Source organism: Triturus cristatus, chromosome 5_2 (genome assembly GCF_964204655.1).
Source record: "Triturus cristatus chromosome 5_2, aTriCri1.1, whole genome shotgun sequence".
Lineage (NCBI taxonomy): Eukaryota > Metazoa > Chordata > Amphibia > Caudata > Salamandridae > Triturus > Triturus cristatus.
The window spans coordinates 945,622,027-945,694,115 of NC_140588.1; positions in this window are offsets into that span (position 1 = coordinate 945,622,027).

The window sequence follows — 72,089 nt, forward strand, 5'->3', positions numbered from 1 at the left end:
TACTCAGGTTAGGGGAGTGGCCCTTCCTTAACCACTTAGGCAGTCAGCATCACCCCAGCAAGAGCATAACCTGCAGGAGCTGTGGAACCAGCAATGAATCACATGCACATGTAGTATGCCTCTGTCCAGCATTGCTTAAAGAACCTTGGACCAGTGTATGAAGAGAATGGAACAAACTCAGTGTCCGTACCTGCTGGCAGGCATTCATCGCCTCTTTGAATCCAGATAACATGGTGCTTAATATCTTGTTTACCAAGTTTGTCTCCACTGCAACCAATAAGTTCAGCCGGCTGGGGTATTAAAATGCTGTCTTCTGTAACCCTGGTCTTGGACAATTGTTAGCTTGCATTTTTAAGAGTTTACCACCTGTAAAAAGTAGTAGTTTCATAGTATTTGCACCTTATTGTCAGACTATGCTGCTGTACCTAAAGACACCCATCTATAAGGCAGGGGTTGTAATTGTATGCATCTCAGCAATCTAGGCCAAGGGAATTTTTTGGCTTATGAGTCGATTATCTGCAAAAACTAGCTACCATGTAGCATTTGCACTTTATTGAAACCATGTGCTGCTACAATAAAAGATCACACTGCTGCTTTCACCCACAATTGAATGACGCAATAGATTAGGCTAATAGCATTTGCACTTTACTTAAACTCCATGCAGATCTTTCTCGGTTAGTTGTTTCACAGGAGGTCTCCCTACATTATATGCCCCTTAACAAACTCACATGCTGCTACAACTCAGGATCTCTCTGGTGTTTTCAATTGAACTTTGCACTATATAAGGCCATAGTGTAGTATTTGCAATGTACAGAAATCATATGCTATTACCATTTTGGCCTTCCTTGCTGTTTTATTTTTTAAAACTAAACAACATCCCAAGATTAGGTTGTCACTATTTTGCATTTACAGTTTTATCCCTTTCCCATATCTTCAAACATATTTTTTAGATTTCTTTTTACAACAGTAAGCAATAAATGTAGTTGTTTTAAGAAATGTGTAAACTCAAACTCATTTTTGGAACGCACTTGCATTGTATAGAAAATTAGCGCTGCTGTTTTTATCCACAATTGAATATGTTTGCATCTTTATTAGTGTTATTCACAAGAATTTGACTATGTTTGTTCATATTTGTTGCCCAAACTGCAACTGTTAATAGGAAAGCACTGTAATTCTGAAGCTTTATAACCAGACAAGAAGCCAGCCAATTAATGTTACGGCACACCTAACTTGATGCGAGAGTATTACTTTGCCCTCCAGTTACATTCAAGGAAGTACAAATTGTTTAAATTTAACAGTATAAAATAAAGCAAAAATAAAAACTGCTCTTCAAATTATTATATTTTTTCATTTATACTTATTTACGTTTAATATATTCCCAATTCAGAAATACGAAATAAAAGACAAGTGTAAGGAACATTTAATGACTTAACAGAGAATAAAATTACCATTGTGCAAGTACAACTGACATATTATTTAAAACATAACATTGACCTCAATGCATCAGCTCCTAAGTAAAATTCCTATCTGAATAATTTTACTTCTTTGTAATTTAAACATCACCTACTGATCCCATTATGTCCACAGAGCCTAGCTTTATCACTTCCCAAAAAAGAAAACCTCATTTAACATATGTGGAATATATTTATAGTAAGTATAACACCAAAAATGAGTTCACACATTGGAAGTGCATTCAATAGTATTCTAAAAGATGCTATGGGAAGGCCAACGCTATAAGCGATGCCACAGAAAATGTTACACCACTGCAACCTGTCCTCAATGGCAAAGATAAATATTTCACAAGATGTTTTGATGGAGCCTAGGGACGGACAGAGGCAGTTATTTTCAGTACCAGTCAGAAAGAAATGCAGGTGCACAGGGCAGACAGGGTGACTATGCAACAGAAGGTAACTCTCAATTTCTAAGCTTCATAAAAAATTAAAGATTTGCATCAGTTCATATCTTGCTGAGTCCCTAAATCCATTTTTCAGCAACTTCACAAACCTTGCAATATTCTCAGCCACACAAGGTACATACTTATGCCTGACTTTGAAGAATCTAATGATGACTCTTATTCCTCCCCACCCTCGGTCTTGCAGTGTCAACTGATTCGAAGAATTAGTGTCTTTTGCGCCCAGATACAATCATCTTTAGATAAGACTGTAGAAAAACTGGCCTCAATGTGGTGTTCTTCTTTTCCAAATTCTGCTCAGACCCTCCCTATCCGATAATCTCCTGGTGATCCTTGAAAGGTCCCACATAAATGCAAAACACCTGAATAATGACTCCCCCGAGCTAAAAGGGGCATCACATACTGGTAACCTCACTGGAAGTGATTGCAGCACAGCATTGAGAAGGTTGCTGGAGCCCTTCTGCTTTGCCGAATTCAAAGAGTTAGTTGAGGATGATTGTGATATTTTGGAAGACTATTAGCCTGGCCTATTTTTTAAACCATGATTATGTTGTGCTCGCTGCTGGTGTTTTGCCATTAAATATTCTAAATTCTATCTCTCCACAGGCCTTTGCCCTCCATTTTGAGAGAACCCGTGTTTGAGCTGAGAGAGTTAAGGCACTCTAACTACAGGGATTGTCAACATTCCCCTCATGTACTAAATATTATACACCATTGTTCTCAACATCCACAGATTAGCGGAGGTATATTGAAAGCCAAGTGTCCGCATCCATCAATTCCAGGCAAAGTCGGCTCTACCAGGGAGCTTGATGTTTATGCCCTGGCCTTTCTCGCAACCACAACCTCGTCTAAACCACGATTCTTTTTACCACGCATTCCTGTATCATGATTTTTCGTGGTAAAGGAATGTGTGTTAAATAAAATGCTTTCCAAATAGTACCCCGATCCCCCACCCCTTAAAAACAAATTCCCCTGAACCCTAAAAACAAACACGATCACTCACACCCCTTAAAATACAAACTCAACCCCCATAAATCTAATTACCCTCTCCTCTAAATAATTACGAAACCCCCCTCCTCCTAAGTACGAAATCAACCCCCATAAATGTAATTCCCCTCTTCCTTTAAATAATCACAAAACCCCCCTCCTCCTAAATACGAACTCAACCCCCATAAATGTAATTCCCATCTTCCTTTAAGTAATAACGAAACCCCCACCTCCTAAATACAAATGAAACCCCCATAAATGTAATTCTCCTCTTCCTTTAAATAATCACAAAACCCCCCTCCTCCTAAATACTAACTCAACGCTAATAAAACTAATTCCCCTCTCCCTTTAAATAATCACGTAAACCCCTACCTCCTATTTATGAATTCTACTCCTTCATACTAATCCCTCCCTTCTAAACAAACACGATCACCCATACCCCCTAAATACTAAACCCAAACCCCTATAAACTAACCCCTAATCCTCACCCCATAAAAATTAACCCCTCTTACCTATTCCTCTGCGACTGCGTACTCCTATGAACTCCGCCCTGCCCGAACACTAGACCGACTCACCCTTAACCACGCACATGCGTGGTTAAGGCCGAGTCGTTGTTCTTGCAAGTCGTTGTTCCACTTTCGTGACTCCGGGGCTCGTTGTTCCGGAGTCGTTCTTCAGGATGTTTCCTGTTGGAAACAGTAATTTACACTATTCCTTAGTCTACAGTGCCCTCCAGTGCAAGTCGATGTAACGACTTGCGTAGTGAAAACCACGATGTAATAGTACCACGCTGAAATGGATGCGTGGTAAACGATGTCTCCCCTCCAGAGGTACCAGCTAAGGCATTAAGCAACCAAGCCTCACTCCGAACCAAGAACTGCATTCCCACTTCACATTAGAGCCTTTTATATGCTTCTTTAATAACATTAGCAGGTGAAGACCTGGCTTTTTGACTAGCTCACCTCCCCCACCCTTTGGGCCAGGTTTCTACACCTGTACTGCACCATGATACTTTCGCAAGTGATAGTGCACTCTACAAGAGTACACAACAAGGTAAGGCAACTGATCAGATTTTTATTCCCCCCTCCCTACCATTGGCAGGCTTGTTGGCTTATTTCTCCCAGCATGGTAAACCATCACCTCCCACTCTTAGGATCTCTGAATGGTCTCAGGATACAAAATTGACTTTTGGGGTTCTCTATCCTAGTCTCACAGACACCATTTCATTCACCTCTCTCCAGAGGAGCTCTCCCCTGTGAATGGAGAAGAGTCAACATAAAGGGCATATGACGTCTCCAGGACACCATCCTTCAAGGAGCTGGCTGGCCAGGATAGATCTCAAAGATGCATATCTTTCATTACCAGCTTGCCCAGACCACTAATCATTTTTAAAGTTTATGTGGAAACAATAGATGTGGCAGTTCCTTTGGCTTCCCTTTGGCCTGTCCTCTGCCCCTTGGTACTTCACAATCTCTGCTAGACTTTTGCCAAAACCTAGGTTTATTAGCAGTAGGTCTCTCTTCATTGAGAACTACACAACTCCTACCCTAAGCTCCAGAACAGCTCATACCCAACTCCTGTTAATATGTGAGTAGGAATTAGGAAAGACTAGACGTATCTAGCTGAGAAACACAATTGCAACTCCAATTATCTGACTTATTGCTTGGGCTAACAGAACTTTAGAACAGCATGACCATAACCTAGTCAAGAGAACATTATTTGGATTATTAGTTTTTGAAAAGCAATAGTGCCACATTTCATCTGATTTTTAAAGTGATCTGCAATCTTGTGTTGTACGTTCATATGCCTAAGGCAATGGCATTTAGGAAGAGACCATTTAATGAGTTAGCTATGATAAAAAGTAAAGCAGTTTACATTTGCATCTCTGTCCCACTGCAAAGAGGTGAGACAAACCCTACCTTCATACAATACTAATTTACTTTGAGAAAAAAGTTAGCAAATGGCAGAAAGAGACAGATAGGGACAGAAAAGAGAACAAATACAACAGGGTGAAAACTAGAATCTGAAAATACAATAATGATAACCAAAGAATGCTCTGTTCTGAAAAACAATTACCCATTTGAAATGCCATCACCAAATGCCCAATTACCTAGAAAATATAGTTAATGGTAGTCAAAATGGACATTTCATGGTCACTGATTTAACCTAAATATTCTTTTAAATCAATCTGGTTTTTGAATGCTATTGTTGAGCCTTTATGGCTGATGTACATGATTCCTTGCTCAAACAGACCATATGGAAACTCAAGGATTTTGAGACATAGTGGAGGTATTCCTGGTGCTGCTTGTTGCATTTGAAATGTATTTGTGAAGAAAATATTTCTCCAAAAGCAGTAAGTGAAGGGTTAAAGGTAGCAACATATGGCAACAGTGCAATTGAAATGAATGTGGACAACATTTCTATAAAATAAGCACTAATAAACAAACTCAAAAGGTCAGTCTCAGTGAACTGTTCAGCTAAAATGTGAGCACCAAATAAACGTTTTAAAAATATTTATTTCTTTGTTTACAGAGGAAGACCATTGAGAGTAAGGCTACTGTACATACTGTCCTGAATATGGCTCCCTGTGCTTATGACTACTCGCTTTGGCACTATGCCATCCTTGTTGACAAATCATCCTAGAACTACAGCCACCCAAAGACATGCAGAGTATGTGGCTCTGCAAAGGAGGATATTATTCATCTTGTCTGTATATGCCCCTTTTCAAAGTCAGCACATGTTTTCTATTGAAAAACAATCTAATCTTCTAGGATGGCTATAATGAGAAGACTTGATCCATCTGATGCTTAGATCAACTGCAAAATGAGGAAATACCTGACTCCATATAAAACAACTGTCTGATCTGAACATTCTGGACCTACAGGTCCATAAGAACGTGTGTTGGTCGATGAACATAGGCAGTATACACTCATTGTTTACACACCATGATTTTATTTTAGGAAAAACTATGGTGCAAGGTAGCCCTGTGGCACTTTATAATGACCATCTGCTAACAAGTCTAGGTGACTGTACAGGTTTCAATAGGACTGCGGCACTTTACTAAGAACAATCTGGGGGTTGATAATTTCTAAGGACGAAATTACTGTTATTGATGATTTTTAAATGCTGGTTAGGTGCTTATAACACAATGGCACTTTATTAATGATATCCATGATGGCTCAAGATAATCAAATATACTGGGCCCGATTCACAGAACTAACTTAAGACAAAATCCTAAACTTATAACCATTTTGGTATTCACAGAAGGCACTTACTCATTTTGGTATTCACAGAAGGCACTTACTCATTTTGGTATTCACAGAAGTTAAGAGTCCAAACTTTAGGACTCCTAAATGCCTTCTGTGAATACCGAAAGTCTTAAAGTTAGGATTTTTCTCATTTTAGGAGTCCTAAAGTTAGGAGTCTTAACTTTACTACTCCGAAACTGAGAAAAATCCTAACTTTAAGACTTTCGGTATTCACAGAAGGTATTTAGGAGTCCTAAAGTTAGGACTCCTAACTTCTATGAATACCGAAATGAGTAAGTGACTTCTGTGAATACCAAAATGAGTAAGTGCCTTCTGTGAATACCAAAATGGTAGTAAGTTTAGGATTTTGTCTTAAGTTAGTTCTGTGAATCGGGCCCACAGTAAGTCCCATACTTCAGTAGGCAGTATAGACTCAATGTTTGCATATGATGATTTCTTCTTAGGAAAAACTATGACACTCATGGGCATATTTGTAAGAAAATGGAGTGTGTTGTTAAGCCAAGAAGGCTAACGACACGCTTCATCAGTTTAGAAACTCAGGGCTGCACCACATTTACTAGAATACAGTGCAGCCCTGCATTTCCCTCTACACTGGTGCCAAATTTAGCTGCCTAGTGCCATAGTGCAAGGGTACCTGTGTTGAGGGGAAGATTATTTGTGTGCAGGAAGGTCCCCCTTCCTGCACATAAACAATCTCAAAATGCTTTTTTAAATGATTGTTTATGTGTAGGAAGGGAGACTTTCATGCACATAAACAATCATTGGTGTTTTGCTGTTTCCATGTGTGCTGCCCAATAAAGCAATTCTTCTCATTTTACCTGTTTAAGACCAGGATTTCCCTGGTTTTACTCTCAATTTTGGTGCTGCCACATATTTACGCTGCTCTTGTAAATAGGGGACAGTGTCAAAATCAATGGTGCAGTGGAAAGCCCAACACGACACCCATTGTCCGCCCCTTTCATGCTAAGTATAGCATGAAAGGTGGCCTTATTTACAAGGCAGCATTAAGCCATGTTAAGTGGCTTAACACTGCCTTGTAAATAAGGCGAAGCACCTATTGCCATCACAATGTCAATAAAAGTGACATTGTGGTGGAGATAGGGGTTTATAAATATGCCCCTCAATGTTTACATACGATGATTTTCTTGTACAGATTATCTTTGGGGCAAGGTAGCCCTATGGCACTTTATTATGAATATCTGCTATTAAGTCTAGGCGATTCTATTGGTTTAAATGCTATCGCGGCACCTTACTGACAACAATCTGCAGGGGGTTAACTTCTAAGGACAAAATTACTGTTTTTACATGAATTTGTAGCTACAGGTTAGGTGCTAATAATATTATGGCACTTCATTTTTGATAATCAAACATTTAGGAAATTCCAGTCTCCGGTAGCACTCTATCTTTACCATCTGCCAATAAGTGTAGGTGATTTTATGTTTTAATACTACTGGGACACTTAACTGATAACAACCAGGGGAGTATTAGATTCTAACAACAACATTTTTTATTACTGTTTCGATGATTTTATTTACTATTGCTTTTGACGCTAACAATATTATGGCATTCCACTAATGATAATGACAATAGTTCAAGTTTTAGCGAAAATCTAGGAAGTTTCAGGCTCTGGGGGGCTATACCTCTCTTTGCAAAATATGAAAGATACCCTAGGAGCCTTGAAACTAACTAGTGCCACTGGCCCAGACAATCTTCCCGCCATTATAATTAAAACAAAAATTGACTGGTGGGTAAAATTCTTCCTTTGCACATTTTGCCATTTCCTGTCTACAGGCAAGTACCCTGAAACATAGGAGGGCTCAATTATAAGATCTTTTCATAAGAAAGATGACACAAAAACCCCAATAACTATAGACTGATCAACCTCTTTGATGTGGGTGAAAAATTGTTTGCAGGGGTCATTTTAGGAAGCCTTAAGGAATGGGCAGAACTCCGTAATATTGTTCCACCAGAACAAGTGGGGTTCAAGGAAAGCCAATCAATGACAGACCACTGTTTAAGCCTGTGGTCATGTGCTAGGAATGCAGTGGAGCAAAGTGATACTTTGTTCTGTTGCTTTGTTGACTTCTGCGCAGCATTTGATTCACTCAATTGGACATTACTATGGGAAACACAGATAAAAATGAAATTCCCCACCCAAGTCTTGTAACTGTCATACAGGCTCTCCACTCTCGAAATTGGGCTCCGGTAATTATTGACATAGAGGGCAGATTGATCCCAAAAAACCGATCAGGAAGTGCCAAATGTCAGGGATGTGTTTTGATCCCTATGCTCTTCTTGTTGGTTATCACAGACTTGCCAGGAGTGTTAGCTGAAGCGAAGGGCCTCAGCCCAAAAATGGATGGGCCCATATAGCATGCCGCCTATATGCAGTTGACCTGGTCATAATAGATATGATAAAACAAATTGAAACATTTCTGGACTAAGGTAATGAGAAAAAAGTTGTGATGAACATGGATAAGACCAAGGTGTTGGCATTTGGGAAAAAGGCTATCGAAATGGCATGGTGTTTGGTGACTAACAAATTAGAAACTGTGAATAAATATATGTATTGAGCGGTCTGGTTCAAAAAGAGCCTGACATGGTAAGAGCACATTGAGTCCCTAAAAGGGAGAACCTTACCATCAATAAGCATCCTAAAACGTTTCACAAATAACAGAGCAACATGTCTTTACTACCTGTGTTGACTGCTTACATGGCTATGGCTCACTCGCAATTCCATTACAGCACTGAATTACTATGTATAAGTGGTAAAATGAACTGGGAATATTAAGAGAGAAATTGCCTAAAAAGCTTGCTGCTGCTTCCAATATCATCAATTAACCATGTAATCAAACTGGAAACAGGATCACTTAGCATTTGCCAACACAGTAAGAATCAGGGAATGTTATACACTCGATGTTTATATATGATGAGTTTTCTTAGGAAGAACTATGACTTAATGTGGCATTACGGCACTTTATCTTGACCATCTGCCAATAAGTTTAGATGATTTTATGTTTTAATACTGCTGGGGCACTTAACTGATAACAACCAGGGGAGTATTACAATCTAAGGACATTTTTTTTACTGTTTTGATGATTTTATTTACTATTGGTTTTGACGCTAACAATATTGTGGCATTCCACTAATGATAAAGACAATAGTTCAGGTTTTATAAAACAATCTAGGAAGTTCCAGGCTCTAGATGATGTCTAGAGATGGATGAAGTGCTTAAGATCTTGTTTAGATGCAAAAATGAGATTCTGCACAGTGAGCTAAAGTGGACCAAGAGTGCCAAATGATTTGGGTAAAGTATGCAGGATCCTGGGGCTAGATTGCTCTAAAGAGAATCTGAAGATAGGGATCACAAAAGGCATGCTTCGCACCTTGGTAAAGAATAAAACTAGAGAACAGGACATGCAGTATCTTCAGGTGAAACCCTCAGTTCAATTCATATTAAGGTCCTGATAGAACAAATAGTGATTTGGGTATATTTATACTCTACCAAATCCTAGACTAAGAGCGGAGATCTGAAGGCTTAGAATTGGTATAAACCTGTGCCACATTAACAGTAGAGTAAAGCATGTACAGGAAAAATGCACATGTGGGTTACATGTACAGTGTGAGTGCCTGCATATTCTTGTAGATTGCTTGAAGAGGCAGACACCTAGGAAGGCAATCCTAAATCCACTCTTTCTCAAGTATGATATTTATGAATGGAGGCAAGCTGTGATGTTGTTAACTGAAATGTGTTTTTAGATGTGACATGCAACTTAGGAAGATTTGTGGTGGCTGTCAAAATCATGTAATTGGATTCTTCAAAGAGGTTTTTTTAAATAAAAGAAAAATGATGGAAGGTAGAAAATGTATGTATAGTGGGTAAAGTGATTTTGATTGTTTTTTTATGCAAGATGATGAATTTGGATATACTTGATTTTGATTGTTTTCATATGTAAGTTGACGATTTTGCATATAATGTGCTTTTACAATGTTTTAAGACTAAAGTCAAAAATAAACATTATGACTGACTATACTTCTACAATACCATTTGTAACCAAGTATTGTATATTATTTCATTTTATGTATTATTTATGTCGTTTTTGTATGTATGGCAACATTGTTATGGTTTTAGTAACTTAAAACAAGAAAATCTGAATTGAATTCTGTTATCACAGTCTTAGTCCAAATCCGTGGCAGAACATGCCCCTTGGAACATAGCAAAGTTGACTGATGGTATAATGGTACTTTTGTGGTCATTTTTGCTTTTCGCAGTTTGCCACATGAACCATAGAGTGGTTGCTAGATGACTCATTCTGCCTTAGGTCAGCATTGGCATTGGACACACTCCAAAGCACAAGCCACATACTTCTGGGTGTTTCAAGTACCAGTAACACCCTGAGCTGATCGTTCTAAACAATCATTCAGATCTAGTCACTCTCCTTTCATCTCTTAGCATTAATGCAGGCTTCTGGTTATGATACAGGCCCTACATTTGGCAAATAGCAACTTGGTTTTAGCATTTTCAAGTTTCTCGCTAAACTCCTCCTTGATTTTCACTTAACTCCACCAATTTAGAAATAGATAGTCCCAGTTTTCCTACCACGTCTCATTGAATCTTTTAAAGCTAAACCAGAGACCGCCACAAGTGGAGTTCTCCACACGCAAGGCATAGAATCATTCACATAAAAGATTTGATAGGCATAGATGTCCAGTCAGATTTTTGTGACTAGTTGTGTGAGCACGTAAAATACAAAAAAATGCTTTTGTGATTAGGCACCCATATCTTAAGTAAAACATTGTGAATCTTTATGAGAAGCTTGAGTACTCCAGTAGAATATATCCAATCAGTGTCTTTGCAGGGAGAAAATCTATGAGGTCAACTTAATTTCAACATTTTTGTCAGGAAACTACTGGAGTCCATAGGATCAACCCCCACTTCTCAATGTGTCCTTACGTGTATATAACCGAAACATAAAATTCAAATCATTGGGTCCCATTCCTTCGTTCCAGGGCACAAGTCCTAAAAAAGAAGTGGGGGGACTCTCCAAGTTAGGTGATGTCAAAGGAAGTGACATCGCGGGAGGTGACATCACAGGAAGAGACATCACGTGCAGCAGGTCTATCATTTGCACGTATTTCATGATTTAACAATTGGAGCTGCTCAGTACTTAAGCCTGTGACTTAAGGTCCCTGTATGGAGGAATGAACAGCCCAAATGTGGATGAAGTTTGGTGTACAACTACATTAATCAAGCCACAAAGTGCTGTAAGCGAGGCATACTAAAACATGGCACCATGAACAAAAGCAGTTTGTGCGTTGGAAAAGAAACAAAGAAAACACATGCTAGAAACTACAATTGTGATTATCAAAACTATCAAATTTAGTATGCTACCTAGAACACCACATTTAAATATACTGACAAGTTTAATACACTGTGACCATGATTACAAAAATGCAAGGTGCACCCTGTACAGTTTCAACCCGATACTCTGTACATCTCTTATTGCAGACATTATGGGACATGTTATATTGCCCCAGGATGTTTGACCATGGAAAATTAGTAATTAGTGAGACCGCTTATTTCATTGAAAACCATCAATTAAAAAACGCCCATGTGTCTGCATATATTTTATTGTGCTGGGCTGTAGAATCTACCTTTCTAGACTGACTATCATCCGCAGGGAGATGAGCAATCAACCACCTGTTGACATATGGCATTTTATTCCAAAGCAGCAGAGGAGGGCCCATGAGGTTTACAAACATTAATGAGGAAAGGTGTCCGAAACCGCGGCAGTTTTGTATGGGTGACATTATCAAGTTCTTTGTGCTGAAACCTCTTTCACAGTCACTTGAACTTACAGGAAGTGTGTTTATAACCCTCAAAACAGGTTACAGTTGCTCTGGAATCTCATTACCACCATTATCAACATAGTCTCTGAAGCTTTCAGACATGACTATAATGAAGAGAGAATCTCCTGCACAGGTTTTGCAATTTCTCCTCACCTTCATACCATGGGCTTTCAATGTTGTTTGGCCACTTTTGTGGGTTGATAACATCTATCCCTTAAGTAAGCAATATAAATTCATCTGTCCAAGATGATGTGGCAAACCTACTGCTTGCAGACTGGGCATATAACCTGGAGCGCAAGTTATCTGCCAGATTTTGATAAAACTGGGGAAGGTTTATTTTTACCTGGCCACGTGAGTCCTCCCAGCTGATTGGCACTCCTCTGAATAAGCAACTCTCAATATCTTGTTCTGCTCCCTTCCTGTGTGTCCCTGGCTGCCCTTACTGAACGATTGATGAGCTGGTAAGCTCATGGCAGAGTTACTTCATCCCTTAAATGACTGCATTGAGTCCTTTCAAAAGTGATCATATTTAACCCTAAAGTTAGAAACATCCATGCTTCCTTGCCCTAATCACAATTCCACTAGGGAACTAAGAGGAAAGTCAATTAGAAAGGTCATGCATGAGGTACGCGGATAACACGCAACTCTACCTGAAAATCTTCTCCGCGGAAAATCTTATAACATTCAACACTACCCTCATGAATACCCAAAACTGGCTAACCAAGAACCACCTCCTACCTAACACCTCCAAAACCGAATTTCTGCTCATTTCTCCTCCGAATCATTCTCCCAAGCTAGAGCTCTGGATGAACAATCTCACTGCCTTCAACTGCTCCCCCTTCATTATTGACTCTTCCAAATCTCTCGGAATCACCCTGGACAAACATTTAAATATGAAGAATCATATTAGCAAGGTGTGCAAGGGAGCGAATCACCAGATGAGATTACTCAGGAATCTCAAACCCTTCCTTCCAAAAGCTGACTTCAAGCAGGTGGTCCAAGCGCTGGTTTTGCCGAGGCTAGACTATGGCAGTGCTAGGCTCTGTGGCCTCCCTAAACAGCCGCGGTCGGTAGTAGGAGTAACTGCAGGGCAGTGACGTGGTGAGGGGTAGGGGCAGGGTGGGGGTAGTAAACTATGGATTACAGAGGTTTACAGGTAAGTTAACATATAAATTAATAAAACGAATTTCGTTGCGTGCACTGCATCGCATTTGGGGATGCAGTGCATGCAACGAAATTCGTTTTATTAATTTATATGTTAATTTACCTGTAAATCTCCTTAATCCATAGTTTACTACCCCCCACCCTGCCCCTCCCCACGTCACCTCCCTGCAGTTACTCCTACTACCGACTGCGGCTGTCCCTAAATATACCTTGACCCCACTCAGGGCTACATTGACTGCTGCGGCCAGACTGACCACGGGCACAAAAAGCAATGCGCACATTTCCCCAGTCTTAAAATCTCTAAATTGGCTGCCTTTTGAAGCAAGAATACAGCTAAAGATTGCCTGCCTGTCCCACAAAGCTCTCCATTTCCAAACCCCCAAGTATATTGTCCAAAAGCTAGAAATATCTGGAGGTGGTAGACCCTCAAGAAGCGCTAACTCCTTCCTCCTGAAACTACAGATATTTTGCAAAAAGAGAACTCGTCAAAGAGCTTTCTCTGGCTTTGCCCCGAGGATCTGGAACTCTCTCCCTCCTGAAATTCACAGACTCACCTCCACGGTTGCTTTCATACTGGAAGTAAAATGATTCCTTATGAGCAAGTTCTTACCTTAATTGGTTTGGATCTTCTGCTACTGGACTTATACCTTCATGTCTTGTATTGATTTACTATATATTTTTATAAATGTAATCTTTTCTTCCCCTCCCAGATCCGCTATTTTTAGCCACTGTGTTGCTTTTCTGCACCCTTGTAACTCTCTTGTTGATTTGTATTTGACGCCTGTACATCCCTGATCAGCTGTAGCTTGGCACCCTTTGTAACTGTCTTGTTGATTTGTATTTGACGCCTGTAAATCCCTGATCATCTTTATTGTGAAGCGCTCTGATAATAGCCCTTGGGATCTTGTTCTTGCTATATAAAACTTTATAAATAAAAATAAATGTGCGGAGGAGAAGTGGTCAAGAGCAACGCAAAAGATGAAGTTCTCAAGCCTGGGTACCTGCTTGTAAAGTGCAGCTGTCAAAATGGGTTAAAATTATTCCCATGCAAGGTAGGTGTGGTGTATATCAGTTTGGATGGTCTTCCATGTCGCAAAGTGATGATATAATAGTGCATTACTCAAATTAATGCAAATAGCTGCCTAGATTTCAGGATGCTTATGTGAGACATTGCCATGGTTTCAGTGTACTAATGAGTGACATTCAACGACCAAATGTGTGACACTTAGAGTGACACTTTCCACTCAGTGAAAACCAAGCTGCAAAGTGCAAAGCAATAGATATCAGTCATTGCACCCTTTTGAGCAATGAGAAGCTCTACAATATTTTGAAATTGCTGCAAAACACCTGAAATAAAAAAGTTGCATCTCATACCATGTTCAAATATTCAAATGCAATCTATAGTTGGGAGAAACTGGAGAGCAAATACTGATTAGCCTACACATGCCTCAAGCAAGGAAAATGTAACTTTCTAAAAGCCAGTCAATTAAAAGCGATGGTAAAGTACCTATGCTCCATGGGACGGTTGAACAAGATTGGCAAGTTGAGACACAAGTAAAAAGCAGGCAAACGAGTGTGACAGTAAAGCCAATCAGTGGTAAGCACTCGGCGGGCTCAAAGTCACTGTATGTTACTTGGTAAGCACACAATGTCTTGCAAGAGACATTGCATGCGTTGTCTGACACTCTCGACAGAACAGGTAACTCCCACACACACACAAGGGGGGAAAAGTCATGGGTAGTGTCCCTCTGTGCCACACAGTCAAATCCTTAACAAGGGGAGGGCAGAGCCCTGTGGTACCTCCCCACTCCCTCCGTAGTAGCAGGCATAGGCCTGAGGGTCCCCTCACCCTCTCAGGAGTATGCAGAGCCCTCTAGTATCTACCTATATTAGAGTTCGGGAGGGGGGTGGAGGAAGCATGCAAGTGGAGAGATGGAGAAGGCATCTGGAGTCAGTTGAGGAACGAGAAACCCCAAGACAAAGGCAGAGTAAAAGGAGAGTGAATGTGTGAGGAATGGTGGTCGGTTCTCTGCACCCTGCAGCTCTCAAATGAGCCTCTCAGCATGCACCCAGTAGTAGGGGAAACCCTGAGGTGGATGTTTTTTGAGTTCCTCTTATATGTGACAATGAAGAAAAAGGAGGGATATTGAATTCAAACAATTGCCCTGGGCCACACAATTTGGTCAAATGGTGAAGCCAGGATTCATCCCAGGTTTTCTGGTTCGACATTGCGTAATTGCGTTCAGCCACTAAATATACATGCATTGCTTCTCATATACTGACTTTACACACCTGCTGGCATTAGTGCGGCCCTCGGTCACACCAAAGACCAAACTTTACAGCCCCCAGGAAAATGTTTGTGAGTACCCATGCTCTAGCCTAAGTGCTCTAAAACTAATGTTCTCCAATCATAACATTTGGCCTCGAGGCTGCCTTCCCCAAAACTGACTGAACTTTCTCCCCCATTCTCCCCTTATGAGTTCTCCTATCAAACATGTAGGTCTTACTCTGAATCTGGCGATCTTAATCACCCTCCCGCCTTGGGTAGCAGACTGGGTTTCCGCAACCATCCGCCTTCTAAGCAACACCTACTCTTTTCTAATGCTATGTTTGCACAGTACTCTTGATATTGGAATCTAAAACTTATGTTTGCTTTGAAACCTAAAGCTAAATGATTGCTTGAAAACATGAGTAGCAGGATGAATTATTAAATGTGGAATGACCATCAATTCACGAAAACGAATGTGACAATGAGATTTCAATATTTACTTAAAATATGCACTGAACCACTTAATGTGGAATAATTACTGAAAACCATGTTTTATTTTAATGCATCTAAAGAAACATCTGTGTGGCAAGCACGTATATATGATAGGCCCTATTCAAATTACTAGACTTGGCAATGTGCACTTTTTCGCAAGCTTCATCTACAATAAGTTTTGAACACAAGCACTAGTGCTCTACCAAACAATTTAAAAAAGTAGCAGCGTCGAGAATCACACACACCTTGTGTTAAGCCAACACGTTCTTAATACATGACCACATTAGCTGTTGGAACGGAGAGAGGTCCCTTGAATGCAGGGAGGACTTGGGAGGCGGGCAAAGTCCAAGAGGCACTAGAGGAGGGAGGTGGGGGGGCGGGCAAAGTCCAAGAGGCACTGCAGGAGGGAGGTGGGGGGCGGGCAAAGTCCAAGAGGCACTAGAGGAGGGAGGTGGGGGGGCGGGCAAAGTCCAAGAGGCACTGCAGGAGGGAGGTGGGGGGCGCACCTGCCACTGTGGGAAGCTGCGAAGGAACTGACACCCAAGTAATGTCTGCCCTTATGATGAAAGCGCCAGAAACAATCTCATGAATCAGGCAGAAGGGTACCTGCTGTAATAACAACCCCTCCTGTAATAACACCTACGTGCCACTGTTGTGATAGATTTAGAAAGGTGCAATTTTTGGAACCAGTTTGGTAACAACATAATAATGATTATACTGGAAAACAACCTCTCAGAGTAAGTCCTCAATAGAATTTAAAGCGTTCAATAGCATCAATTTTTTTTATTTAAACACCTATTTTGCGAGCGACTTCCCAAATCCGTCGCAAAGCTGAAAATTATTTTCCTTCTCTAGATGCCAGCAAGTTTAACTCATTCACTCACAGGCAGGTCAGGCAGCAGGCGAGGCCAGGAATATAAGTGGAGTCTCGTCGAGTGGGAGGGCAAGACACGACAATATCCGGATCAGGTGACTCCCAAAAAAGGAAAGGAGCCAGAGTAGGAAAGCCCGAAAAATAAAGGGCATAGCAGCACGGTGCGGGACTGCCGAGTTGCACACACGCCAATCCAGTGACATCTGCTATGGCCACTGATTGCTCGCAGGTCACAGCGTCCACTGGTAGGCGCCAGGCAAAGTTACAAGGTTCAATGGGCAAGGCAGAGCTTTGATAGGCAGGGCATTCGTGCGATACACAAGATTGACAACCCTGTAGTTGAGAGATGGGGGTAGGTCAACGCCATCTAAGAAAGTTAGGGGCGGCGGGGAGGGCAAGGTACGCCATTTGAGAAAGTTCAGCTTTTGAGCAGGGTGGATGGCTTCCACCCTGTAAAATAAGTGGGGGCAGAGGCGTAGCTAGAGCTTGTGGCGCCCGGGGCTATCCCTCAGATTGCCGCCCCGGGGGAAGCGGGGTTGCTGGGGAAAAAGGACGTCAAGCACTTGAAAGAGGACAGAGAGACACGTAGTATTGCCGCTAATAGTTACCTCGATCATGCAAGTTACGTGCACATACATGACACGGTCCAAGGCTACACAGTTGAATACACCGGTGACTGGCAGTGACTGGCAGTACAAAAGAGAACACACAGACTGCATGATCTATCTGGGGACTCAGAAAAACCGCATGTGACATCCATCAGAGAGCTGCGTGAACAATTACCTGGTAATCCCCTCAGCACAATGCAAACATGCACATACATGACACTGTTCAGGGATCCATCATCTACAGCTGACATTAAATGACCATTCATCATCGTCCCCCCATTAAAGCAGTGCACTTTGTGATCTGCATGGTACATGTTCTCTGCAGCAGGCACATTAACCCTCTGTGCTACCTTTCCTGGAGCCAACCCTTCCACTAGACAAAACTCGGATCTCTCTCTAGGAAGAACATTAATCACCGAAGTTATCATGACATTTTTATTGTTTCTGAAAATCGCTGGAGGCCAGGAAGGAGGCAGCAAGTTTTTTTTAAACCATAATATACTTACAAACACTAGGCACCCACCCGAAATAGGTACCCAGTGCGATCCCACCGTTCGCACCGCCCTAACCCGCTCAAGGTTCATGTGACCTCAGTGACAGAGTCACAGTGACTGGATCACTGTTGCTCTAGGGTGTGCTGCTTCGTAGGCCTGCTCGCAAGTCTGGAGATGAACTTCAGTATGGATTGTGGTGGACAGGCCTTCAAGGTTAACCCACAATTGACACCACTAGGGTATAACCTGCTTGTGCTAAAACATCAAGCCTTCTAAGGTCTAGTGGGGCCTTCTAAGGTCTAGCATGGGCATATGCTCCCTCAGTAGAGTGGTCTGGTGCGCTGGTCATGAAGGCTGAACCCAGTTCCCCAGTTCCAAATTCGACAGCTCTGGCCATAGTGCCACTTCCTCTTCCCCACTGAACACCATACTGCCCCACTGAGAGAAACTCGCAATGCCTTCAGCTACAACCTAATTGTGCCCGCTATAAACACTTGGATGTGGCTCAATTCAAATTATGCACTTGATAAGAGTAATATGCTGTCTAAAAAAAAAAGTAAAAGCAAACACTCATAGGGAATGCAAGATTAAGTAAAGCATGTGAAATGTAAGCAGATACAACATGGTTACCTTAACGATCTCTCACTTACTATTCAGAAATCAGCGAGTGGTTTTACCTGAAAAGTTAAGGACATGACTACAGGGCCCTGAAGGGAAACGTTTCAATGTCCATTGCTTATACCCTTACAAAACGTGAGCAGTATGGTTTAAAAAGACCACATCCATAAACACAGAGCCATGGTACACATTTTGTTTTCCAATCCACCCATCATCAACCAGGTATTGCAGTACCTCCAGGAATGGTACACTTTCCCACCTGGGGACAACAATGCTGTTCAAAGAAAGACTAGAAAACAAAAGTAGCGCTTCACTGGCAAACTCTGTAAAGTGAGGCTGATGTATTTGGATGTGAATAAAACCAATCTGGCCACTTTGCAACCACTCTGTCTTGCGTCATTTAGTTATGTATTTATTTTTCATATTTAAAATCTTCTATTTCTCCGCATCCCGCTGCACTTTGGAATAGAAAAATGTCAGAAAAAGGGCATTTCCCGAAAGAGTGTTTTTCTTTTTTGGATCCATTTCACAGGGAAGCAACTAAATGAAAGAAAGAAAGAGAGGTTGTAAACCGTTTCTTCAAGTTACGGTTTTCAGTAAGTGAGGAGCAGACAGAAAGAGAGGGAATAATAGGAAGGGGAGGGGGGGGACAGCTGCGAGCACAAACAAGAAGAGGACATTGCCCGAGTCCTATTCCTTCTCTGCCCGTCCCCGAACGTCCACGAAAGAGCCTTATCTGAATGCCTTTGTCCTCCCCCTCAAATAGTGCCGCCTGGGGCGGACCGCCTCCACCGCCCCCCCCCTAGCTACGTCACTGAGTGGGGGGACGCTTTCCACCCTTGTGGACCACCGACTCTTGCCCTGCTTCGTTCCTTGTGTAAACCAGAACTTATGTTGGCTTACTCCTGAAATTTAGGATTAAGCCAAGAGTACCAAGGGGCATATTATCAAGGGTAGGCGATAAACTTATCGCCGCTTTAGCGTCCGATGACAGGTGAAAAGCGGAGATAAGTTTATCGCGATATCAGCAAGGCCCCTCTAGCGCGTGTTTTGCTGATTTTGCTCCCGTTTCCAGCACGCCTAACTTTGCATCGCTAATGAGATGCAAAGTAGGCGTGTCTGTGGAAACAACATGGGTAAATATCGCGAAGGCAGCTTCTCAATATTTACAATGCGGGGAAGCGATTATTTTAATTGCGCTAAGTATGCCTTAACGCAGGTATTTAAAGTCTGTTAAATTCCTGACTAAGGCATGCCTAACATGGGAGGTGGATTCATGTGATACGACCACAGGGTCGTATCATCAACCATATCGCCGTTTTACATGGAACATCGCTGGAAAACCAGCGATGTTCCATGGAAAAGTGCGCTATCTCTGGAATATACATCGCCATGGCGCTAAGCGTTGTTAATACAACGCTAGCCTGGCGAAATATTCCAGCGATAGAAAAAAATGCGGTATACAAGGTCAGCGATAATTATCGCTGCCTATTGCAAATATGCTCCCAAAAGAGTAAGTTACACATACACCATTATTTCCCCAGTATGCCCAATGTTGCTTGTTCTTTCTTGATCGGTTTACCTTGATAAATGAGGGCAAAAATGATACTTCTTTTTACTGGTGTATACGTTGAGAGCTATCAAGAAAAACAAGAATTGTCTGTAAACGATTCAAATACATATATAAACATAATCATCACAAGCACACTTATGGATTAAACAAGTGTTGCATGAATGAATTCTTCTTTTAAACAAGTGCTGTGTGAATGACTTTCAGCATGCTAATCCATCATGTGTGCTGAGACCTAGGAAACACCTTTCAAGCCCACTGCTATTTGCAGTTCGGACAGTCACAAAACCCCTATCATGAGTCAAAAATACTTGTTGTGCTCACAACCCCAGAGAATTTGCTAATCACAGGCATTGCACCTGCAAAGTACCTTTAAACATCAGACCTAAAAGTAATACGATCATAGATATGGCAGCACTGTTAGATGTGGAACTTTGATAATTTGAGTAAATTCTAGGTTGAGTTTAAAGATTAGTCTATGCCTGAATTTGTACGAAGACTTGGGAATTCATATTTCCATCTGCTGCCTATACTACCTGAGTTAGGCACTGCTGTTGTAATACTAGAGATAGAGGCGTTCATTTAGAGATAGCCAGAAAATGTATAGAAATGCAATGATTTTGTCTTGATTTTCCGGCACTGTCTGGAACCTCCACTATATTCTCAGATCCTCCGATTGGTGAATCTAGTGTAAAGCAAGGCAGCGCAAGTTGCTGTTTTGCTTTGCACTGCACGGTGAGGGAGTTACATGGTTAGAGGGTGGGTGTTCCCATGAATACACCCATGTATTCTGCCAAATTCCCTGATTTACCAAGAGTGGTAGACCTGGGATTGTTTCAGAATTGTACACCTCACCACCAGAGGCAAAAAGTGGGGAATATCTTTGTTTCTTCTTGTTTTTTCTCTTCCTAAATGTGCTGTTCTCTGCAGCACACGCAGAAACAGGAAAATGTCTATGAGGATTGTTTTTATACAGGAAGGCGCCCCTTCCTGCACAAAAAATCCTACCTCCAACACAGGCTCCCTTGAACCATGGTGCAATGGTGTCTGAGTTGGCGCTAGGAAGCCCATTGTACTCCAGCGCAGGTGGAGAACAGGAATGTGCTGTTTAATGTTAAATATGGCATGATCTTGCCCTCTCTCCTTCTCACAGCTCAGCATGGTAGCATGCTGTCCTACGTGAATGTTTGATAAATATGCCCCAATGTTCTTAAGGATACGAAGGAAAAGAAGGTGCCTAGAGCACTTCAAGGGCATATTCTGGCCCACATTTAGCCCTGTAAGGTGGTATGTGCTGGGCATACACAGCTCATTCCATGGCTATTGTCTATAAATCTCTTTTCAAAGCAATCCAAGATGTGCCAGCATGTACAGATTTATTGAGTGGTTTGGAGGTGCAGGTGGAATTTCTCGCCAACATTTCTATCAACATAGTCTGCGCTTTGCCTTTTCTTATGATGCCTCTGTTGTTGCTCAGAGGAACCTGTTTCTTAACAAATGGAATACTGAATCAGTACAAAGACTTGCTGCACTCAGAATGCCTAACAAAGAAAATTGTCTTTTTGTTGCTGAATCAAAGGAGAAACTTCACATGTTCTTCCATGAGATCAATATAATTTTTGAGATAAAATTCAGGAAGATACTAAAATAGGCACCAGAATTCAAGATATCAAAACAAACTTCACATGGAAAAGTTGGAAGAACAAAAGATCCTCATTTTTGACAGTGCCAGTATTCAGGAAGGTGGTAGCCAGTAATTACAGGTGGGTGGAAAGATCCATCAATTCCTGCCATAATGGAAGAAACCCACTTCAGATTTGTGGGTCTTGAATATCGTCTGCAGCAGGTACAAGAAATATTTTATTTCCTCCTCCCAGGAATATAGGATCACACTTATTCCTCATCAGAAAAAGCTGAAAGGGTTGAAAGGCATAGTGGGAACTCTAACTAGCAATAATTCCTGTTCCAGAAGTAGAGAAAGGTTAAGCAGTGTACTCAAATGAATTGATAAAAACAAAAGCAAAGGTGAGGCTCTTGAATATTCATCAGTGATCTCCCCGTCACGATTGGGTCAGATTTACTATTCCCACTCGAACATAAGGAAAAGTAGGCAAAGTGTGGGATATTGGAAGGGTCATGTTTACTATTCCAACTCCAATATTAGGCACAATAGGGAAAGTTTTGGACTTTGGAGGGATTAGAATTACTACTCCAACTCCAATATTAGCAAAGGAAGGAAATATGTTGGACTTTGGAGGGGTCCAATTCACTATTACCACCACAGTATAAACACACTTAGGGAAAGCATTGGACTTTCGAGGAGTCAGGTTCATTATTCCCACACCACTGTAAGCAAAAGTAGGGAAAGTGTTGGACCTCGGAGGGATCCAATTTACTATCCCTACTTTAACCTAGCGAAATTTAGGAAAATAGTAGGGAATGTGCTGGACTTTGGAGGGGTCACATTTTTCCACTCCAAAATAAAAAAAAGGTAGGGAACATGATAGACTTTGGATGGGTAAGATATATTAGTAAAAACCAAAGGAAATGATGGACGGAGTGTTGAACATTGCAAGCACTCACCCCCAGTCAACTGATCTGGGTTTAATCCATCACCGTTCTTTAGCCCACTCTGCCACCCCAGTTCAGACATGGCCATATGCAAATCAGTCTGACCCTGTGCCTCATGGGAACAGTCCAGCCCGAACTGCCAAGCCATGTCTTCCCTGGACCGGAAACAAGCTTCCTAGGACCGGTTTCTGGCATTTCAGCCGTCTTCAGCCAGGCTTGCTTGAATCCAGTGGCAAAGTGAGCAAGGGACTCACGTCTGAGCATACCCTGCCAACTTATGGCGAACAAAGCAAAAACCAAAGGAAATGATGGACGGAGTGTTGAACATTGCAAGCACTCACCCCCAGTCAACTGATCTGGGTTTAATCCATCACCGTTCTTTAGCCCACTCTGCCACCCCAGTTCAGACATGGCCATATGCAAATCAGTCTGACCCTGTGCCTCATGGGAACAGTCCAGCCCGAACTGCCAAGCCATGTCTTCCCTGGACCGGAAACAAGCTTCCTAGGACCGGTTTCTGGCATTTCAGCCATCTTCAGCCAGGCTTGCTTGAATCCAGTGGCAAAGTGAGCAAGGGACTCACGTCTGATCATACCCTGCCAACTTATGGCGAACAAAGCAAAAACCAAAGGAAATGATGGACGGAGTGTTGAACATTGCAAGCACTCACCCCCAGTCAACTGATCTGGGTTTAATCCATCACCGTTCTTTAGCCCACTCTGCCACCCCAGTTCAGACATGGCCATATGCAAATCAGTCTGACCCTGTGCCTCATGGGAACAGTCCAGCCCGAACTGCCAAGCCATGTCTTCCCTGGACCGGAAACAAGCTTCCTAGGACCGGTTTCTGGCATTTCAGCCGTCTTCAGCCAGGCTTGCTTGAATCCAGTGGCAAAGTGAGCAAGGGACTCACGTCTGAGCATACCCTGCCCGAAACCGGTCCTAGGATGCTTGTTTCCAGTCCAGGGAGGACCTGGCTTGGCAGTTCGGGCTGGACTGTTCCCATGGGGCACAGGGTCAAGACTGATTTGCATATGGCTGGGTTCAAACTGGAATGGCATGGTGAGCAAAAAAACGATGGATTTAGGCCCAGATCTCTGTACTGGGGTGAATGTATGACATTGTTCTGCATTCTGTCCATCAATTGTTGTTTTTGCATTTGTCACCCCGAGTGGGAAGGGTATGCTCAGACGTCCCGTGCTCTCCATGCCACTGGAATCAAGCTATCCTGGCTGACGAGGGCTGAAAGCCCAAAACCGGTCCTAGGATGCTTGTTTCCAGTCCAGGGAGGACCTGGCTTGGCAGTTCGGGCTGGACTGTTCCCGTGGGGCACAGGGTCAAGACTGATTTGCATATGGCTGGGTTCAAACTGGAATGGCATGGTGAGCAAAAAAACGATGGATTTAGGCCCAGATCTCTGTACTGGGGTGAATGTATGACATTGTTCTGCATTCTGTCCATCAATTGTTGTTTTTGCATAAGATATATTAGTCCCACTTAAATCTGAATAAAAGTAGGTGAAGTGATGTAAGTTAAATGTGCCAGATTTATGGATGTGCGAAATTAATGTCATTTCGAAAAAATTAAGCAAAACTACCTGTAACTACGTAAAATGTAAATCTGTCATTTTTCACTTCATATTAGTTTGAAATGTGTCCTTGCATCAAATTTTGGCATGAGGACACATTTAAACAAAAGCACAAAGAACAAAAGCAGTTCACAGTCTGTTGTTCCTGTGTGGTTGCTGTAAATTTGTACAGTAAATAGCGCATTTGCTGTACATTTTTACCATGAATGATGCCTAATTAGACAGACTAGGGCGATGGTGTAATTTTAGGTAATTTCAACTAATAAGGGTATCAAAAAATTACTCAAGTTAAGCTTGCATAATTTAAATTTCCCCAGGCATACTCAGATTTGCTATTACCACACCAATTTTAGTAACAGTAGGAAAAAATTTAGATTTGGAAGGTGTCACATGTACTAATCTCACTCAATCTTAACAACATTAGGGGACATTTTGGGAGGATCAGATTTGCCATTCATCGTCAAATCTGAGAGAAAGTGTGGAAGTGTTTTACTGGGGGGGAATTTACTATTCTTACTCCTATCTTAGCAACGGTAGGGACAGTGTTGAACTTTGAAAGGTCAAAGTTACTATCCGCACTCCTACATTTTTTTAAATAAAATATTTATAAAAACAAAAAAATTTACTTTTATAATATCTTCAAAACAATAAATTATTTCTTAAAACTAAAACCAGAAAAATTATTTTTAATAAATAATTATTTGATAATACAAATAGAAACATATTCAAGCTTTTGAAAATACTTTTATTTAAAAGAATTACCAGCCTACTACTCTGAAAAAGGAGCACTGACAAACAAGTACAATTAAAAAAATAAAATTAGAATGATTAATATTACAATAAAAAGGAAATATAACAATTAAAATATGACAAGTACTAAATCGTGGATTAATTAGCACAATTAAAAACAAAAATGAATGAATTAACCAATTAAAAGTAAAAAAATAAAAAAAATAACAATTAATCAGCTTACATAAGTAATTATCAAATATATACATAAGTTAAATGATAAATTAGAAGTAATAATTTACATATTAAAACCCTAACAAACTGAAAAACTCATTATGAAATAAACAATTTCTGATTACATTTAAATAAATGCAGCCCATATAAAAATTAAAACAATTACTAAAATAAATTTAACCAAATATTATTATAATACACATAGTTATAATACTAACAGAAGTAAAATATATTAAAGTAATTAAAAACGGTATTGTATATTTTTTTTTTTTTATAAACCATATTACAGATCCAACAAATGATATTAATAACTATGATGTTTAATACTATGAGCTTTCTTACCTCACAATATTCTGGCCTCGATATTTGTGACCACAATATTTTTGATTTGATATTTTGATCAAACATTGCATCATAGACTGATATGTTAGCCTATACTGAACAGCAGGAACCATCTCTAGACAAAGTACTTGAAATATCAACAAGAGGAAAACATGCTTCTAGGGCTCTATTTCAGGTTGTTATTCTTCTGCATGAAATGTATAGAGCTGAAACTTGGTCTACGGACCACACATTCATTAGCCATTGTTGTCGCCAAAGTATTTATACCATGGACAAAAACTTTTTTTTCTTGTGTTTTGTATATGAATTCTCAGGTGATGGGTAACAAATGTGGTTGTCTCAGGTGTTTGAAGATTGGTCCACTTTTTCTTAGTCCTAAAATGGTCTGTGCCACAACATTTTGCACTAATTGCACTTTATGCATGAGTTAGGTGGGCAGGCCAACCAGTAATGAACTGCAGCCATTGTGCCTTGATATTATAAGGGCATGGACAATATATTTCCTTGACGTTGCAGGAAGGAAAGTTCGAATCTTCCTAATGACTGCTAAGAGACGAAAGTAAGAGAGATTGGATATGTTTTCAAATATGATCCAGAGATTTCTGGCATGTTCATCAGGAGATGGTAGGGGACAAAGGCAGGCAGGTTGACATTCAGTTTTCTATATGATGCACTTTCCAAACATAAGGACTTCAGTTCTGTTGTCGAAAAGCACCAGAGAGTTGTTTCTCATCCAGTTATAGCAACTTTCCCAAAGAAGGATGAGAATTAATGGGATATATCTCTTGTATTTCCACCCAGGTTCATCTGAGTTTTGTCAGCATAGTCATAGAAGTTAAAACCAAAGAAATCAATCATTCTGACCCGGTGTACCATGTACAGATCAAAAAGAGTCAGGCTGAGGACCGAGGCCTGGGAAACACCAGACCGAATCAGCCTACTTTGAGAACAGAAATTGGCTAAATGGAGAGTTACAGTGCAGGCTTTTAAAAATGAATCAAACCAACTGCGGACAGTGAGTGTTATGCCAATGTTTGCCAATTGTTTTAATAGTGATCAATGTTGACAAAGGTGGCCGACAGGTCTAACAAGACCAAGGCTGCCACACCTCTATTATCCACAATACATTTGAGGTTGTAAGTGGCCTTACCCTTGAGAGTTTCTGTACTAAGACCCTTCCAAGACCGAGACTGAACTGGGTGAAGATATGAATATGTCTAGGGGAGGTTCATGAGCTGAGTGATCACTATAGAATTAGGGTCATATTTATTAATTTTGTAGCACAGGTCAGCATAGCAAGTGACCTTACTGTGCTGCTATGCATCACATGGAAAGGGCAGGAATGTGCCATATTTATCCAATATGGTGCATTCCAGTCCTTTCCCTTGTGCTGGCTCCATTCTAGCAGTCTAGCACCAACACAGGCAATCTTGCACCATGGTGCAAGGGTGCCTATGCTGTATGCAGTATTGTTTTTGTGCAGAAAGGGGCACTTCCAGCACAAAAACAATCCTGAGAGGTTTTTTCCTCTTTCTATGTCAGCTGCAAAATGCAACACACATGGAAAGCGGAAAACACAATGAAAAATTGCTTTTGGGCCCACTTTGGTTCTCCTTTAGTTGCACATATTAGCAGTTTAAGGCTGCTTCTGCTTCGCACAACCACACATAATACATTTGTTTTTGTAATATGATATTATTTTAGAAATACACTGCACATATTATTTGTTATTCAGTGACTCTTGTTGGGATTCAGTCTGAACATCTAGTACAAGGTCGAACATAATGTGCTTTTTTCTTGAGCCTAGTCAGCGACATCTTCTAATGTCCTTAGACATAACATGGTAGTACAGCTGCAGAATTACAACACTGTAGTTCTTATCATAGAAGCCAAATCTTACCCCTTGGGGGGCAGATAGTAGAATTCCAGCAGAAAGACCAGTCCTGAAACAGAGGCAGTAGCTTTGCTTAAACAGCGAGGCACTTTGAGCTAGCCAGATTTGGGCCTACAGGTACAGATGTATTTGAGAGTCTCAGGGCCTGATTCACAAAAGTAAACTTAGACCTGAAGTCTAAGTTTATGCTTTAAATGTTTTTATTAGTTTGCAAATCAAAGGACATAACCGCATACATACAACTATTCTCAAATAGTGCTATAATGATACCACTGAACCCGGTGACAGTAAAGCACTGCCCCAGCTGTATGCGCCCTGTCATGAAACAATACATATAAAATGTAACAATGAAATGCAAGGAAAGAAAAGGAAAAAAAGAAAGAAAAAAAAAACAGTAAAAGAATCCACCCCGAATCTCTAACCCCTTCCCTCCACCCCCTCCCCTCTGCATGCTCCACGTCCTCCACTCAAGCTATGTGAACTCCCTATCTACCCCCTCAGCAATCCACCTGCCCCACTTCTGTAAGCCGCAGTAACCATAAATACCAGCGGCATGTGACCTCTCGAAATTCATCAGCCAACAGTGACTGAAATGGTTGCCACAGCTCCTCACATTTAGGTCCCTCCCCTGCCATGGTGAGTGCCAGCTTCTCCATACCAAGGACATGCCATAAGTGGTGCAGCCAACCCGTGAAAGTTGGGGCATTGGGAGTGCACCAGTGTATAAGTATGTTTTGTGTCGCTGACCCAAGTGCAATAGTCATCTGTCTACCCCTGTGAGATTTTAGTGGATAGGTCAAGGGATTGGGGAGACCCAATAGGACATAGGTCGGGAAGCGTGGTATCTCAGTCTCAAATTATTTATCCACCTCATCCAGCACTTGAGTCCAGTAGGGTTGAACGTGTACGCACTCCCAAAGTAGATGTACTAGGTTGCCCACTTGGCCACAGCCCCTCCAGCACTTCGCCTCTCGGGTGTGATCCATTGCGTGCAGGCATTCTGGAGTGTAATACCAGTATTTCACAATCTTCGTGAGTGTCTCTGTGAGTCCCATGTGATATGCTGAATGCCTGGCCCTATAATATATTCCCTCCAACTCTTTGTGGCTGAGTGTTCTGCCCAACTCACGTTCCCAACGCTCTCTACTGGGGTTGTGATTGTATGTGTGGATAATCAGCAGTCTTTTGTAAAGGTCGGAAATGAGTTTTTGATCTGACGTGCGAGTGAGAAGCCATCGTTCGTAAGAGGAGAAGCGTCTGTCTGCCCCGGAGCGGACCTGTGGATGGAGTGCCCAGTGTCTCACCTGTATGTATCGAAGTCGTTCTGACTCTGGGAATCCAAATTCCTGCTTCAACTGAGCGAACGAGTGGACCCCATCAGCGCCATAGATGTGTTATAGAAATTGGCAACCAGCCGACCTCCAGCCTGCAAAAGCAGCTTTATCCATCCCAGGAGTAAAATCAGGGTTATCAGCCAGCGGGTTGAGCGGGGACGGAAAAAGGTTGTGAGTTCGTGTTTGACGTTAGTGGCACCCCACACTTCCAGGGGGACCCGTGTGACATATGAAGCGTATAGATTAGGAGGCCTGTGAGGCTTGCGTAGGAAGGGAATTTCCTGCAGGGGTCGAGCCGCCACCGCCTGGTCCTGGAATAGCCAGTGTTTCTCGGATTCCCATCTGCTCCACTCCTCCAGGTACCGCAACTGTGCCACCTGGAAGTAAAGCTGTAGATCTGGGACTCCCAGCCCTCCGTCTTCCGGAGCGAGCATTTTCAATGTTCGTCGCATTCGCGGTTTCCGTCCATTCCAGATAAACTGGGCCAGGTCGGATTGAGTCTGTCGAATCCACCCGGCAGGCGGCCGCAGCGGTATGGTGCGGAAGAGATAAAGTATCTGCGGTAGAATAGTAATTTTCACCGCTGCCACTCTGCCTAACCATGACAAGGGATAGTGTTTCCACCGGCCCAATTCTTGGCAGATCTTCCGGTGCAATATTGCATATTTAGTATTAACCACTGCAGGGAGAGAGGGAGTCAGCTGTATCCCTAGATATGGGACTGTGTCCGTCGCCCATTGGATGGGGAGCAGGGTCTGCAGGTATTCCCGGGTGGGTCGTGACAAAGATAGGTATAGGGCCATGGATTTGTCAGCATTCACCTTAAATCCCGCCGCTCGGGCAAAGGCGTCCAGCTCTGCTATGCAAGACGGCAGTGCGTATCTCGGTTCAGCAAGCAATATTAACACATCATCTGCATATAAGCTAATCGTGTGGGTGTAGCCCCCAAATTTAATCCCCTGTACCTCTGGGTTCTGTCGCATTCTTTGGTCAAGGGTTTCCATATAGAGGGCAAAGAGGAGGGGTGACAATGGGCACCCCTGTCTTGTGCCTCTTTCAATATGGAATCGGGAGGATGGGTAGCCGTTCACTCGAACCGTTGCTGTGGAAAATCTATAGCAATTAAGTATGTACGTGCAGAATCGCTCCCCCATACCCACTCTTTCTAGCACCTGTTCTAAATAGGGCCAGTGCACACGGTCAAATGCTTTTTCAGCATCAATGGCTAGCATCATGAACTCTCCCGGAACTCGGGTAGCTTTCTCGATAAGATACAAAACTCTTTTAGTGTTATCTGCTGTTTACTGTTCAGGGATAAACCCTGCTTGATCTGGGTCATTGAGGTCAGGCATATGGGGGCCAAGATGAGAAGCTAGAATCCCTGTGTATAATTTAAAATCTATTTTGAGGAGGGATATTGGGTGGTACGCACCGCAACAGGATCTTTCCTTCCCAGGTTTGGGTATCACCGCTATAGAGGCCTCCAAGAGATCACTTGGTATCGCCCCTTGGGCAGCAAAGGAGTTAAACAACAGGGTGAGAATCGGTGCGAGCACGGCACAGAATGTCTTGTAAAAAATAGCAGAAAAACCGTCCGGACCGGGAGCTTTTCCCAGCTTAAGATGAGATATGGCGGCTATGACCTCCTCCATCTGAATATCCCTGTCCAGGTGGTCAGCTTGGGCCTTAGTCAAAGCTGGCAGAGGAACAAAATTGAGGAAAGTTGTCCCTTCAGAACTGTCCAGCGAGTCTCCCGCGAAAAGAGTGGCGCAAAAGTCTCGGAATGCTTCCGCTATAGCGCTGTCCTCAGACACGCATGTGCCATCCGCTCGGGTGATCTTCTTGACCCTGCGTTGCTGATGGACTTCCCTCAATTTATGAGCGAGGAGGCATCCACATCTATCCCCCCTGTATAGTATGCATGCTTCAGTCGTAATGTCGCAAATTCTGCCCTGTCCTGGTCAAGCGCCGCCAGCTGGTGGCGCACCGCCTTAAGCTGTCATCACACCCTCAGGGCTCCTTTTCTCTGGTGCATCTGCTCCAGCTCTCGGGTCCACTGTGTGAGTTAATCCCGTTTGCATCCACGCTCCTTATTGTCAGCCACTGACAGTGCAATGAACTCCCCTCTAATAACTGCTTTCAAGGCCACCCATTGCGTAGCAAGTGTGGTGTCCGGGTTTGCGTTATGTGAGATGTAGTCATCAATAGCGTGTCGTATGCGTTGAACAATGCCCTTTCGGTGTAAAAGAGTGTCCCTGAGTCGCCATACCCTAGTCGGCCAAGTCTGGGCGAAAGGGCGAGGGTGGTGAGGACTGGAGCGACAGAGCAGCCACCTCAATCTCAACGGCCATCGTGAGTGCTCGCACTGATTCAGACACCAAGAAATGGTCCAGCCGCGCATAGGTCTTGTGTGCATTAGAGTAAAATGAGTATTCGCTGGCAAGGGGGTGAAAGCTACGCCAGAGGTCACACAGCCCCAGTTCCTGTATGCATGTAATCCCCTCAGCCGGTAGTGCCCCTGCCGGGTGAGTGCGTTGGCTGGATCTGTTCTTATTATTGTCAAAGACGAGGTTCAGGTCGCCCCCCAAGATGATATTGCGATCCGTCGTGGCAGTGACGTCTACGAGCGCAGAATGCAAGAACCGTTCTTGGCCTTCATTCGGGGTGTACAGGGAACCATGGGTAAATTTCTGTCCTCCCAAGGCGAAGCGATATGCTTAGAGCCTCCCCTTGATCTCGGCCACCCTGTGTAAGACCTCCCCCCGGAACCTCTGAGCCACCAATATCGCCACCCCAGAAGTCTTAGTAGGGCCAGAAGAGAAGAATTGTATGGGAAATTTCCGGGACCTGAGACGGTGGCAGTCTCTTGGCAGAAGGTGTGTTTCCTGTAGAAGGCAGAGGTCTGCGTGGGAATTTTCCAGACAGGACAGAACTGCTCTGCGCGTCACTGGGTTATTGAGATCCCTTACATTAAGGGTTAGGACCTTAAGTGTGGTGGAAGGCGTGTGTGTGATCTGATGGTAGCTGTTGCGTCAAGAGGATGTCGCCTGTGGCGCCGCTGGTGTGCGTATCAGGCAGTCGGTAAGGGTGCGTGCGGGCGTCAAGAATCGCTCGAGCGCTAAAGGATAAGTGGACGTGGAGCATCGTGATCCATCCCAACACAACCCTCAGATAACTCAACCTAAAAAATAATTCACAACAATAACTAAGAGTCCAAAGTCCATCACTCGTCAGTGATCGGTGAGAAAGCATCTGGGTATATTCACCAATAGTGAAACGGAAGTCCCCCTCCCGCCAACGATCTGAAGAATAGTAAAACAGGCAGCTACTATCGGACAGCAGTTAAAGTCAGACAGGATCGGTGCTAGATAGCTCTGCGGAGACAGCCTCCAGAGCCGACCTCCGGCCCTCCATGATTTCTGCAGCCGGGGGTTTCCTGGGAAGACGCTTGCAGCTCTGCTGGCGCTAACGGGGTCCGGAGTCCTCGGACCCTGTCTTGGGTGTTTCCCTTCCACACTCTTCTTCCGGGGGGTCTACGCCCAGTATCGCACAAGCTTCGGACAGGGAGCGTAATTGATACCGTTTGTTGTCTTTGCGGAACACCAACCAGAATGGATGGCCCCAGCTGTAGGGAATACCGTGCTGCTGGAGGTGCATAGTGACTGGCTTGAAGATTCATCGTTTTTGCAGTGTGAGCACGGATAGGTCCTGATACAGCACCGGTGTCCGGTCACGAAACTTTATGGGATGCATTTGGCGCGCTTTTTGGAGAATGTGTCTTTGGTGTTGTAGTCCTGGACACACACCAAAATGTCCGCTGGAGGAGCCGTTGGTGCCCTAGGAGGCCCCACTATGTGTGCACAATCTATTCGCACCTCAGTCTCAGGTTTTTCGAGGCGTCGTCCACTTTTACGCCTCTGATCCTTATATTATGGCGACGGGAGCGGTTTTCCAAATCTTCAAGGTGGGTTTGGAGGTCTACTTGTTGATCATGTCCCTCCCATTGCCCTTGCCTTCGAGATCTGCGACCCGCTCTCCAATGGAGTCCATATCGTGTCTGACCTCCTTTATCTCTGAAGTGAACTCTTGCTTAAATGTGCGGATATCTTCCCTCAACGCGACAAACATGGATTTGAGGAATGCCTTAGTAATGGGCTCCGCTCAACCACATCCCGCCGCCGCTCCTCCAGAGGCACCCGTATCTTGGCGAACAAGTCCTTGATTGTTCTGTCTTGTCGCTTCCTGGAGGTGGGCATAACCCACTCCGTCTGAACCACAGGAATCGTGTGCGAGTCGAGGTGCCGCCGTCTCTACTCTCCCAATGGAGGACAGTGCCGGCCCAAGCCCCCCGCTCCGGGTCAGTGACATCGGGCACCCAAGAGGCCGGAAGGTCGCCCAGGCTGCCTCACTCTCCACCGCCGGTGCACCGGAGGAGTACCACGTCGGTGGTCAGCCACGTCGCTAGGGCAGCTACCGCGGCACGCAACACCAGCGTCAGCCACCTCTCTGCTGCAGGATGTTAGGCCCAGTTTCCCGTGTCAAGGGAACTTTGCGATGGCCCCGCTACTGCCGCAGATCCATCTTCCCCCTCGGAGCCCCCTTCCAAACCAGGTCAACAATCCGGGCCAACCAACCGGCCCCGTCGCTTTATAACCATGGGGCCGCCACTCCGAGCTAGTGCGCTGCTCCACTTCCAGTTACTGATCTGTCCCCTCCCAGATCATTATGGACCTCTTGTCGTCAAGCCTCCTCTCAGGCGCAGTGGATCTCCCTTGCCAGTGCGCCTCTTGCGTTCAGGGGTTATGTTGCCTCAACCTCCTAGGGCCTTCGCCGTTTCTGAAGGGCCAGCCGGTTCCGGTGGGGATGAGGCCCAATCTCAATGTCTCCCGTTGGGCGTGCAGCCGCCGTTACCTCACACTCCGAGCCGTCCAATCCCCTCCCCGGGAGGTAGTGCCGCCGCTTGTAAGAATGTCCTGACGTGTGGGGAGAGGAAGGGGGAGAAGAAGAAAGGGGGTGCGAGGCCCACTCACCGGCTCCACGGCTGCCATCTCCAAGGCCCCAGCTCCGTTGTAGCACACTCCTCAGGTATTGGGCCGCCTCTCTCCCCTGCTCCGTGCTGGGCTCTCGCGGCCGTCCTCTCATCCTGCCAGCAAGGACTTCCGCAACAGTAGTCTTGCTACCGCCGCCGACCTCCGCAGTGAAATCAGGGCCCCTCCTCCGGACAGCTCCAGGCCTCACTGCTCGGCTTGTCGTGCGGCCTTTAATGCGGCCACGCCAATGCCTCCATCCTGTTCTGTGCTGTCCGTCAACCGGGATCCGCTTCGGGCGATTCCCGCCAATCTCGGAACTGCTCCGGCTCCTAGAAGTGCGCTGTGGACGGCCATAACGGCCCGCAGGCCAGTGCTTTGGTGATCTCTGGCGGGAGCTTGAGAGCAGTACGTCTGCTCACTCCGCCATCTTAGCTCCGTCCTGAAGTCTAAGTTTAGACCTAAAGACTAACGTAACTACTACTAAAGTTAGACTTTTGGTCTAAGTTTAGACTAAAAGTCTATCTTAGACCAAAAGTCCAACTTTAGTAGTAGTAAAGTTAGGCTTTTGGTCTAAGTTAGACTTATGGTCTAAACTTAGACCAAAAGTCTAACTTTAGAAGTAGTAAATACTTTTGGTCTAAAGTTAGACTTTTGCTCTAAGTTTAGACTAAAAGTCTATCTTAGACCAAAAGTCTAACTTTACAAGTAGTAGTAAAGACTTTTGGTCTAATGTTAGACTTTTGGTCTAAGTTTACTTTTGTGAATCAGGCCCTCAGTCCCTACATGCTGACATCCTGTTCTACCATGGCACAGCTCTACTTCAAAGCAGAATCCCTGTAACACTGCGCAAGCAACGATGGTCTGGTACTTATTTAGCGGGTCTCTTGTGTAGTCCTTTGGCCTGCTCATAGTACCCTTACACCTACCACCGGAGATGTTCATGGTGTGGGGGATATATTCTCCACAGTATTTTAGGAAACTTTTTCTGTTGGTTGTTCAAGTTTGAACCTTTAAGAGGATGGCCCATATTTGTGTTTTGTTAGAATTGAGGTTTCTAGTTGGTAGTGAGTGGTTAGCACCCAGTCCAAGTAGGAACGCTCGCTCTAGTCAGTGTAAGTAAGTTATACACCTAAGATAACCCCTACTCACCCCCTGGATGGCTTGGCACAGAGCAGTCAGGCTTATCCCAGAGGAAATGTGATTGCTTGATGTGATTGATGTGAAACTTATATAGCGCGGCTGTCGCCCTACGGGCATCCTGGCGCTTTTGACTGAAGGACAGCATCCAAAGGTGATAGAGGGAGGATCATGAAACCTGCCTAGATGTATAATGTATTTGTACACACACACACAGTGACAAAGTGAAAACACTACAAAAAGACACCACACCAGCTTAGAAAAATAGATAATATTTATCTGAATAAAACAACACCAAAACAACAGAAATCCAACATATACAGGTACAAATACAAAGTTTAGGGCCAATCGCGATGGAGAGTGAGCTGGCTACAGAGTCATACGGGCCCCAGTTACAGTACCTTGGAAGCCTGCTAGGGAGGTGAGGTGTCACAGAGGCCGGTGCGGTGTTGGTTCCTTACTGTCGGTACAGGTCAATGGCACATTGGCGCATGGGATGGCTTGTTCACAATGAAGGTATGGAGTCACTGAAGCAAGTGAGGCTTTAGTTCCTGGAGATGGTGCCAAGTTGTTCAACCGGTGACGCCCAGGACGTTCCAAAGCACAGGGGAGGTAATGCGGCATTGGTGGTGATGCGTCTGATCTGCTGGTGGTGTGGGGTTGATGAAGTGTCAATTTCACAGTGTCAATGTCACACCACGGAGCTACTGACTCCCTCAGTGGTGGTTCTTTGGTGGCAGTGTAGTGGCATCGGGGCCTGCAATGTAAGTTGTTGCATGGAGTGGGGACCCTGGCTATGGTGCAGGCAGTGGTGCGGTGTCAGAGAGCGTCATCAGCTCCGAAAGCTACACTTGAAGTCAATGTGTCTTCTTGGTGAACACAGCAAACTCACTTCCAAGGGCCCAGGAACTGGAGTTGTCATCGCTAGGCAGAGTAAGGGTCTCAGCTGGAAAACATAAATGCTGCAATTGAAGGCTTTGATGGCCCTGAGACTTCAAACAGGAGTCAAGCTCAAGCTCAACTCAAGCCCTAGGAGGATGTAGGAAGGAAAGTCCAGTCCTTTCACTTCCAGGACAGAAGCACCAAGCAGCTGGACAGCACAGCAAATCAAGCCGAAAAGTGGCAGTCCCTCCTGACAGCAATACAGCTCGTCCTCCTGGCAGAATGTCCTCAGTCCAGAAGTGTTCTCAGTATGTGGTGTCAGAGTTCCAGTACTTATTCCCAATTCAGCCATTCAAGTAGGTAATTTTCAAAGGAACATCTTTGTAGAGCACAAGACACTGCCCTTAGTGGCTCTGGCTCCAGACACACTGCAGGGGGTGGAGACAGCTTTGTGAGGGGACAGGCACATGCCTATTCAGGCGCAAGTGTCAACACCTCCCACCACTCTAGCTCAGGGAGACCCATCAGCCTGGTGTTGGGTTGTCAGCATATGCAGGGCACACCTCAGCTCCCTTTGTGTGACTGTCTAGAGTGATTTCAAAAAGATCAAATGTCAGCCAACTCAAATGTGTATTCTAGGGACAGCCAGAGGCACAGAATGAATAAGCCTGAAAATGTCAACTTTCTAAAAGTGGCATTTTTAGACCTGCAATTTAAAAATGAACCTTACAGGAAGATGTATTTTGAAATTGTGAGTTTAGAGACACCAAACCAATTGGAAGATACACTTGTAAGATGCAAAAAGGCAGCTCCAATGCTAACCTATTGGGGAGATAGGCCTTGCTGTAGTGAAAAATGATGTTAGCAGTTTTTCACTACCAGGACATGTAAAACACAGCAATACATGTCCTACATTTTAAATACACTACCTTAAGGGTGCCTTACATGTAATAAAAGGGAATGTTTGGGCTAGGCAAGTGGGTGCATTTGCCAGGTCGAAATGACAGTTTAAAACTGCACACAGACACTGCAGTGGCAGGCTTGAGACATGCTTGCAGGGCTCTCACGTCCTGGCCACACACTTTGCACTGTACTAGGGACTTACCAGTAAATCAAATAGGCCATTCATGGAAAAACAAAATACCATGACATTTGAGAAAGGGAAGAAAGCAACAATATCTCAACTGGTATCATTAAGCAGGACAGTTAGTCACGTATGTACAATACATTACATGACAGAAAAGGAGACTCTCAGTGTTTTTTGTTTTTTTTAGAATGTGCACATGGCATCATATATTTGGGTTCAAACTACGATAAGGAGAAATACAGTTGTGACAGCACTGTAGGCAAAACAATTGCGTGAACAACCCGAATTGGACTTGGTGCTCGATTGTGTACGTGACACAATGGGTGGCGACGCAAGTAACAATGTGTAATCAGCAAGGAATGGCGCAAGGTGCAAACATGAAAAGATATGTACAGTGAAAATGGAGGTTCAAGTCAATATTTCACAATCTTATTGGACAATTGATAACAGTTTCTATTGAGCCATGAGAGGGGTGCGCCATCAGTTGTGCTGACAGGTCGACGACGTTTCGATCCAACAACTTAGGATCATCTTCAGGACCGGGTTGAAAGGTTTGGACAGTGCTGGATGAGAATTCATTTGCTGGTGTGAAAGCCGTCTCATGGAAGACATCGGCGAAGCCGCAGGTTTCAGGGTATCACACAGTCAATTGTGTGTGCTCAAAATCTGGTATGTAAATCCTAGGACTGAGGTGAGAGCCGTGTCTAGGAGGACACAGCGATGTGATGGCTTTCAGGATCACACAGACAAATGTGTGCACTCTGGATCTAGAGATTTGTGGCAGATCCAGCATGGGACGGCGTGGGAATCAACCGTGTACCGCCTTGAGAAAGGGAGCACTTGCACTTTAGCAGTGGTCAGCAGAGGTAAAGTGCCAAGACTCCAAAAACCAGCAAAAATGGACAGAGGCAAAGTGACAGAGGAAACCACACCAAATGATGCCAGGTCTAACATGTTCGTACTTGGTTTCCATTACAGTTTTTAGGAAGATGCAGCCGATACCAAATTATGAAAACTGCAGACATGCACGCTTTGCACACTTGACTTTGCACAGCATTGGTGTTGCAGGCGGAGACTTATTCTTCATGGTTGAAGCACACAATGTCTATCAACTAGAAGCCTTTTATAATTGGGTCAATTTTCCAGCTGTGGATGCTTATACAGGTGCAAGTCATGAATACATTAATGCTAACCCACCACAAAAATACACAGCATATTTGCTATTAAAAATTGCACTATCACATTGGGAACATCAAAATGGGGTCAGAGGCATCTTTTACATGTACTTGCTCCTGTACGCATTGGTCCGCTTAGTAATGAGGGGGCCACTTAGCCATAATTAGCTTGATGTCCACCATTCCCTAATTTACAGAATTTCAATTTTAATGAGCTACAAAAAGTATACCATGGTCTAGTTAGACTAAAAGTTCGCTTAACTTAGCATATTGCTTCCACCTTGCTGGCTGTTCTAGCAAGGGCAGGCCTGGCAGGTCAAGCTCTTTTGCCTACAGTGCCAACCATAAGTCCTGTGATTGTTCATTCAATTGAGGGCAAAATTCCTATAAAGTCATGAGGATATTCCTTTTTGGGTTGCCAAAAAAAATCAATCAAATTGAAGCTGTGTTTCTCCTTATTGGACCACAAGACAAGTGCAGAATATTGACTATGTGCTTACTCCATGGGATGGTTCCCTTAACAGGTGACTGCATCACTAGGGGCACAGTCGTTGCTGCAGTCCATTCCATCACACATGGTACTCCGTCTATATCAGTCTTGCCGGAGGTGTTAAAACAAATAATTAATGAACACACTTCAGCTGCAGTCCTGGATTTGAGGATAAAACCAATGGGAAACTTTGCCATAGTATCCTCAATGATTCTGTCTAACTTTAAAGGCGAGGCAGCTTCTCAGGCTATACACCAGTGGCTCGGGCAGTTTGCACCCGTTAACCAAGAATGTGAACTACCTATAATTATTGGTGATGTGTATACTTTTATAGGATGCAACAATTTGAGAATGAGACCCAGTAAATCACAAATTGGCAAACCTAGGTTGAAAAAGATAGCACATAGTATAAGTTCAGTCTCCCCTACTGATCCAGCTTCTCCCAAGGTGATTGGTATAGGGCTAGAGGTAATACTCCCCTATATTCGACAACTGCTAGACACATCCTTTCAGGAAGGCCAACTACCTGATAGATGGAAATGAGCAATGGTTCGCCCAATTAAGAAAAAACCTATAGCAGATGGGAACGTATTAACAAACCTACAACCAGTCTCACTGCTACCTTACTTCTCAAAAATAGCCGAAAAAGTGGTTAATAAACAGCTTGAACGGCATATAAAGGAGAATAATCTGCTACATCACACACAATCTAGCTTTAGACCAACTTACTCAGCTGAGACAGCTTTGCTCTTTGTTACTGAAATAATACGGAAGAGAGTAGACGAAGGGCTGACAACTGCGCTAGTCTTATTAGACCTGAGCGCAGCATTTGATACGGTGCCACATAAGCTGCTCGTCCATCGTCTAAGGAGAGGGGGTGTGAGCGGGACTGCGATGCACTGGATGTTGTCCTTTCTGCAGGACCGCAGCTTTCAGGTGATACAATCCGCGTACACATCTAAAGCCATTACTCTGGCAAAGGGGGTACCACAGGGCTCTATATTGAGCCCAACTCTTTTTAATCTATATATCGCACCCCTGGCAGACATAGTAGAAAAAACATGGAGTTTCAATTGTGTCGTACGCAGATGATACTCAGTTAGTGGTAACTCTGGCGACTGACGCAACCCAGGCAGCAAATAGTTTTGCAGCCTGCTTGAACGATCTGGCAGGATGCATGTCAGATAACTGTGTGAGCCTGAATTGCAATAAAACAGAGGTACTGGTAGTGGGGAACGCCCCATCTATATGGTCACCGTTATGGTGGCCAATCATGCTAGGACCTACTTCTGACCCCAAGATGGAGGTTTAAAAATCTGGGAGTATGGATGGACTCGAAACTGTCTTTCGAGGCCCAAATAAATAGAACAAGAGGAAAATGCTTCGGGATTAAGAAGATTATCAGGAAAACCCTGGACATCCTTCCTATGACTGCCAGAAAAACCCTAATCCATGCACTCGTTACATCGAGAATGGATTATGGGAATGTGCTGCTTCTGGGTGCAACAAAAAAGGGTCTTCAGAAGCTGCAATCCATACAGAATGCAGCCGCCCGTTTAGCCCTAAATTTACAGAGAAAGGCACCATCTAAAAATGCACTGAAAACACTGCATTGGTTGCCTGTGCAGAAACGGATTACATTTAAGGCACTGTGTTTTGGTCATCGCATTTTGCAGGGGGAAGGCCCTGCTTATCTGCACAACCTACTCCTATCATATAAAGCGGTACGTCAGCTAAGATAAGGGACACATCAAGTAGACATCGCAAAGATAAGAAGAGCACGCATGGGTGCACGCTCATTCAGATACTTGACAGCAAAGAGCTGGAACGAGCTTCCTATATCACTCCGAGCGGAACAATCACACACAATCTTCCGAAAGGGATTAAAAACATGGTTGTCCACACAGTTGAACTGAAGGCAACATAACTGCATGCAAATAGCCCTTGAAGTTATCAGCTGGAATTGAAAGAGCGTAGGGACACAGCTGGTGTAACCAGGCACTTCATAAACCCATACTAAACTAAACTAAACTAGGTCTGACATGATACTACCAAGCAGAACCCGTAGTTTGTTACAAAACAATGGGACAAACCCAAATCTAAAGAAAAAGCTAAATCTTGAGGAGGTTCTCTGACAGACGCTATAATTTGTGTGATCTCACACAGTTGAAAGCACCTGATAGATATCAGCTTTCTTCTTCATTTCAGAAATCATCAGTAAAAGAGTACGAAAGACGAGTACATGAAACTGAAGAGGAACATAACGCTCATCTGACGTGAAGATAAAGAAGGAGGAAATCCCCCACAATTTAAGCCTCAATTTAAAAAAAAAGAAAGTTGAACAGGAGGTGGGCGGTGAGTCTCCTCAACAGCACGGCAGAGGTCACTATATTGCGCCAGAAGCTCCAGGAGTTTCTCATAGCGACAGCAACTGATAACTTTGTTTATTTACATATTTGAAAAGTTTTATAAAGCGCGAATAAGGCCCAGACGGGTATCAGAGCACTGTACAAAGAAGCAAATTAACGTTGAAATGAAGAAACAGTAACCATACAATACAAAATAGCAGCATAAGAGGAGCCTGAGAAATGGAAGAAAATATGGGTGCTAGGGAGGACGTGGTGGCAGGAGGACAAACAAGTAAAAGCCCTACGATACGGGCCATGCAGTTTAAGCAGCACACTACGTCCAACCAATGACAAAATACATTTCAGATCCAAAGTAAAAGTTACTGTCAAGTACGGTTGCAAACAGTTGTTTGCAAGGGATCCTTTTGAGTTGCTTCGGGGCTGCAGAGTCAATAATGTTTGACATGGTGTTGAAGTAGTGATCCGTCCACTCTTCCAAATTATTCATGTCAGTGGGAGTTTCTAAAAGATTCTTGCTCAAGTTGGAGAGGTTAGGGATGTTGATGTCTCTCAGATTACGGGAGATTTGGTGATGATCTGACCAATCACATGGTACTATGTCATCCAGTTGAATGATGTGATCTCTAGCTATGATAAGGTCAAGGGTAGCGCCCTTGGAGTGAGTGGGTAGGTTGCAGGCCTGTGTATAGTTGAGGATGAAGAGGAACATCTTAAAAGAGCAAACTAGTGGATCATTAGTGTCATTCCAGTGAAGGTTGAAGTCACCTAGGAAGATATGGTTAGGGTGGAGGGCTGAGCTGGCAGAGATGGAGTCCATAAGTTGCTCTACAAAATGTAAATTATCTCCAGGGGGGTGATAGATCGAGTGTAGCACACAGACAATCTTGCCCTTGTTCCAAATTTCATTAACCAGGATCTCACAGGATGACATCAGAACCTTATGAGTCTGCTTCAGAATGAGGCTAGAATGATGGATGCAGGCGATGCCCCCCCCAGGTTTAATAGGTCTATTGCATCTAATAATGTCATAGCCAGTATAAATCAGGATGTCCAGCATAGGGGAGGAGGAGTCATTAAGCCACGTTTCCGCAAGAATCAGGAGATCCAGTTCTTGTGATATGATGAGTTTGGAGATATCCGCTGCGTGTGTCACTGCTGATCTGCAGTTGAGTAGCATCGGTTTGATATTAGAGTTTGCAGTTGCTTCCACTCGGTGTGCCCTGTCGATCTGAAGTAAGTTATCCTTATACAAGAATCCGGGAAGGGCCCTCATGTGGCGCTGAAAAAGTTGACGAAAGGGTGGTATGATGGGGTCATAGCCCTCCCTGATCTTAAACTCTACTATTGGGCTCCGCAACTGGTTGTGGTGAACCACTGGATGTACCACCTCCCTAATGATCCGTCATATATGCGGGACAGATATCAAACTGGCCGATCTGGCTTTCTGGGTGCGCTCTATTCCAAAGTCAATTAATGTAGATATTTTTGGCCCACTTCCCACACGGTAGGAATCTGGCACCAGGTGAACTCACACCTGGGGTGGGCTAACGTCCTCACGAAAGCGACACCACTGTGGCAAGCCCAGAGGCTAGGCACTCTATGCCATCAACCAGGGTCCGACAAGTGGGATATGATCAGGATTTCAGTGGTGGGAGATTTGATCAAAAAGGGTTCTATTCTTAATTTTGCAGGACTCCAGGGGTGTTACCAAATGTCACAAGGGGAATATTTTAGATATCTACAAGTTAGACACGCCCTTACGGCGGTTTTTCCAGACCTCAAAGACATACCAGGGTCGTCGTCACTAGAGGATCGATTGTTAGAAAGGTACCACTGCACTCGAAAGCCATATCCTTAACCTATAAAAAACTATGTAACAACCTGCCTGACACTTTTGATAAACTTCGAGAGCAGTGGCAAAGTGACCTGGGGCCTATCGATGATGACGACTGGCAGGTGGCCCTGATGTCCCCTAGAGAAGCGGCTATCACCCTCCGCTTCCGACTGATTCAACTTAGGATTCTACATCGATCCTATCTGACAGGGGTTATTTTGGCCAAAATAGGCGCAAGGACAGATATGCTATGTCTTAGGGGGTGCAAGCAAATGGCCACCGTTTATCATGCGATCTGGGAATGCCCTGCTGTATAGCGCATATGGGAGGGACCCACAGCTCGCATTCAAACTGCACTGGGGTGGGAGTTAGTCTTACACCAAAACTGGGCTTACTTAACATATGGCCATCCACAGACCTCACAGAAACTGAACAACAGATGGCAACATTAGGATATACTCTACTTAAGCGAGAGATAGCACGAAACTGGGGGGCGGTGGACCCACCGTCCATCCATAAATGGGTGAATGAGCATGATAAATGTATGGTAGTGGAAAAGGAAGTGTTTAGACCACGCGGATGTCCTAAAAAGTGGGAAAAGAAATGGACAAAATGGAATGTATATCGAGGAAGTATATGTATATCCCCAATGGTGGAACTAGAAATACGAAGAAGCACAGACAGAGATGTAACAGATTTGTAATTGTGACTTGATATCCCCTGATTATTATGTAATGTGTTGAAGATTGCAATGAACAATGAAAGACATGGTGCATGTGATTACAGTACAATTTAATAAACAGACATTAAAAAAATAGAATCTAGAGTTAACGCTAGGGGGCATATCATCAAGGGCTTTTCTCTGCTTTTTTGGCTTTAAAAGCCAAAAAAGGAGAGATAAAACTAGCGCCCTATCAACAACAGGGTGCTAACATGCAAATGTGCATGTTAGCACCCTTTTACTCTACGCTTCCTCTTGCATCTCTAATGAGATGCAAAGGGGGCGTTCCAGAGTAAAATAATAGGAGAAATGTCGCTAAGCGACATTTCTCCTATTATCAAGAATGTCGCTAACCCTGTTAGAGACAAAAAAAGCAGCGCTAACCGCGGTTAACGCTGCTTTTTTACGTCTGGTATTTTTCTGACTTAGCCATGATATCCTATGGAAGGAGGATATCATGGCTAAGTCTGCCTGTCCCTATCAACAAGGTAACGTGAGATTATCGCTGGGTGTCCAGCGATAATCTCACGTTAGCCTGTTAGCGTGAGGATTTTTATCACTATTGAGATAAGCGTTGCTAATAGCATGCTATATCAGCGATAAAAATTCACGCTAGCCGGCGATAATTATCCTAGCGCTAAGTGCGCTTAGAGATAATTATCGCCAGTTGTTGTTGATATGCCCCTACGTTCTCTATCGGTATCAGAAGTGATAGTGGGGATGATGTTCGTAGAGACTGTGGTGCCGATCACGATCCGGTAAAAACCGGGTACGAACCGTCGGACGGAGCATATTCCCCGTCCAACGCGTACCCAGTCGAAAAAATATACAAACATGGAATTACGATTCGCACGGAAATACCATTTCCGTACGAATCGTACAAAACCCCGACCGACGAAAATAAACATACAAATGTGATCCGGGAAAGCGCAGACGTGACGTCGAGACGCACGCAGACTGCCATCCACGAACCAGGAATTACGATTCGCACCGACGTCATCCCGCATGGTGAATATTTTCCGGCAGCCAAAAACTGCCGGGAAATCAGGACGACGCGAACAAGGAGTACCTGCACGCGACGGACAGACATGGACCCGAACCTACGTGTCATCCCGGCCCTCATAGCAGTCGACCTCCTCTACAGGTTACAACGCAGACACCGCAGAAGGTCAGAACAACAAAGGGAGGGGGGAAAGGGGGGGGCAGGACCAGGGGCAGGCCACAAAACCCCCACCAAAGTCACACAGCACACATGCCCTGGACATACCTGACCCCCAGGCCCTGGTCACTACGAGGGGGTGGGGGCGTGTCCAGCAAAGCCAGCGTCCGCCACAACGGAAGTGCTTGACGACGCGAACCGGCAACACAACAATACAGGTACATCCCGTACCCACGCCTTAAGAGCGTGGGTACAAGTTGTACCACGCCCACACCTACGTCATCCCAACAATGGCGAGACGGCTGTACCCACATGGCAAAGGCCTGGGTACGGCCCGCACAAGCATCACATAGCGTGGGGACGGATATGTACGGACCGTACCCCCACCCCCGTATGCATGGTGCGCACCCCCAACCCCAACAGTGCAAGTACGACCCGTACCCTCACCCGCATACGTATGGAGCGTACCCCAACCCCAACAGTGTAAGTACGACCCGTACCATCACCCGCGTACGTATGGAGCGTACCCCCACTCCAACAGTGTAAGTACGACCCGTAGCCTCACCCGCGTACGTATGGAGCATACCCCCACCCCAACAGTGTAAGTACGACCTGTACCCTCACCCGCATACGTATGGAGTGTACCCCACCCCAACCGTGTATGTACGACCCGTACCCTCACCCGCGTACGTATGGAGCGTACCCCCACCCCAACAGTGTAAGTATGACCCGTACCCTCAACCGCGTACGTATGGAGCGTACCCCCACCCCAACAGTGTAAGTACGACCCGTACCCTCACCCGCATACGTATGGAGCGTACCCCCACCCCAACAGTGTAAGTACGACCCGTACCCTCACCCGCGTATGTATGGAGCGTACCCCCACCCCAACAGTGTAAGTACGACCCGTACCCTCACCCGCATACGTATGGAGCGTACCCCCACCCCAACAGTGTAAGTAAGACCCGTACCCTCACCCGCGTACGTATGGAGCGTACCCCCACCCCAACAGTGTAAGTACGACCCGTACCCTCACCCGCGTACGTATGGAGCGTACCCCCACCCCAACAGTGTAAGTACGACCCGTACCCTCACCCGCGTACGTATGGAGCGTACCCCTACCCCAACCGTGTATGTACGACCCGTACCCTCACCCGCGTACGTATGGAGCGTACCCCCACCCCAACAGTGGAAGTACGACCCGTACCGCCACCTCGTATGCATGGAGCGAACCCACACCCGTGTATGTTCTAAGCGTACATATCCTGAAATAGGAGGGGTGTGTTCAGAGTCCTCCCAGCAGTGCCCAGAGGCAGGAGGGGTGGGTGCAGAGTTCTCCCAGCAGTGCCCAGAGACAGGAGGGGTGGGTGCAGAGTCCTCCCAGCAGTGCCCAGACACAGGAGGGGTGGGTGCAGAGTCCTCCCAGCAGTGCCCAGACACATGAGGGGTGGGTGCAGAGTCATCCCAGCAGTGCCCAGAGACAGGAGGGGTGGGTGCCTAACGCTCACAGCAGTGCCCAGACACAGGAGGGGTGGGTGCAGAGTCCTCCCAGCAGTGCCCAGACACAGGAGGGGTGGGTGCAGAGTCCTCCCAGCAGTGCCCAGAGACAGGAGGGGTGGGTGCCCAACGCTCACAGCAGTGCCCAGAGACAGGAGGGGTGGGTGCAGAGTCCTCCCAGCAGTGCCCAGAGACAGGAGGGGTGGGTGCAGAGTCCTCCCAGCAGTGCCCAGAGACAGGAGGGGTGGGTGCAGAGTCCACCCAGCAGTGCCCAGACACAGGAGTGGTGGGTGCAGAGTCCTCCCAGCAGTGCCCAGAGACAGGAGGGGTGGGTGCCTCACACTCACAGCAGTGCCCAGACACAGGAGGGGTGGGTGCAGAGTCCTCCCAGCAGTGCCCAGACACAGGAGGGGTGGGTGCAGAGTCCTCCCAGCAGTGCCCAGAGACAGGAGGGGTGGGTGCCTATCGCTCACAGCAGTGCCCAGAGACAGGAGGGGTGGGTGCAGAGTCCTCCCAGCAGTGCCAAGAGACAGGAGGGGTGGGTGCAGAGTCCTCCCAGCAGTGCCCAGAGACAGGAGGGGTGGGTGCAGAGTCCTCCCAGCAGTGCCCAGACACAGGAGGGGTGGGTGCAGAGTCCTCCCAGCAGTGCCCAGACACAGGAGGGGTGGGTGCAGAGTCCTCCCAGCAGTGCCCAGAGACAGGAGGGGTGGGTGCCCAACTCTCACAGCAGTGCCCAGAGACAGGAGGGGTGGGTGCAGAGTCCTCCCAGCAGTGCCCAGAGACAGGAGGGGTGGGTGCAGAGTCCTCCCAGCAGTGCCCAGAGACAGGAGGGGTGGGTGCAGAGTCCTCCCAGCAGTGCCCAGACACAGGAGTGGTGGGTGCAGAGTCCTCCCAGCAGTGCCCAGAGACAGGAGGGGTGGGTGCCTCACGCTCACAGCAGTGCCCAGACACAGGAGGGGTGGGTGCAGAGTCCTCCCAGCAGTGCCCAGACACAGGAGGGGTGGGTGCAGAGTCCTCCCAGCAGTGCCCAGAGACAGGAGGGGTGGGTGCCTAACGCTCACAGCAGTGCCCAGAGACAGGAGGGGTGGGTGCAGAGTCCTCCCAGCAGTGCCCAGAGACAGGAGGGGTGGGTGCAGAGTCCTCCCAGCAGTGCCCAGAGACAGGAGGGGTGGGTGCAGAGTCCTCCCAGCAGTGCCCAGACACAGAAGGGGTGGGTGCCAGAGTCCTCCCAGCAGTGCCCAGACACAGGAGGGGTGGGTGCAGAGTCCTCCCAGCAGTGCCCAGACACAGGAGGGGTGGGTGCAGAGTCCTCCCAGCAGTGCCCAGAGACAGGAGGGGTGGGTGCCTAACGCTCACAGCAGTGCCCAGAGACAGGAGGGGTGGGTGCAGAGTCCTCCCAGCAGTGCCCAGACACAGGAGGGGTGGGTGCAGAGTCCTCCCAGCAGTGCCCAGACACAGGAGGGGTGGGTGCAGAGTCCTCCCAGCAGTGCCCAGACACAGGAGGGGTGGGTGCAGAGTCCTCCCAGCAGTGCCCAGAGACAGGAGGGGTGGGTGCCTAACGCTCACAGCAGTGCCCAGAGACAGGAGGGGTGGGTGCCTAACGCTCACAGCAGTGCCCAGAGACAGGAGGGGTGGGTGCAGAGTCCTCCCAGCAGTGCCCAGAGACAGGAGGGGTGGGTGCAGAGTCCTCCCAGCTGTGCCCAGACACAGGAGGGGTGGGTGCAGTGTCCTCCCAGCAGTGCCCAGACACAGGAGGGGTGGGTGCAGAGTCCTCCCAGCAGTGCCCAGAGACAGGAGGGGTGGGTGCAGAGGCCCCCAGCAGTGCCCATGGAAAGAAAAAGGGTGGAGTACCAACAGATCCAATGGCCACAATTGTCAGTCAGGTGCACAAAGACCCTGCAGTACATGTAACACATGTGTGCAAGGCTGGGAGTACACACATGCATACTGCCTAAAAGGGAACATGTCCACATGAAGTCATGTCAACAGACTACATACACAAGTACAGTTATCACCAAGGATGCCACGAATGATGCAGGTGGAGACATCGCTCTGCATGCATGGCCAAAGTTGAAGGGGTCCGTCACACACCCAGCTAATTTAGACACAGCTCAGCACAACACATTGGAAACACCCTGCAGGGAAGATGTCAGGGTACACAGAGGAAGGAACACACCTTGGGAGAATTTCACCATGCAGTAACAGCCTACATGAACAAAGAAACTTAGCTAACACCTTGTGATGGCACACAGATACCAGGGTACCCCCTATGACCAGCACACTACTACATTTCCCACACACCCAACAGATGATCACCACCCAAAATCATGGAGCAGCCCCACCAACAGCAATACCACAAAAGCAGTAGGGTTCTAAGAAAAAAACAAGGCTTTATTATTCAGCATTAGCAAAAATAGTATTTGTGGAGAAAGTTCAATATTTACAAAGCCCATAGGGCAGTCCATGAGTCACAGCTGGATGGGGGACACAGTGGGACGCGTGTCCCCTAGCTTACCTGCACAGTCAGACTCCTTCGTCTTCCAGAGCGGGGAGGGCATCATGTGGGGGAGGAAGGACCAGGCACCGCAGGGACATGAGGGCAAAGGGTAGGCGTCGTGGGTGCAGGGATGGAGGACTCCACCACAGGGGGTGCGTCAGGACCAAAGGCGGAGGCCAGGATGGCGCTGCACACCTTTGCAAGGTCCTCCAGTGACTCCCCTGCACCCGAAGGAACCACAGGCCCCAAGGAGGGGGGGGCGGAGGGATGGGTCGCAGCGCCACAGGTGGAGGGTGTGGACAGGGGGGGACTCAACCACCCTGACTGGGGACTCCCTTGACCACTTGCGGGGTGGTGTCACAGTGGGGCTCATGGACAGAGCGGCCATGAAGGAGTCTTTGCCGGATATGTGGCCAGGAGAGCTGAGGGGAGGGGATTTGGAGGGAGTGGACTTGGTGGAATGCGGACTCCCACTCTGGCTGCGTGGCTTACGTTTGCCCCCCAACCCAGTGGGTGTGCCTACTTCACCCTGTGTGTGTGTGCCAGGAGGTGTGCATATGACCTTCCCTGCTGGTGTGGTGCCTGTGTCTGTTGTGGTGGGTGCATGTTGACGTCTGGGTGTACGTGGGACAGGCATGGGAGTGGGAAGTGTGGATGTGTCAGGGGTAGGGGGTTGGACATAGCGCTGCAGGAGACCCACTGCTGCAGTCAGTGTCGAGTCAATGGACCTCAGCAAGTTGCGTTGGTCAGCCTGCGATGAAAAAATGCCCTCCAAGTATGCCTCCATGTTGTTCAGCACTTGGCTGTGGCCATGGAGGACATTAAGAATCGCAGCCTGACCAACCTGCAACTGCCGCTGGATGTCCACTGACTCGGCATTGGCGGCAGCAGTGGAGACAGGGGCAGGGGGTGCGGTGCCTGGCAGGAAGGAGACATGTGGTGACCGGGCACGCTGGGAAGGGACACGAGCAAGTGGGAGGTGGCTGATGGCAATGGAGGGGGCGGGCTGAGATGTTGTGCAGCTGTCAGCTGCTGGTGCAGCCTCCGCCCACTCGGAGAGATCATCCTCGGACCCGTCAGCTTCATATTCTGTCGTGCCAGTGGACAGGTCCTCGGCCTCACTCTCCTCCGTCTCAGTTCCACTCGATGTGCCAGCCACGATGTCAACGCTGGCACTGGTGCTCGGTCCCTCCGCTCCGTCTGTGCTCATGTCTCCCTCCGTGTCCCCCGACGATGCTGTGGGCAAGGTGAAGAGACAGCAATTAATCATACACCGGCATACATATGTCACATGAGTCCAATCTACATAGGTTACAGTGCATAGCCTGAAAAGAAAGATCAGTAACATCTACAAAACAAGGTACAGATGTAGGGCATGCAACACACAGTTGGTTGACCCACCATGACACTGAAAAACCATGGAGAGCATGACACAATAGCAAATGACATGAAATGGAGTTTGACAGAGGAGCCAGGCCCTGGGGACAATCCAGCACCGCATCTGCACCACACAGCGTTGCTGAAAATAGGGATGAGCAGGAACCATATCCATGAACTTGAGGCACATGCTGCATAGGTAATACTGAAAACATGCCCACCATGACTGGCTCACTGCACCTTGAGTGTATGTCCAGACAAACATCACACACTGGCCACACCTAGCAAGGAGATTTCAGGTTTGGACATGTAGGCTTTGCCCGCACCAACCACCCCCTACATGAGAAAATTTGTTGAGACACAGGAAGCACCTACATCTCTTAGTCTGGGTGAAATACACAGGGGCTGCATAAATGCAAGATTGGACGCCAAATACCCAAGGTGCGCCTGTCCAAATAATCATGTACAAATGGTCATCATCAGATGATTGTAACAAGACACACAGGCACTGGCCACCATGAGTATGGACAAGGAAAATCAGGTCAGGCTGTACAGTGGACACTTGTACTACATTTTACGACAATATACATGGTGCCAGGGGACAATGGCACAGAGCACAACCTATGCTGTAGACACTGAGAGTGTCCACGTTTTGTGATGACACACATGACACCTAGGAAAATATGCCCCAGGGGACAGTAGTGGCCACACAACTCCATGGTCCTGAATGGGAATGACTGCAACACACGCCACCATCCTTGCACTATGCGTATCGCACACTCATGCACATCATGTCACAGGCCACAACATAGGACATGCGTGCTGTGACGCATGACACTTGAGAGACTAACTCCCATGTCTGGACTCAGCATCAGTGCCAACTGACATGGAACCCACATGTACTGAACTGGACAGGGCACAGGCAAGGTCCCAAAACCTGTCACACACCACCCCCACACATGATGCTACAGGCATAGTTCACGTGGAGAAAGCGCCAGCCTACATTACCTTGTGAAGGAGTGACTACACACAGACCAGGGTACACATTGCAAGGAGGGGAAGGGAGGCAGGGGAGCACCGCTATACTGTGGTTAACTGGATCTGCACAGCACCTTTAAACCCTGGCAGTGTATCCATGCAACTGTGCACTTACAAATGCTGGTGACACACAACAAACACACATGTACCTACCCCCTTCCTGCTGCTGCTTCTCCTGTAAGCGCCTGTCCAAGTCTGGAAATACCACCGCCAGCACACGCTTGTGGATGTGGGTCAGACGGCAGCGCCCGCGGTTCTTATGGGTCTCAGGTGAGTCCCCCAGCAGGACCCGTGCGATCCTCCGCGTCCAGCACCGGATATCCTGCCAGCGTTTCCTCACCTGGGCCAGGCGCCGCTTGCGACCCTCCGTGCCAGTACGTGCCATTGAAAGGACACAGGTGGAATGAGGGCAACGACACAATCAATGATCCAGGCTCACACTGTGCATCACAAGCTACACCAGGATAATGTGCAGCACCTCTAAGCAGTCACATGCCACGGGCCACTGACGCTACCGCAGCAGAGTACACAGACACACACAGGCACAGGACATTCACCTGCCATTGCCAAATGCAGCGACAAACCTTACTCTGCACATGTGCCACTAGACGGGGAGGGGCTCACAGGTGTGGGGATGGCTCTGCACGTCAGACACACAGCACTGCTCCCTGCTCACATCACATGGGCAGGGTACATCCATCCCTCATGCAGCCCGGGTGCCACACTCCACATATGCACCCACCCACATGGTCTTACACACACCGATGTCCAGGGTACGAACACATCATGTGGACACTCTCAGCACAGGTACACAGAACTAACACACATCTGTGGGTACAGTCACCTGTCACACTGGGCTGACCACATCATAAAATGAGGACTGTAGAGGCTACATTCCCAGGAGGACAAGACAGGCAGAATGTGGCATGAACCATGCAGTGATTGTCACAGTAAACACAATGCAAGTGAGGAAGGCAGACATGCACCACAGCATGCACTGGCTGGGAGACATCAGGCATCCCCCCCCCCCGGGACCCACCCTACAGTACATAGCATGTGTGTCACACCTGGACACAATGCCAGAAGTCACAGTCACAAACAAAGGACACAGTCTGTGCTAGTAGACTCTGCACTCACCTGATACCCTGGTCGCCCATACAGCAGGGGGTACTGTGGGAGGATCACATCCAGCAAAGCCAGGTTCTCCTCCAGGGTGAAAGGCTGTGACCTCTCCACAGACCTTGACATGGTTCCAGGGAATCAGTAGCAGCAGCTGGGTCGTCGAATCCAAAGATGTGCAGGCAAGTGCTCCCTCATGGGACCTGGCTGCCTTATATCTGCCTTGCTGGCCTGTTTCATGCACAGGAGTACAGAGTGATTGGTCACTCACATTTGCATCCTATGTTTCCTCCAATCCCTTCAAACCTAGCACAGTCAGTGGGTTCTTATTGTGTTTTTTTCTTGAGCATGATGTCAACTCCAGAACCACATTGCAACAAAGTAGATTCATTCAAACTGACTACTGCTGTGCACCTGCTTAAAAAAATTCAAACTTTAAACTTGGTCTCCATGACAACCAGCATGCATGTAGGCCTTTATACTTGTCCCTCATGTGTCCCCTATGTAATTTGGAGTTTCACACACAGGTACGGTGCATCCCGGGGCCCTAGGGCACCACAAATGCATAGCAACGGCCCGTACAGGCGTGTGTACGGTCCGTATCACTATGGGTGTTCTCGCGTATGCGTACTCATAGTGGTACGGACCGTACACATGCCTGTACGCTCACTATCACAATGGGTGTTCTCGCGTATGCGTACTCATAGTGGTACGGACCGTACGCACGCCTGTACGCTCACTATCACTATGGGTGTTCTCGCGTATGCGTACTCATAGTGGTACGGACCGTACACACGCCTGTTCGCTCACTATTACTATGGGTGTTCTCGCGTATGCGTACTCATAGTGGTACGGACCTTACACACGCCTGTACGCTCACTATCACAATGGGTGTTCTCGCGTATGCGTACTCAAAGTGGTACGGACCGTACACACACCTGTACGCTCACTATCACTATGGGTGTTCTCTCGTATGCGTACTCATCGTGGTACGGACCGTACACGCGTGCGTACGCTCACTATCACTATGGGTACACATACGGCAGCACTCCCATAGTGATAGGGAACGTACACAGGCCCTCTGAGCGAAAGTACGGTGCCTTTCACACATCACAGTGGTGACAGGCCGCACACAGGAAGGAATAGGGCTGACATACTTGTCCATGGATGGACATCAAGGCATTGTCTGGGCAGTACTACATGTGTGGGGCACAGGTGTGAAAGGCTGTGATGTGGCACATTACTCCTGAGTGGAGAAGGCACCAGATGTATGATGAGATGTGTACAGATGTTATGTGTGACGGTGCAATGTGTGCCAGGCATGCCCTTAACTCCTTTGACATGTGTGCATGTCGTACTGCACACTTGGGATGAGCGTCACTGGCATGGCACAGTCAACAACACACGCAAGTGTCCCCTGATGCCCGCTACTGGGGTTACCACACCAGACATGTGACTACCCACGGTGCACGATGTGACTATGTCATGTATGTGTGGGGGGTGCCCATTAGCTTGATGTTGGAGCTCCCTCAAAATCATCAGCTGTTGCAGCAACCAACATGTGTCTGTGTGTAGATGGACATGGCACACTGTTCCGCACACCAGGCCACATGTGGTATCGGATGTGAGGTGCGTATGTATGCCTGGGACACGGAGTAGCGAAACAAGGACATGTCTGCATCCTCTCTATGAATGTGTGGTGAGTCATTACATGTACACCTTATTGGCAAGGTGTGTGGGCTGTCCTAGTGTAATGTCATGTGACCTGTGGCTCTAGTGTTCCGCTACTAGTCTCTGCAATCGACATCCTACTTCTGCTGATGTGTTGATGTATGTCAATTCTGTGTTGCGTCTGGCTGTTCACTTACACTGGGACACAGCTAATCCCATGCCATGGCATGTGGAGGTTCACAATCTCCGTGTGTAGCTGGGTCTTGGTAGGAGTGTGACCTGGCAGCCATACGTGTCCAGGGCATGTGGCACATACCTCACTCCTTATGTCGCATATGTGTATAGACAGATTAACATGTGCTCAGCACCCAAAAATTGTTGTAGTAGTGCACTCACTCTTCCTTGTCACTTCCAAGTTACTGCAGAGCGCCGCCTCTTCCCCGAGCAATTCCGAACTTGGCTGACATGCGGGAGAATGACTGTATCCGGTGCTACCGCTTCCCCCAACCGTTGATTCTGGAGTTGACGGCGAGGCTGGCACCACACCTGCAACCGCTGCAACCGCTGCACAGGTATAGAACGATGGATTTAACCCAGATCTCTTGACTGGGGGAGAATGTCTGCATTGTCAGCATTCCGTCCATCAATTGTTTGTTTTAACGCTTTTCGCCCTAAGTGGGATGGGTATTCCCAGACGTGGGACCCGTGCTCACTACGCCACTGGAGTCAAGCTATCCTGGCTGATGACGGCTGATAGCCAGAAACCGGTCCTAGGATGCTTGATTCCGGTCCAGGGAAGACATGGCTTGGCAGTTCGGGCTGGACTGTTCCCATGAGGCACAGGGTCAAGACTGATTTGCATATGGCCATGTCTAAACTGGGGTGGTGTAGTGGGCAAAAGAACGATGGATTTAACCCAGATCTCTTGACTGGGGGAGAATGTCTGCATTGTCAGCATTCCGTCCATCAATTGTTTGTTTTAACGCTTTTCGCCCTAAGTGGGATGGGTATTCCCAGACGTGGGACCCGTGCTCACTACGCCACTGGAGTCAAGCTATCCTGGCTGATGACGGCTGATAGCCAGAAACCGGTCCTAGGATGCTTGATTCCGGTCCAGGGAAGACATGGCTTGGCAGTTCGGGCTGGACTGTTCCCATGAGGCACAGGGTCAAGACTGATTTGCATATGGCCATGTCTAAACTGGGGTGGTGTAGTGGGCAAAAGAACGATGGATTTAACCCAGATCTCTTGACTGGGGGAGAATGTCTGCATTGTCAGCATTCCGTCCATCAATTGTTTGTTTTAACGCTTTTCGCCCTAAGTGGGATGGGTATTCCCAGACGTGGGACCCGTGCTCACTACGCCACTGGAGTCAAGCTATCCTGGCTGATGACGGCTGATAGCCAGAAACCGGTCCTAGGATGCTTGATTCCGGTCCAGGGAAGACATGGCTTGGCAGTTCGGGCTGGACTGTTCCCATGAGGCACAGGGTCAAGACTGATTTGCATATGGCCATGTCTAAACTGGGGTGGTGTAGTGGGCATAAGAACGATGGATTTAACCCAGATCTCTTGACTGGGGGAGAATGTCTGCATTGTCAGCATTCCGTCCATCAATTGTTTGTTTTAACGCTTTTCGCCCTAAGTGGGATGGGTATTCCCAGACGTGGGACCCGTGCTCACTACGCCACTGGAGTCAAGCTATCCTGGCTGATGACGGCTGATAGCCAGAAACCGGTCCTAGGATGCTTGATTCCGGTCCAGGGAAGACATGGCTTGGCAGTTCGGGCTGGACTGTTCCCATGAGGCACAGGGTCAAGACTGATTTGCATATGGCCATGTCTAAACTGGGGTGGTGTAGTGGGCAAAAGAACGATGGATTTAACCCAGATCTCTTGACTGGGGGAGAATGTCTGCATTGTCAGCATTCCGTCCATCAATTGTTTGTTTTAACGCTTTTCGCCCTAAGTGGGATGGGTATTCCCAGACGTGGGACCCGTGCTCACTACGCCACTGGAGTCAAGCTATCCTGGCTGATGACGGCTGATAGCCAGAAACCGGTCCTAGGATGCTTGATTCCGGTCCAGGGAAGACATGGCTTGGCAGTTCGGGCTGGACTGTTCCCATGAGGCACAGGGTCAAGACTGATTTGCATATGGCCATGTCTAAACTGGGGTGGTGTAGTGGGCAAAAGAACGATGGATTTAACCCAGATCTCTTGACTGGGGGAGAATGTCTGCATTGTCAGCATTCCGTCCATCAATTGTTTGTTTTAGCACAGGTATCCTACGGCACTGACACCCAAGCTGAAGGTAATGGCAGCCCTACATTTTCTTGCCACGGGTACCTTTCAAAATACCATAGCTCATGTTGGAGGCATGTCCCAGAGCATGTTCTGCCGTGTGCTGCATGATTTCTTAGAGGCCATGTTGCTTCACCTGGATGAGTTCATCCATTTCCCAACCCCTGAAATGTTGACTGGGGTCAAGCGTGGATTCTATGCCCTGGGAGGGATGCCCCATGTCATTGGGTCCATAGATGGGACACATGTGGCTTTGGTACCACCACAGGCACAGGAGGTAGCGTACAGGAATCGCAAACACTACCACTCCATCAATGCCCTTGTGGTGTGTCTGTCCAACATGGTGATTTCACATGTCTGTGCTCGTTTTCCAGGATCAGCACACGATGCCTACATCATGAGGCGTAGCAGGGTGCCTGAAATGATGACGCAGCTGCGCAACGAACGAGCATGTGTTGTTGGTGGGTACACTCTGTCTGTCCTGTATTTTGCGTAGACTTCCAGCACGACCGCTTCTCCTCTCCTACTTATGTCCATGTGCTTTCCATGTAGGGGACGCTGGCTATCCCAACATGCCATGGCTGATCACACCTCTCCGCAACCCCATCACGCCGGCCCAGCTCTGCTACAACACCGCCCATGGCCGGACAAGGCGAATGATAGAGAGGACATTTGGCCTCCTGAAGAGCTGATTCAGATGCCTCCACAAGACCGGCGGCGCCCTCCCATATGCCCCGGCGAAGGTCTGCAAAATCTTCATGGTGTGCTGCATGCTGCACAGCATGGCAGTTGAGAAAGCTGTGCCACTCATCCTGGATCAAGATGATCAGGACCATCCACCCGTGGAGGACCAAGGTCTTGGCAATGGGGCTAGTGATATGGAGGATGTGGTTCCGCAAGAGGACATCCGGACTCGGCTCATACGCGACTTCTTTGCTTAGTGGTGAGTACCAGTGTCTGTGTGTGCACGCATTGGTCCCCGTGTGGCATGTGTTGCTATGTGTGTGTCCATCTGTATGTATGGCACGTGAGTCAGAGGTGTGTGTGGATGTGTCACTGGAGTGATGGTGCCAGTGATGAGTGTATTTCCCCAGTCATAATTGTGACCTAGCATGTTGTCATCCTTACATGTGTCGAGTACATGCACATGCAAGTGGCTGTGCTTTTTGTGGCTGACTTCTTGTGTGTCTCTCATCCCCAGGTACTTGCGCATGCCGTCTGCTGGTTGCATTGTTGTGGCACTGCTATTCCTCATGGACACGTCATCGTGTGCTGACTCAGCGTTACACGCACGGACAAGTTTGGAAGTCTCCTTAGGGTAAGGGATGCATCAGGGGTGTATTGGGTGTGGCAGTTGTTTACGATGTATGCACACTGCCCCTGTCGATGTTTGGTTCCTCTGCAGACATGTCGCATCACCATGGGACACATGACATGCAGCTGGGTACACCTGAATAGATGGTCAGACTTGTTGACAGTTATCAGTGATGGGATTGTGGAATGTGATGATGGCATCAATGTGTGTTACACTGCCCTCGGACACATACGGTTTGCATTGGCTTGACATGGTGTGGGACTTCCACATCAGCGGATCAATGGTGTATGGCAGTCTCTCCGTGAGCAGCAGGGGGTGTTTAGCTGTTAGCCGACACTTGTGTGCCAGTTCCATGGCTATCACGCATTTGTGCTGCAGAAGGGGGGTTCCAGTGTTGGACCCACATGTTACTCCACATGACCCGTTTATGTGTACTCCGAGTTGCCTCTGCAATCCCGAATACATGACTAATAAAGGTGTCCCTATGCATCCAAGGTGCCTCTTCTCAGTCAATGCTGGTGTGTTGCCATGGTGCATCCGGCATGTCTGGCATGGTTTTCCGTGATAGTGGCTATGTGTCTATGTGTAGAGTAGCAAGATGCAAGCTGTTTGTTTAGGATTAGACTGTGTATTGTGCATGATATCCATGACTGTGTGGGTATTGTGACATGTGCCATCCCCATGCATCCAACGTTGGCCAGGCCACCATTCTCTGCATCCACCTGACTCAAGCTTGCAGGACATGGTTCTGCCACCTGTCCACACATACCTGGGTGCCCCACAGGACACTCCACATGATCCCTGACCTCTGCGCATGGCTGTCGCTGTACTCAAAATGTCTGTCGGCACGGTTTTGCGGCCACCCCCTCAGCTGGTTGGGCCCATCACGGGTGTGTATGGTGCTCCATGTCTGTCTTGCCTAATACAATGTGACCCATGTGTTTCCTGTGCCAGACTCAGGCCCCAGAGTGTGGATGGTTGAAGTCAAAGGAGAACTCAGGCATGGTTAGACTTTACAAGACACATGTAAGGTAATAATGCAAAAAGTAGGCATCTTCTCTTTACGGTGTGACTTTTTATTTTGGTTGGGGTGGGGGGGTATGCCATGAGGGGCTTTCCGGGTGTGTGGAATCCAAAGTTCACTAGGGGAGTTGGTGTCCTTGCCATTTGAAATCCTCAGAGTCCATGCCACAGTCTTTGTCAACATTGGTCAGACAGTGACCAGCAAGTCCATGTGGCAGAGAATGTCTTTTGCTGCTGTGCTGCTGTTGCTCCAGTGGGCCAGGTGCCAGGCCAGGTGTCCTGGGAGATGGTGCTGTTGCGCAGACCCTCACGGTCTTTTCTGTGGACGACCCGCCCTCCTGCGGGGACCCTCAGAAGCAGGCCGTGACGATGTTTGGGATGCTCCATCGGATGTCTCCTCCTCCTTCTCCTGATCCCTCCCTGTGGGTGGTGATGTTCTACGCCTGATGGCACAGGGAGGGTTGCCCATGTTGTCGGCTATCCGACGGAGTGTACTGTGAATTCCCGTGAACACCGTCACAAGCTCAGCCTGTCTGTCCTCCATCCGCCCTTGGTGTCGCAGTAGACAGGCATGTTGCTCCGCATGTTGCTGGGCCTGCTGGGTCTTGATCTCATCAAGGGTCCCCTTCATCTCGTTGAGTGTGGCCACAACCTGGGCCATGCCCGTGGTGTCCTGCCGGTATGTGTCCAGGATGTTTCGGACATGGGAATATACCGGTTCCCCAGCCAACTGGTCAGGCTCGCGCCTCCGCCGTCCTCCACTCCCACCACCCCTGCCCACTTGCACCTGGCCTGCCCTTGTGGGCACATCGGGTCTCCGGGACCCCTGAGGGGTGGCATTGGCGTTGTCGCCTGCCTCCTCCTGGGTGCCCGGTACACCGTGTTCCTCCTGGCCAGCCTGGCTCCATTGTGGTGGTGGGGCAGGGATCCTGGGTGTCTCCTGGGATGTGGCAGGAGTGGGGGTGGTGATTGGCCCAGTTGTACCTGACGCAGGTGCTGCAGGTCGTTGGACACCAGAGGGGCCAGGTTGGTCGGGGTCGGGTTCGTCCACAGAGTGGTGAGAGTCGTCGCTGCCGGTGGCTCCGTCATCCCGCTGAGCCGGGTCCTGTGAGTCTTCCCCCCAGTGTTGGGGGGTGATCCACGACGTTGACCTGTGTGTGAGAGAGACAATGTTAATTTTGTTCCATGCAACATCCATGTTTCATTGGTTTCTAAGTTGGCACATTTCCTCTGGGAATTTGGATATGTCTTGCATTCCACTCACAGTGCACTTGTGCATGGGTATGTCCCTTTGCCACAGCTTTTGCGACATTACCTATGTGTGGCACAGTCTTACTTGCTGCGTCAATTGTGACTGCAGTCAGCAGTGGCGTGGGCAGGTGTGGCGAGCCATGCATTGGCGCCTTCCGTGTTGCACTGTACGTGGGCACATGGGGTGATTCCACACACTTAGATAATGCAGGAAGCTGTCGTTGTGCTCGTGCACAGGTTGTGACATGGCCCTGTGTTTTGCCATGGAGAAGAGGGGGAGGTTCTGGCACTGGCCACCCTTGTCTACATGCACGCAGTCCACCTGCTGATGAGCAGACATTCCCACACCCCACAAGGCTGATTTGCTCTCCCTGTGTGTCCCTTTCTCGCTCCCTCTCTGTCCCCCTCTCCCTCCCTCTGTGTGTCAGCCTCCTCCCTCTGTCCGTCTCCCTGTGTCTCCCTCCCTCTCTGTCCCCCTCTCCCTCCCTCTGTGTGTCACCCTCTGTCACCTCAGCCCAGCTTCCTGGGCACACACTGTTAGCAGATCTTTGAATGGCCCTTGGATTGTTGATGTGAGTTTGTTTCTGATCTCCAGGCACCCATTGGGTGTAGTGTCTGTGTCTGCGCTGCTGCTGTGGTGGTGTGTGCTGCCACTCTTTCACAGTGTTGGCTGTTCATTAGCTGCTGTCATGTGCAAGAACGTGCCGTCACCCCCATGTGTTCATGCAAGGCGTCCGCCATTTGCTGGCAAGTCTTTCCTGTGTGGGGACACACTGTTTGTCTGGCTGTGACCTAGGCCATATGGGCAGGGGGCATTGTTGTCTGCTTCTGAGTTGCACTGTTAGACGGCGACCTCAGAGGAGCCCGGAAAGGGGGGGTCCTGACTTCCCTGAGTCCCACCCGTGTAGTATTGTAGCCGGGCACTGGCGGGAGATTCCCCAGGGGGAGGAATCTCGCAACTAGGATCGTACTTCTGGCACCACACGACACAGAGAGACCACACTGGGTATTCTCAGAACAAGCTTTATCAAATAGGTATCACTGCAAATATGTACAAGGTGAGCACGGGCTCAAGAGTCTCGGAAGGGTAGGGGGTAGCGGGACTGTCTCTGGTAACGGTTCAAAGCAGGGACGTATCCGGCGCACAGCTCACAATCCTCGAGCTGGGGGATATGTGGTCGGAGTTGGGGTCCGGCGGGACCGTGAGAGTCTGGGGGAGCCGCGAGTCACTCAGCAGGGCTCAGGTACCAGTTCGGAGGTCTTACGTTCTTCAGGGAGCCGCGAGTCACTCAGCAGGGCTCAGGTACAAGTTCGGAGGTCTTACGATCTTCAGGGAGCCGCGAGTCACTCAGCAGGGCTCAGGTACAAGTTCGGAGGTCTTACGATCTTCAGGGAGCCGCGAGTCACTCAGCAGGGCTCAGGTACAAGTTCGGTGGTCTTACGATCTTCAGGGAGCCGCGAGTCACTCAGCAGGGCTCAGGGGAGTTCCAGTTCCAGGAGCCGCGACCACGTCAGCAGGCTCTCGTTGTTCCAGCGTCGAATCTGCCGGACAGCCCCAGAGCACCCCTTGTTATAGTTCGACCCCTCTTTGATGTCCGGAGTCTGTGCAGGCAGGGGTCTTGTCACCTGGGGGTCGCTTGTCGGGATTTCCTGCTATAGTCTTTTGATCCTTTCAGGGCCGGGTCGGGAGGAGTCCCAGACACCCAGCAGGCGTGGAGCCAGCCCTCAGGGAGGCCGGAGGGCCGATCGAAACCCATCGTCCCGGGGGAGTTCAGAGGTGCGATAGAAACTGCTCCTCCCTCTCTCATCCCCTGGAAGCGTGATGTCCTCCAGCCGGAGTGGCGCCTCTAGGCCCGGGTCGCGCTGGGGCCGGGCGGCCATCTTGGTGCATGAAGTGGGCACGCGGGCCCGGGGTGGCCGAAAGGAGAGAGGCCAGGGACGGGGATGTCCGGGTCGGTGTGTGTGTCCTGGTGGGGAGGTTCGGCTGGGCCGGGTGCTTGGGCTGTAGGTACCAGGTTTCGGTGGTGCGGGGGCACGGAGGGCCATTCTACGAGGCCGGGTCCAACACGCGTCCCCCCCAGCTGAAAGCCGGAGAGAACTGCCCATCAGCTTGGGGGGTTCTCTTCGCTGAGGCGGAAGAACCGGGAGAGGCCGTCAGCATTGGCATGGTCCGTACCAGGGCGGTGTTCCACGGTGAAATCCATCCCCTGGAGGGAGATTGACCACCGCAGTAGCTTGGGGTTTTCTCCTCGCATCTGCATGAGCCAACGTAAGGGCCGATGGTCAGTTTGGACTCTGAAATGGGTGCCAAACAGGTAGGGTCGTAGCTTTTTGAGTGCCCAGACCACGGCAAAGGCTTCGGGCTCTATGGTGCTCCATCTTTGTTCTCGGGGCAACAGCCGCCGACTGAGGAAGGCGACGGGCTGGTCTAGGCCTTGGTCATTTACTTGGGACAGGACGGCCCCAATGCCATGCTCGGAGGCATCGGTCTGGACTATGAACTCCTTGGCGTAGTCGGGAGCCTGGAGGACGGGGGCAGTACACATGGCCCTTTTTAGGGCATCGAAAGCTTCCTGGCAGGCAGCCGTCCACTGCACTTTCTTTGGCTGTTTTTTAGACGTGAGTTCTGTGAGAGGGCCGACAAGGCTGCCATACCCCCGAATGAATCTTCGGTAGTAGCCCGTGAGTCCCAGAAAGGCTCGGACCTCCGTCTGGGTGATGGGTGGTTCCCAGGCCAGGATGGCGTCGATCTTTGGCTGTAGAGGGGCGACCTGGCCACTCCCGACCTGGTGCCCAAAGTAGACCACGGATCCTTGCCCGATCTGGCACTTGCTGGCTTTTACTGTGAGGCCTGCCTGGCGCAGGGCGGTTAGCACCCTTCGGAGGTGCTGGAGGTGCTCACTCCACTCTGAACTGAAGACAGCGATGTCGTCCAGATATGCCGCGCTGAACTGTTCTAGCCCGGCCAGGACCCTATTCACCAGTTGCTGGAAAGTGGCCGGGGCATTTTTCATCCCGAAGGGCATTACGCGGAAGCGGTAGTGCCCATCGGGGGTGGAGAAAGCGGACCGCTCTTTGGCCCCTTCGGTGAGCGCAATCTGCCAGTATCCGCAGGTGAGGTCGAATGTGCTGAGGAACCGGGCTGCCCCTAGTCGGTCAATGAGTTCGTCGGCTCGTGGAATGGGGTGGGCATCGGCTCGGGTAACGTCATTGAGCCCCCGGTAGTCCACGCAGAATCGGAGCTCGGGGGCGGCACCGGGGGCCGCTGCCTTCGGGACCAGGACCACGGGGCTGGCCCAGGGACTGTCAGAGGGCTCGATCACCCCCAGGGTCAACATCTTCGAGACTTCCGCTTGAATGCAGGACCGGACCCGGTCAGGAACCCGGTAGGCTCGGTGTCTCACCGGCGGGCTGTCCCCGGTGTCCACATCATGAACACACCAGTTGGTGACCCGGGGGGTCTGGGAGAAGAGGTCAGAAAATTGTCTTAGGAGCTGGCGGCAGTCCGCTTGTTGCTGGGCAGTGAGGGCTGGGGAGAGGTTCACTCCTTCCACGGAGCCATCCTGCTCCTTGACACACAGGAGGTCCGGGAGGGGATCCGACTCATCTTCGGCCCCATCATCGGTGGCCAGCAGGAGGCTCAGTTCTGTCCGCTGGAAGTGAGGCTTGAGGCGGTTCACGTGCAGGACCCGGAGGGGATCCCGAGGCGACTGGACGTCCACCAAGTAGGTGACTTGGCTCTTCCTCTCGACCACTTTGTAGGGCCCAGTCCATCGGTCCTGGAGAGCGCCAGGCTTCACGGGGGCCATGACCCACACCTGCTGGCCCGGCTGGAACTCGACCAGAGTAGCATTCTGGTCGTACCAGCGCTTCATTTCTTCTTGACTCGCCTCCAGGTTGGCCTCGGCCAGTTCTCGGAACCTCCTGGTCTGGTTCCGGAGGGCCAGGACATATTGGAACAAATCTCGGGGGGTGGTCTGGGGTGCTGCCTCCCACCCTTCCTTAACCAAACTGAGGGGACCTCGGACGGGGTGCCCATAGAGTAATTCAAACGGGCTGAACCCTAAGGACTTCTGGGGGACCTCCCGGTAAGCGAACAAGAGGCAGGGGAGCAGGACGTCCCACTTACGCCGGAGGGGCTCTTCTAGGCCAGCGATCATCCCTTTCAAAGTCCTATTAAACCTCTCTACTGGGCCGTTCCCTTGGGGATGGTACGGGGTGGTGAACTTATAGGACACCCCACATTGTTGCCACAGGGACGTCATATACCTGGATATAAAATTAGTGCCGCGATCGCTCACGACCTCGCGGGGGAAACCCACCCTGGAGAAGATCCCCATCAGGGCCCGGCCCACCACGGGGGCCGTAATGGTGCGCAGGGGAATAGCCTCTGGGTAGCGGGTGGCGTGGTCCACTAGGACCAAAATGAAACGGTGACCTTGGGAGGTGGGGGGGTCCAGTGGCCCCACGATGTCGATCCCGACTCGTTCGAAGGGGGTACTGATGACCGGGAAGGGTTGGAGGGGAGCCTTGCGCTTCCCCCCACTCTTCCCACTGGCTTGGTACGTGGGGCAGGACTTGCAGTGTGCCTCTACCGCTGCTTTCATCTTAGGCCAATAAAAATGGGTCACGAGACGGCTGTAGGTCTTGTCCTGACCCAGGTGACCGGCGAGGGGGACATCGTGGGCTAAGCCCAGGAGGAAATCCCGGAAGCGGAGAGGTACCACCAGTACCCGTCCGGATCCCAGCTCCACTGATTTCTGCTCACTATACAGGACGTTATTCTCCCAATAGATTCGGTGCGTTCCGGTCTGGTCACCTGCGGCTTGGCCCTCGGCCTGGCACCGCAGCCCGACCAGGGAAGGACAGGTGGCTTGCTCCCGGCAAAATTCTTCTCGGGTGGGCCCGCCCTCGTGGCGCCAATGGGCCAACTCGGGCAGATCCCCCAACTCGGGGACCGGGGCGGGGTCGGATGGTGCGGGTTCGTCGCTGGCGACGGACCCTTCCGATGGGGGAACGGGAGGACCCTCGGCGGGGACGGTGCTGGCTACTTCGACCGGGGTGCTCTCGACTTCTCTCCGGGGAGTGAGTCGGGCTGTCATAGATCGGGTGGTGGCACACACCCACTCGGGGAGTCCCATCATTCCTAGGTGGGCCTTGCGCTCTACGTGCTTCCAGGGAGAACTCTCCAGGTCGTTCCCTAAGAGGCAGTCGACCGGCTGGGAGGTTCTTACGGCCACCTTGAGTTTACCTATCATCCCTCCCCACTCAAATGGCACCAGGGCTACCTGACACATATTTTCCCTATTGTCTGCAGATATTACGGGGCAAAAGACATTGGGGAGGATCCGCTCCTCGGGAACTAGGTGCCTGAGGACACCGGTGATACTGGCCCCGGTGTCCCGCAGGGCCTCTACCTGGTGGCCATTGATCTTGACGAGCTGCCCATATTTCTGTGTGTTGGACGGTAGGAGGCTACCAGGGATCATTTCCCTATCTCCCAGGGATACTAGGGCCATCGCGGCGGGTTCCCACTCCTCGGCTTCCTCAACCTCCTCCCCCAGGGCTACGTTGGCTATCTGTCTTGCAGGGGGGACTTGGGTGGCCATGGGGCACTCTGGGTCATTGGCGTAGTGCCCGGGTTTCTGGCAACGAAAACATGTGACGGTCACCCGGTGTCCCCGTCTCCCAGGGGGCCCTGTTACTGGTGGGGGGGGCGCCGGGAAAGGTGGAGGTGGTGTCTTCGGGGGGCTAGGCTGGGACTCCCTCGGCCCTCCCTGGTTCCCTCCCCCTCTCTGGCGGGGTGGTCCCTGACTGGTTCGGGGGTACTCTCCTACCATGCCCCGGGAGACCCGGTGTTGGTCCAGCGGTCGGCCTCCACGGCCAGCTTCCGGGGATCTGTGAGCTTGCTATCCAGCAGATGTTGACGTAGCTCTACGAAGCAGTTCGCAGCCAGATGTTCCCATAACATGAGGTCAGTGAGTTCGGCAAGGGTGGTGACCTTGCTGCCCTTGACCCATCCATCGAAGGCCCGACTAAAAAAGTTTACATACTCCACCCAGGTGGTGCCCGGGATCTTCCTGCAGTCCCGGAACCGTTGGCGGTACATTTCTGGGGTGAGGCCGTATCTTGTGAGGAGAGCCTCTTTCATGTGGCTGTAGGAGGTCTGCAGGGAGAGGGGTAGGTCGAGCAGGGTGTCCCTTCCTTCGCTCAGAAACCGCCCCCACAACCCCGCCCCCCAGTCCTTCTGTGGAATCCGATGGGAGGTCATGGCGACCTCGTAGGCCCGAAACCATTGCTGAATGTCATCGTTTTTATAATATTCTTTGACCACATCCTTGGGGATGTGGACCTTCTGTTCCGCTGGGGGGGCCGTCTCTCGGTTCCCCGAGGGCCTCCCGTCCTCATTTCGGGCCTTAAGCTCGAGTTCCTTTAAGCTCCGTTCGTGCTCCAGTTGGAGCTTTCTTCCTTCGTGCTCCCGTTGGAGCTTCTTTTCTTCCAGTTCGCCTTGTACACGCATTTGCTCTACTGCTAGCTTTTTCTCCGCTAGCTTCAATTCGCCCTCGATTTTGAGCTTGGCTAACTCGAGTTCATGACTGCGGCTTCTCTCTCTGTCCGCGAGCTCTTCCGGGGATAGGCCCCCGTCTGGTACGATGCCTCGCACCTGATTGCTACTGCTTTCACTTTGGGGGAGTTCGGCTTCGTCGGGGTGCTCCCCCGTGCCTTCCGGGTGGGAGGCCCCGGTCTCCACCCAAGTTTTCAGTGCTTTCTGCAAGTCTTCCTTAGTGTTGAGGCCAGTGGTAGCGATTTTGAGTTCTTTGCAAAATTGTTTTAGCTCTTTGTGTGTGTATTCTTCCAGATGCTCCACCTGGAACACTCTGTTGGCGTTGGTTTCTGCGGAGCTCGTGGCGCTTCCTTCTGCCATCTTTGTTGGTCGTGCGTCCGTTGTTCACTGTACGATCTCTAGGTGATGGGCCTGAATCCCGTCGCTTGCCACCAATGTTAGACGGTGACCTCAGAGGAGCCCGGAAAGGGGGGGTCCTGACTTCCCTGAGTCCCACCCGTGTAGTATTGTAGCCGGGCACTGGCGGGAGATTCCCCAGGGGGAGGAATCTCGCAACTAGGATCGTACTTCTGGCACCACACGACACAGAGACCACACTGGGTATTCTCAGAACAAGCTTTATCAAATAGGTATCACTGCAAATATGTACAAGGTGAGCACGGGCTCAAGAGTCTCGGAAGGGTAGGGGGTAGCGGGACTGTCTCTGGTAACGGTTCAAAGCAGGGACGTATCCGGCGCACAGCTCACAATCCTCGAGCTGGGGGATACGTGGTCGGAGTTGGGGTCCGGCGGGACCGTGAGAGTCTGGGGGAGCCGCGAGTCACTCAGCAGGGCTCAGGTACCAGTTCGGAGGTCTTACGTTCTTCAGGGAGCCGCGAGTCACTCAGCAGGGCTCAGGTACAAGTTCGGAGGTCTTACGATCTTCAGGGAGCCGCGAGTCACTCAGCAGGGCTCAGGTACAAGTTCGGAGGTCTTACGATCTTCAGGGAGCCGCGAGTCACTCAGCAGGGCTCAGGTACAAGTTCGGAGGTCTTACGATCTTCAGGGAGCCGCGAGTCACTCAGCAGGGCTCAGGGGAGTTCCAGTTCCAGGAGCCGCGACCACGTCAGCAGGCTCTCGTTGTTCCAGCGTCGAATCTGCCGGACAGCCCCAGAGCACCCCTTGTTATAGTTCGACCCCTCTTTGATGTCCGGAGTCTGTGCAGGCAGGGGTCTTGTCACCTGGGGGTCGCTTGTCGGGATTTCCTGCTATAGTCTTTTGATCCTTTCAGGGCCGGGTCGGGAGGAGTCCCAGACACCCAGCAGGCGTGGAGCCAGCCCTCAGGGAGGCCGGAGGGCCGATCGAAACCCATCGTCCCGGGGGAGTTCAGAGGTGCGATAGAAACTGCTCCTCCCTCTCTCATCCCCTGGAAGCGTGATGTCCTCCAGCCGGAGTGGCGCCTCTAGGCCCGGGTCGCGCTGGGGCCGGGCGGCCATCTTGGTGCATGAAGTGGGCACGCGGGCCCGGGGTGGCCGAAAGGAGAGAGGCCAGGGACGGGGATGTCCGGGTCGGTGCGTGTGTCCTGGTGGGGAGGTTCGGCTGGGCCGGGTGCTTGGGCTGTAGGTACCAGGTTTCGGTGGTGCGGGGGCACGGAGGGCCATTCTACGAGGCCGGGTCCAACATGCACTATGTGGTTTTTGGGGCCCACACTCCCGCCATCCGGCTTACCGTGTCTTGTGTTGGTGTTTTCTGTGGCCTGTGACTTGGCATTGTCCAGCTGGGTGCATGGGGCATGGTGGCGCCAGTGGCATGTGCGTGTTCATGGAGTGTGGTTGAGTCATGCGATAGCTTGGGGTGGTTGCATGCCTGTTTGTGAGTTTGGTTGTGGATGACGTTCCCCCCATGTGAGGTGAGTTGTTTGTGTACTCACCCGGGTCTCGGAGTCCTTCTAATCCGTCCACTGCCACCACCGGCAGTATGGCCATCACCCTCTCCTCCCAGGGATGGTATTCTACGCGTCTGCGGGGCGGCCCTCCTCCAGTGACGTTGGCCTGGTTGTGTTCGTCGGTCATTTTGGCTCGGACCCTCCTCCGCAGATCGTACCACCTGGCTTGGCATTCATGCCTGGTCCTTCTGGTGTCCGCAACAGCATTCACAGCATCGACAATCATCTGCCACATGGCTGTTTTTTCTGAAATGCTGGTCTGTCTGACCAATGTTCCAAAGAGGTGTGGCTCGACTCTGAGGATTTCATCGACAAGGACCTCCAACTCTCAGCTAGTGAACTTTGGATTCTTGTTAGTGGGTGTTAGACGGCGACCTCAGAGGAGCCCGGGAAGGGAGTCCTGACTACCCTGAGACCCACCCCCAAGTATCGTAGCCGGGCACTGGCGGGGGACTCCTCAGGAGGAGAAGTCTCGTATCGAGGATCGTACTTCGGGCACCACACGACACAGAAACAACACACCGTGCATTCTCAGGACCCAATCTTTATCAAATAGGTTAGCACTGCAAATATGTACAAGGAGAGCGCGGGCTCAATGAGTCTCGGAAGGGATAGGGGGTAGCGGGACAGTCTTTGGCACAAAAGTTCAAGGTAAGGATGTACCCGGCGCACAGCTCACAATTCTCGAGCTGGGGGGTAGGCTGGTTGTCGTGGGGTCCGGCAGGACCAGTGGAGTCTGTGGAAGCCGCCAGTCACTCAGCGGGCTCAGGTACAAGTTCGGAGGTCTTACGATCTGCAGGGAGCCGCGAGTCACTCAGCAGGGCTCAGGTACAAGTTCGGAGGTCTTACGAGCTTCGGGGAGCCGCGAGTCACTCAGCGGGGCTCAGGTACAAGGTCAGAGGTCTTACGATCTTCGGGGAGCCGCGAGTCACTCAGCAGGGCTCAGGTACAAGTTCGGAGGTCTTACGATCTTCGGGGAGCCGCGAGTCACTCAGCAGGGCTCAGGTACAAGTTCGGAGGTCTTACGATCTTCGGGGAGCCGCGAGTCACTCAGCAGGGCTCAGGTAGTTCTAAGTTCCAGGAGCCGCGGCCGCGTCAGCAGGCTCTCGTTGTTCCAGCGTCGAATCTGCCGGACAGTCCCAGAGCACCCCTTGTTATAGGTCGACCCCTCTTTGATGTCCGGAGTCTGTCCAGGCAGGGGTCTTGTCACCTGGGGGTCGCTTGTTGGGGTTTTCCTGCCATTGTCTTGTGATCTTTTCATGGCCGGGTCGGGAGGAGTCCCAGACACCCAGCAGGCATGGAGCCAGCCTTCAGGGAGGCCGGAGGGCCGATCGAAACCCATCGTCCCAGGGGAGTTCAGAGGTGCGATAGAAACTGCTCCTCCCTCTCTCACCCCTGGAAGCGTGATGTCCTCCAGCCGGAGTGGCGCCTCTAGGCCCGGGTCGCGCTGGGGCCGGGCGGCCATCTTGGTGCATGAAGTGGGCACGCGGGCCCGGGGTGGCCGCAAGGAGAGAGGCCATGGACGAGGATGTCCGGGTCGAGTGCGTGTGTTCTGGTGGAGAGGCTTGGTGAGGCCGGGGGATTGGGGCTGCCGGCACCAGGTTAGGTGGTGTGGGGACCAGTAGAGCCATGTTATGAGGCCGGGTCCAACAGTGGGCATGGTGAGGGGGGGTGTGTGTGGATGGTTGTGGGTGTGTGGGTGTGGTTGTGCAGGTGTGTGTGTGAATGTGATGAGGGGGTGTTTGTGAAGGTGGGTGTGTGAAGGTGTGCAAGTGTAAGGTGTGGTAAAGGTTCTAGTATGGTGCTGTAGGTTGTCTGTGGGGTCTGGCAGCAGTGAGTCTGTTGCAAAGGCTCATGGTTTGTGTGTGTGGGCCCTTTTTATTGGTCCATTGGTGGGTGTGGCTGTGTTTGAAGTTTGGGTGGGTGTGTTATAAAGAGTGGTTGTGCTTTGGGCCTCTGTTTGGGATTTTGGCAGTTGCAGGTCAGTGAATGTGTTGTTTTTGTGCTTGTTGGACATGTTTTGTGGCTTTGTGCCATTCGAATGGTGTATTCTTGTGTTGTTTTGCTTTGTCCTGGTTGTGTACGTGCGTTTTTAGCGTGTGTACGGTGTGTACTTCGGGCATTTTGTTGTACAGTGCTGTCCTTGTGTCTGGCTTGGTATGACTCGTACGTGTGCGATGTTGTGTGAAGATGCTGGTGTTGGGGCCTGGGGTGCGCTCCGTACTTAAAATGTTGGGGTGGGGGTACGCTCCATGCATACGCGGGTGAGGGTATGGGTCGTACATACACGGTTGGGGTGGGGGTATGCTCCATACGTACGCGGGTGAGGGTACGGTCCGTACATACACGGTTGGGGTGGGGGTACGCTCCATACGTACGCGGGTGAGGGTACGGGTCGTACATACACGGTTGGGGTGGGGGTACGGGTCGTACATACACGGTTGGGGTGGGGGTACGCTCCATGCATACATGGGTGAGGGTATGGGTCGTACATACACGGTTGGGGTGGGGGTACGCTCCATGCATACGCGGGTGGGGGTACGCGTCGTACATACACGTTTGGGGTGGGGGTACGCTCCATACGTACGCGGGTGAGGGTACGGTCCGTACATACACGGTTGGGGTGGGGGTACGCTCCATGCATACGCGGGTGAGGGTACGGGTCGTACATACACGGTTGGGGTGGGGGTACGGGTCGTACATACACTATTGGCATGGGGGTACGCTCCATACGTACGCGGGTGAGGGTACAGTCCATACATACACAGTTGGGGTGGGGGTACGCTCCATGCATACGCGGGTGAGGGTACGGGTCGTACATACACGGTTGGGGTGGGGGTACGCTCCATACATACGTGGGTGAGGGTACGGGTCGTACATACACGGTTGGGGTGGGGGTACAGGTCGTACATACACGGTTGGGGTGGGGGTACGGGTCGTACATACACGGTTGGGGTGGGGGTACGGGTCGTACATACACGCTTGGGGTGGGGGTACGCTCCATGCATACGTGGGTGAGGGTACGGGTCGTACATACACGGTTGGGGTGGGGGTACGCTCCATACGTACGCGGGTGAGGGTACGGGTCGTACATACACGGTTGGGGTGGGGGTATGGGTCGTACATACACTGTTGGGGTGGGGGTACGCTCCATACGTACGCGGGTGAGGGTATGGTCCGTACATACACGGTTGGGGTGGGGGTACACTCCATGCATATGCGGGTGAGGGTACGGGTCGTACATACACGGTTGGGGTGGGGGTACGCTCCATATGTACGCGGGTGAGGGTACGGTCCGTACATACACGGTTGGGGTGGGGGTACGCTCCATGCATACCCGGGTGAGGGTACGGGTCGTACATACACGGTTGGGGTGGGGGTACGCTCCATATGTATGCAGGTGAGGGTACGGGTCGTACATACACGGTTGGGGTGGGGGTACGGGTCGTACATACACGGTTGGGGTGGGGGTACGCTCCATACGTACGCGGGGGAGGGTACGGGTCGTACATTCACGGTTGGGGTGGGGGTACGCTCCATACATTCACGGGTGGGGGCACGTCTCGTACATACACGGGTGTACATACACGGGTGGGGACTCGACTCGTACATAGGAGGGCTGGGGGGGTGATGGGCGCGTATGCGGGCACATGTCTCCATGGTTGCTATGGGAGTTCGGTGCGGACGGTGTTTTTTCCATACGGTTGTAACATAGGACGCACGAGATGGATCGTGATTCCGCGGTCAGACTTCACTTTTCACATTTGTACGGTAAATTGTCCGAGGACGTGTCGGACACATTTTTCGACCCGAGGACGTGTGGGGAATA